Raw genomic sequence first — 72,089 nt, 5'->3', positions numbered from 1 at the left:
CTAAAGCTCATCCTATCATTTCAGACTCTAATTGATGTAGGGTGACATTTAGCCCCACAATTTCCCTATGCCTGTATTCATGCTCAGAAACACAGACACATGTCATACACACTTTTCAACAAACCAACACACACGTATAAACAACGCTTGAATTATACAAAGGTAATGCTCAGGTACACACACACACACACACACACACACACACACACACACACACACACAAACACACACACACACCAGCCCCTCCGCGGGGTATTGTTGAATAATGGATGGAGGCTAAAGGGGGAGGTGGGGAAGGGGCTAAGGGAGGGTGGGATTGTGATTATTCACCACAGCCTCAGGACACTAAAGGTGGGGGTGGGGGCTGCTAAAGAGGCTGCAGAAGTACAGGGGCTCATTACACATCATGAAAATACATTTCCATACGCTGTACGAGGGTTTGGATTTGCATTTCTTGGAGAAAAAACACAATTTTCTTTCATTGGACCATTGAGGAGCTGCAGCAGGACTGAAAGGGTTAACACTCCCCACTTGTGTCATGGTAGCAGGTGGGATAGGAGGAGGGGTCAAAGGTGACTTGATATGGATTCACTGGGTAGAAAAAGAACCAATGGATGACAACCATTGAGATTACTTCTGAATCCAATTTCCATTGGCTATTACCTGCCAACCATTGGAGAATTATTACAGCGTGCAGAACAAGATCTGGATTAAAAAAATGTAAATGCTGCAACAGTTCCTGCATCGCATGTCATTCAGATAAATGCAAATGTATTGCAAACAGTAATGAAATGCAATAAAAAAAAACTGAATCTGATTTGACGGTCCTTCACAAATTATGAATTATGAGCAAGCAATGGGACTTTTTCAGCACAGAAATAACCAATATAAGCTTACTATGTAGAGAATCAATGAATAATTCAATTTAACTAAACAACAATCCATTATTGCTTGTACAATACAAATAATCTTGACATTTTTCCTGATGACATTAAACAAGGAAACTTTCTAGGCATTCACCTCTGTGAATAGAATCTTAAACTCCCACTTGTGTAATAAAATAATAATAATAATACACGCTACCTATATAGCGCTTTTCCTGGTGCTCAATATACACTAATGAAAGGGAATTGAAGAGGCTATTTGAAGAGGCTATTTGAAGAGGCTTGGAATGTAAATCCGGCATTAATGTGGGAAATAAGCCGTGTCTCTTATTGACCGTTTCAGTCGGACCAATTAAACTGTCTGTAACCCCCGGCTCCAGAGGAGACTCCAGAGCTCTTATCCTCTGACCCCTCGGTTGTATTGGATTCTCATAGATTCCTTCATTTGAAAATGACACTGACCAAAACATCAACAAAGTTCTCCAAGATACAGATGACAGCATTGCCCTGTCTTTCTTTCCTCTGTGTCACTTCTCAGAATCAAGGGGTGGAAGAATGCGAGGTGCTTTCGAAGGTCTTGCGTAACAAGGCGATCTTTCTGTGCACATGAATGGACTGCCTTTTTGCATTTTGCTCTTGCTGCCCAGTGAGCTGTCATGTCTGCTCTCACATGTATGAAAGGCTTTGTTGTTTGAAAATTGACTTTAATTCATGCTTAGCCAGGCGCTTCCTATGAATTGTAGCCTATGAATTGCACCAACTCTGAAATGTGAAAAGAAAGCCCAGCAACATTTCTCGAAACACATACACATTATGTTGCTGCCAATATTATTATGGGGTTGCAGGAACAACTTAATGAACCAGGGTTACAGCTGCATGTTTAGTGCCAACAATATATGATTTTGTATATTTTTGCCATTCTTACTTGTTTTACCCAGGTTCATGCCTCGGTCAATAAATAGTGCTTGCTGCTGTAATAGAGACACGTTTTCTATTTACTTGCTATGAGAAGATTCCATCAATTCCGGACATTATACCCACATCAAAGCTGTGCAAAAGGTTCAACAAATTGCAACCTGGTTTTATTTTCATAGTCGTTGACATTGTTTCTCTGGTTTATGATTATATTGTATTGAAACAAGTTGGGCTGTAGACAAGCCCCCAGGAGTGAGTCAAATTTGATTGCAAATGGTAAAATGATTGCCCAGCCATAGTAAACATGCATAAAAGCTTACAAAGAGAATGCTGGTGTGCTATCAACCCTGCTCTCTGAAGACTCATCTTTGTTGCCCCTGTTGGGAGTGGGCTTTGTGAGGTCATTGATATTAACAATCCAATGTTTCCGACCATTATCATAACAGACTGAACTAAAAGACCCCAACAGGCGCTTTCACACCAAGTACTTTTTCCAGGAATAGTTCCCGGAACTTTTCCACGGATCTTTTATTTCCTGGAACTATCTAGTAAATCGCGTTCACACCGGAATAAGTCCCTGAGGGAGCCACTGACGTCACTTCTTCTTCTTCTGCTTTGGGTTTACTGGCAGGCCGCAAACAACTTCACGTCATATACTGCCAGCCGAAGTCCGCTGCCGGAAGTCCCCGGCCGGAAGTCCCCGGAGTTGGGGACTGGCTTCGGTAGAAGCTGCTGGGACTCCCAGCAGCTTCAACTGAAGCCTTCAGAGTAAATAGCCAGAAAAGGTTCGCAAAAAAAAGTTCTAGTTCCAGATATTTTTGGTGTGAACGCAAAATCCCAGGAACTATCGGAACTATTCCTGGGAAAAGTACTCCGGTGCGAAAGTGCCTAATGTTGTCATAAAACTGTAGTTATCCTTTAAGCATGTGGGTGTTACTTATAAGCATTGTTGTGACTAACGTGTTACAATAACGCAACTGCCTTTTGCGGTAACTAATAACGTTACTAGTTACCTATTCCCATTCAGTAACGCCGTTATAGTTTCTGTGATTTAAATGGGTGCGTTACTGCGTTACATTATGTGATCCAACTGAACCGAATCTCCCTGCGGATGTAACTTACAGGCGAATACAGTGATGTCCTCTCACAGTACCATGGAAAAGTGAAAGTGACAAGAGAGGAGTGATGATTGGTTAACGCGGGGTAACATTTCAGGGTAAGCCAATCAGAGACAGAGTTGGGCGGGTCTTGTCTTATGGGGAAAATACACAGACACACAAACACTTGCTAACACACACACATACACGGCAACGCCCACCACCAGCACACACACACACACACACACACACACACACACACACACACACACACACACACACACTGGCAGATGCAAGTATCAGCGAGAGCAGCAGCGCATTTACAACTTGGGAGATATAACCACTATTTTCAATTTGTGGGGATAAAGGACGCAAAACATATTACGGTCAAATGTAAACTGTGTGCAGGACAGAAAGCATTGTCCACATCGAATAACAGCAATGCCAATCCCTTGATTGTTGAGGCTACAATAAAGATGCCTGTCAAAATGTCTAAACATATCTTTTCATAATGATAATTGCTACAATGATGGGGAGTTGTCTTTTCTCTTACTGTGCCACAGAACAACACAAAAACTTGTATTTTTATTGTTATTATTTTTAAAGTAAAGTAACTTTTTACTAGTTACTTTTTCAAAGTAACTTGCCCAACACTGCTTATAAGACACCCTAATCCTTCGGTCTGTCCAGGACTCATCTTCTGTAACCCTGTGTATCTATCTTAGCCCAGTGCCACTGAACTAAATACTGATCACAAGACGCATTCTGGTGTTCCTCAGGCCTCTAATAGAGGTCCCCTTACCTTTCACTGAGTGGAAAAGCATTATGTCATAAAATCCTCAGAAGTAGCTCAGCTATTAGCTTCACACCGTCTGTGGAGTTAACCACGTTTGGAGCCAGGGCAGACCCTGAAGACGATGGAATGACTTCTTTAAGGTGATGAGTTGCTACACTCTTCAAAGATATCACACGCATAAAAGACACCTGCCTTGCTTAATGTATTGTGATCTACATTACATGGTTGAAAAGTTATCTCCAGGTGAACTGCTTGAATAAAATGCAAGTACAGAGATGTCTATGTATCTGATATATCATCTGTCTGTTGTTGGTATTTTCTGATCACAAGTTCTGAAAATGCTCAACTAATCCTCAGATTTGTTTTGTTTTATCAAATAGTCAAATTGACGTACATAGGTGAACAGTAAATAAAAGCACGGACCTTGTGAGATCCCCCAGCTGCGGGGTCGAATTGCTTCCACTATGACACACAACCACAGCTCTATGTTCATTTGTATTACCAACACCCAACTGCTGTGTTGGGCCACTATCCTGCTGATCCTTGCATTAACAATTCAAAGGCTGGCTTGAAACACAGTCTAGCAGTAAGTGCTAATGAGTAAGCACTAATGAAAAGCTTAATTAATGGAAAGGAAATCATCCAAATGAGGAGTTCCCTTTTGGCTGCTTTTTGCATTTGATAAATATTCTCAATAAAGAGTCAATTTTCAGTTGTGACAATGACTGTGTGTTGAAAAATGACAAATAATTGATTTTTGAATGTATATCACCCACTGTCACACTACTGCTTTATCATGTTACACAGCAAGAGGTTCCACTCAAACATTGCTAATCCACAGAGGTCGATGTTCAGGTGTCACTCCAAAGCAACAGATGTTGCAGGATGTCCTGTCTCACTCAGTGTGTGACTGTTCATCTGTCTGTGAACGGCAATAATAATATTGGGGGTGCATCTGTATGAACGCCTGTGTGTGTGTGTGTGTGTGTGTGTGTGTGTGTGTGTGTGTGTGTGTGTGTGTGTGTGTGTGTGTGTGTGTGTGTGTGTGTGTGTGTGTGTGTGTGTGTATGTATCGCGTGGCGAGGCCGTGACAATGGGATTAGCAGGAACAAAAGCAGTTGTTGGTGGTGAGGCACAGTAAAAGGGCCCCGCTACAAAACTGAGCTAACTGGATTAGCCCAACCACTGTGGGCGGCTGTCATTAAGGCTTCATGGCTTCTTGCCTCAAAACCACAAAACGCACAGATGGACTGCCAGGGGGTCAGAGGAAAAGGGAAAGTACAGAGAGGGAGGTTGATGAAACAGTCAAATGGATGTGAGAGTGAGAGAGACTATGGCACTAATCTTAAGATTAAGGAAAATAAAGTCTTGGCCAAAAAGGGAACAGAAGCATGCACTGGAAAAACTGAAACGTTGACTTTAAAATGTCACATAACAGTATTAGGTTAGTTTAAAGTGTTATGCTAAGTTTAAATAAAATATTTGGTTAACTAACCTAATACAATTTGTTGACATAATACATTTAATTAAAGTCAACATTTCCGTGTTTTCAGTGTGTTGCCATCAGAGTTGGGTGTAACGCGTTACAAAGTAATTACTGTTGTCGGTAACGGAGTAATGTAACGCCTTACTTTTATGATTCAGTAATCACACTACAGTTACTAACATTGCCTGACACGCGTTACTTCGTTACTTTTATAAAATCAGTAATCACACTACAGTTAGCCTACTAACATAAAGAACTACTAGATTCTCCCTTTGACAGACAAGAGCGATTTCCGCCGCAGGTTTATATTTACGTAACATTTGCGCGACTTGCGCGTCCACATGCAGAGTCAACACAGCGATAACTTTCGAGGGGTGGAGGTATGCCCATAATTTTGAGTTTGTCCGAAGAAAGGACAGGAATATGACGGTGAGGTGAAAACTGTGTCCAGGCCAGAAGCTTTTATCCACTGCTGCAAACACAACGTAAAACCTCAACAAGCACCTGCAAAGACAACATGCTAACGTGAAGCTAATAGCTAAGGAGGACCTCCGAATCCAGAGTGAGGATGTCGAGTAAAGTAACGAGTGCGCCGCATTTGCGCTTCAGATGAGGCTCCCTCCGCAAAATGAAGCACCCACCGCAGTCTGCGTGATCTGCCTGTAGGGAGGGGCGGCCCTGCGAGTAAAGTAACGAGTAAAGTAACGAGTAAAGTAACGCGTTATGTAGAGAGCATTGAAGTAAAGTAATATATTACTTTTTTTGCGTAACGACCCCATCTCTGGTTGCCATTACAACTGCAACAAATTCTGGATAAATCACACACCTTTTACGGTGTTTCAACATGCATGTTGTCATGGCCTTTTTGAGCCTGTCAATGCTTTTTTTGTTCACCATATTCATCAGTTTATGGCATCTTAGTATGTTCAATGGCAGGTGTAAAACCTACGTTACAGTGAGAAAAGCTCAAAAGTGAGTCATCATCATCACTACAAACAAAATAAATTGAAGGGCGAAAAATATATTTGAAGAAACGTATTGATAACACATATCATAAATGATTTGATAATAATAATAAAAAAGTGAGGAAAGACACAAGAACAAAGAAGACATTTTTTTAAACTGGAGGAAGAATTTATGAAGAATGATTCCAAACCAATGCTGCCTCCTTATTTTACTGCAGGAATAAACCATACCTTCCAATGTTATTCAAATTCAGAGGCAGATTCGGTGAGAAGAACACAAACACAGAGCGCTCTGTTTATCTCTCAGCCACCTTTGAACATGGCGGCTTCTTTGGTGGGTACTGAAGACAAACGTAGGCACACCAGTACACACGTTGGCAAATAGCAATTTTGGTAGAAATGCTTCAGACAGATGCCTGAAGTTTCCGAATCTGTTCTCAACACTGCAAATAGAAGTAGTAGTGTTAGTAGAGAAAGAAAAGATATACAACTTGCAGAGGGCATTTTGAAAACAGAAGGTCCCTTTATATGCCTTTACTGGTTTCCACCCAGTTCGCCAGTACAATGAAAAACGGATTCCCACAACACAGCAAATCTCCTGAATCCCCAGCCAACCCCTCGGCTCTTCAGAAAGGTCAGTTTTCAATCAGGAAGCCAGTGGGGGGGGGGCGGGCTGCTGCAGAGGTCAAAGGCAGTAAAGAAAAGTCTTTTGATGCAGGGTCATTGGGGGGGTCCTATACTGTTTGACCTCAAACTTACTACAGCATGCCTGAAACTGTAGGAGGCTGAGGTCAAACACAGCGCTTACATCATGAACTGACGCTCTACAGCACAGAGGGCTGCTGGGTAACAAGTCTTCATTCATGGATTGTATTACTTGAAGCTGAAAGCAGCCAAACTCCATTGGTAGTGTTTCAGAAGCATTTTTGACGTCTGTTGCCTGTCCCGGAACACACTTCCATTCTATTTAATGTGCACTGCTCCACTTTACATGACCCCTGAAGCAAAAATGTGGAATTACAAAAAATCTCTTCACCTCAGTCCACTCACTCGGTTATCTCTGAAGCTAATATCTGTCATACCAGAGGTCAGTTGATAGCATCTGAACCATTATAATACATCTGATAAAATTCCATAAAGTGATGAAGGACGGAAGGGAAAGTGCGTTACAACTGTATTTTAAAGAACTTTGTGTGATCAGTTTACAATAAAGGCATCGTATTATGTTGCTTTATTTATGCATCTTTTGTTGTGAAGCATTTTGTAGCAACTTAAAAGTGTGTTTCCAGTTAAGGGCTAGAAACTAAAACAACTATGTGCATTACAGACAAAAATATTATGCCAGCACTGGAGATATTGGATTTTTACTATTTGTATTGTTGTCTTCTTTTACTATTTAATTGTCATTTTAGAAACTGACAGTAAAAAAATGGCAGGAATCATGAATTCAAAAAGCAAGATGACGTCGAAACAATTTTCAAACCATACCAAGAACATGGTGCCTTTTATCATGTTCCAAATGTCCCTCATGTCTAATTTAAGTTCAGGGAAAATAGGTGCAAATCCTATTACTATACCGTCGACCTTCCTAAAGATGCAGACCTTTGAGCTAAGTCTCCTTGATCCAGTATCCTTGAGACCAGGCCACCCCAAACATCACTAAAGTCATTTAGCCGTTTCATTCTGTAAACAGAGGCAGATGGTAGGTTAGCAGCCTGCCATATGTATAGACTGAGGCATTCTGGGAAGTTATTACATTATTCCGATTGGCTGCATACAGTCTGACAGTTCTTATTAATGTCAAGCCCACTTGGTTAGGTACAAATGTTTGAACTGTAGGTAGATTGGTGGATTTTATAGAAAAGGAGGTGGAGATTTATGCTTCAGATGCGATATTTGACACTGTAAACAACTGCTGCAAAGCAGGAGGGACAGTCACTATCACCAGGACCGTCTGTGTCCAGATAAACTGAGACACTATTTGTTTGACTCTATAACATCGCTAACTCAAAGCGTACTGCTGAGTTGTCAGGGAAAAAAATGACTGTGGAGAACATTACATTATCGGTAATCCCCTGAAGCCTATACTGCTTTTTTTAAACAATAGCACCTGGTCTTAGCAACGTCTCTGCACTTAAGACCAGATGCTAGTAAGACTAGTGCTTCTGTCTTAGAAGCTTGGAGGCCATTTTAAACATGTCTCAAGTCAATACTTATATCAAGTCTCAAACCATTCAAGGCAAGTCTCAAGTTATTCAAGACAGGTCTCAAGTATTGTCTGATGTCAAGTCTCAAGGCATTTAAGAAAGGTCTCGAGTATAAATTCATTCGATATAGTTCTCATGTCAGTCCTCATTCAAGTCGAGTCTTTGTCAAGAACAGTTTTTTAAGTTTAAAGTTGTTTTGGGAATGCTATTGTGTAAATGTAACTACATTTTCTTCTTAACAACTTTCAAAATTAAACACAATGATTTCGATTTTATGATACATTAAGCATTCCAGCTTAAATTAAGTTTACAGACTAAGGATTAGCTTTCTAGTCACCGTTTTTAATTGCTGTGAAATCAAACCGAGCCATTTACCCTATTAACCGATAAAAACAGTTCTAAATCAGCTAGCTTGATTCCACCTCGAGATAAATGCTCTCTAACATCCAGCTTGTTGCCATTTTATCATCTTCTTTACGAGCAGCATTTTAAGCAGGAGGGATTACACTGACTGCTGTCGCAACATCAAGTCTACATGTCTCCTCCTCCCTCCTTTACTCTGCATGCTCCTTCACACTTGGCTGGATTGAAAGCCTTCCCCCAATGTCAACCAGTCATCCGTACCCCTACCCCCATCTTTCTGTTGTTTAAGCAGCTTTATCACACCAAAATCACTTCCAGTACCAGTCAGGTCTTACACAACCATATTCAGCTAATATATGCTTCAAATAAGGTCACTTGCTCATCAATTGGCTGTTGAAATTGCTGTTGGTGTCAAGTGGATTTGTGAGGTATTGGTATTACCAGTCCTAATGAATTCCAGTAAAACGTAGTTCAATTGTTCCTGCACTGACCTACACACATATTCATAGTTATAAATCATGAATATGACTTGCAGCAGCGAATGATTTATTCAAATTCATGCTCTTTATGAAGGAAATGCACAAACCAGCCTCCAGAAATAGAATGTTGGCTTCAAAGATCTAAAAATCACAGACACAAGCGGTAATCCGTTTGCAGATAAAGTTAATACTGTTCCCTCTATGTCAATACATGAATCCATGGATTTGGGAGAACAATGAATAAAGCCCAAAATACTAGGCTTTGTTACACTGCTTATCCGCTTAAAAATGCTTTAATAAGTCTGTTTCTGCACTCCTACTGTATACACTACAGTACACTTCCATCTCAATGTATGACACAACCTTGTTTTAACCATCAAGCCCCAACATGTGCTGAGTTCAATGACTCCCAGGAAGTTCAATCTCTTAAAAGCATGTTGGAGCTAGTCCAGAAAATCTTTCCGGTATGTAGTAAATAAAGTTTTCATTCCAATAATCTCTTTAATGTTTGTTTTGTTTTTTACCTACAACAGTGTCAGATTAAATTTGCTGGATAATAACATTTTGAAGGACAGATGGATAAATTCCCATCGTTCCCTCCCAGGTCTCACATTCAGGCACGGCCTTGAGATTTAATTTGACCGAGACAAGTTAATACCGTAAATCGAAAAGGATCTGGTGTATCACCAAAGTATAAGGTGTATATTAGAATGGCATGATGCCTGGGAAACAGAAACACGCACACACACACACACACACACACACACACACACACACACACACACACACACACACACACACACACACACACACACACACACACACACACACACACACACACACACACACACACACACACACACACACACACACACACACACACGTATCGTCACTTTGAAAGGCAAAGGTTGCAGTGTGTTTTTTAATCAAGCTGGATCAAGGCCATTTCTGACACCGTGCTCTCTGAAATCTCTTGCTTGGGTTTAGTTCTATCCCAACATGTACAACCTGGTAACCTTTCGTTACTTTGGGCACCTTTCTTAGTGACACAACCTGGATAATAAAACTAATATTTTCCAATAGAACAACGTAAGAGATTTTATTACATGTTTTTGGTTGTTTTTCTTTTCCAATCAATCTTGCGTACAAATTCTACTGAATGGAGGGTTGTATAACACCGACAACAGAGATGTACCGTTGAACACAACCTCTTCAACACCAGAGGCTGAGAGGAAGCTAAATCATCTTCTTCTCTGGATTATATCCATTAATGCTTACCGCCAAAAAATCGAAAGTAGAGCAATTAGACTCCCACACATTTCATCTGAGCAGGGGAGGCTGAATGAGGCCAGATATTCACTCAGCATGTATTCCCTCAAGATGAAAAGCTCTAACGTTATCTTAAATGAGCACTTCTCTGAATATAACTTGTTTTCCATAACATCTACCAACACGCTTTTCGAATGCATTTAGATTGCATTCTGCCATCTTGAACCATCCACACCCATTTCTTTGTAATTTAGCTGGTGGCGTTTCAGAACGTCAAAGGCTCTTGGGAAGGTGCTTGTCAGGCAGTTAAAAAAGAAATGAATTAAAAACAATATTTTATAAATGTTTAGACTTCTTTGTTGCTAATTTTAAGGGAATACCAAGAAAAGAAAGGTTAAGAAGAATTACATAATGTTTATTTTAATTCTTAATTTGATTTTGCATGAGCATCATTCCTTGATGAGAACCTGGATATTTAGTTCTTACCGTGATTCATTGTAACTTGTGGCTGGTGTTCCATGATATTTAAAACACAAACTACAGACATATATGCAATTCCTTTGTTTCTGTTTACCCGATCCCTTTCATTGTTTGGGATTTCAGAATAAAAATATTGAGATGACTTTCACTTTCCCATAATGCCATAAGTACAACCAATGTTGGATCAATCCCCATCCTAATTGCCTTTAGTTGCTGTAATCTTGAGTGAAAAAACAACAGTTGAGCTTGATGATCACAGCTCATCGTTGTCTTTGACCTCACCAGGTTCAGTTCCTCTTGTTTAAAGCTGATCAAAGCAGTTTTCTGTGGCGGATTGCTTGGCCTGATTAATGTGTGGATCCCCCCCCCCCACACCAATGCAGGCAGGCTCCAATAGCGTGTCAAAGTACCCAATAAGGAATATATTTCTGGGACAAAGACTGTAAATAGTACAATAGATTTGAAAGAAAATGAGTTAAAAAAAGATTATACAATCAATGGCTCTTTTCAGAATAGTCTTTTTGTACAAAAGAGATGATGGACATCAACCAAAGCCTGTTTGCCTTATGGCTAATTGAACCCCCTAACAGCATTGGATGTAAACCGGATTGGCGGATGTGGAGGAGTGTCCTCTGATACTTTTAAGAAATGGTGCTGATGTGAAGACATGGGCCACAGTGCCAAAAAAGCCAGATTACATTTTGAAATAATAATAAACTGATCCAATTGGATAAGATGAATAAACACCTGTGTGATATGTGAACGTGTGGCTAGAATGGGAGTCATTTCAAAGAAACGTCAATAAATGTTTGTCTATAAGGTGAATGGTACATCTACAGCACATACATTAGTGGAGGTAAAGACACCTACATACTCAGAATCAATTTACTCCTGAGCTCGGAGCGTTGCTTTATCCTGAGAGTTTTTTCTGTAGTTTATTTTTGGGTTGGGCTTTAAAGAGGCATTTAGAGAACAACTATTGTATTAGAACTGCAACCTGGGAACTTTCTGGAAAGTGAAGCCACACAGGACCCCCTCTGTGCCCCTGTGGTTTTTTAGCACTGTGACCTTTGGCTGGATCCAAACCCTCTGACTCGCCCAAACACCCTGCATCATCTGAAACAGAGGAGCTGCATTGATCCACATACCCCCCCGAGACCCAAAGCATTACTAATGGATAGATCTGCTCATTAATAAATGATCCCCTAGCCATGCTGAGTGAGAGGGAGACGCCTCTTAGTGTCAGGCTGAGCAGAGCTGGCTCTCAAGGTTGTCCATACATATCACTGTGATGCAGTGATAACGTAGGCCTGACAGTATAGGTCTGAAGCAGCTGGCTCTGGAGATCACGGCCCTTTTTTTTTTGTTCCGGCTCAGGGCTAATTTTTCACCTTTTTTCTGGCCCTCCAAAATTGAGGTTCTTACCGGGCCAACAACCAGGCTAAATATGCTAAACTAGTGACGTAAACACTCTCGACTGCTGAATAGTCAGAGAGAATCGCTGGCAAGGGGGCTACAACTACAACAAGATGAACATATTTTACTGTGAATTAATTGTAATACACGTTTCAAAATGATGCCGAAGTAACAACATACTGATGCCGGTTAGTAAAAACCATGAATTACTGCTTTGACAAGTCTGCAGACAGACGGCAGGCGAAAAACCTTTTAAAATGCGTGTTTCCTGAATGGAGATTAGCTAAGCTAACGTTTATGCTCCGACCGTCCACACTCACAACAACGGCCTACAGACATAAATAAACCAGCGACTGTATTCACCATGACACAGACAGTCTGTGGTTTGTACTTGTTTCACTTTTGTCTAGTTTCTGAACAGATATGAGGAGCTGTGAGCTCTGAGTGCTAACAGCTAACGGCTGATGTTGGTTTTGTGGTTCGCATTGAAGATGCGAACCACAAAACGAGCAGAGCGTCGAGCAGAGCGTCGAGCAGAGCGTCGAGCAGAGCGTCGAGCAGAGCGTCGAGCAGAGCGTCGAGCAGAGCGTCGAGCAGAGCATCTCACCTGGCAGTGCTTTAACTCATCCGCCTCACGGAGCGTGGAAAGTGAGGGGCAGGGCTGCACTGAGGGGATTACGGAGTGGCTTGAACGTTCTCCGCGTTCGGGCTGGGGCCTGTTTCTGTTTGTCTTGTACTGCTGTAGCGGAGGCCTACTTCCACCTTTCGTGTGCTGCTGTGCTGAGGAGGATTTACCCCGGGGACATCGCGGAGAGACCGGAGCGCCTCATTCTTCGGGCTGGGGCATGCTTTCGCCTGTCCTGTGTTGCTGTGCCGTGGAGGATTTGCCCCCAAAACATCACGGTTGCTGTGCTGGTCTGGGAAAATGGCCCTCATCGTGATTCTGCTGTCCCTGTTAGCTGTTTTGGACAGTGAGAAGTTCTCTCGTCATCTTAAGAAGTCGACTGGGTTCAGTTCTGTTCTGCCGCCCGCTGTGGGCATCCCCTGCAAAGGATCGGGTGTGTTTTGCGAACGATTTCCAGTTGCCTTGTCTAAGTCACTCAGTTTGGCAAATGTTTGTCTCTTTGGCTTGCCTGCCATGATGGTTCTTCAGGACTAATTCTTGAGCTCTAATCACACTTTTGCAGACCTTGCTGCTGATTTTAAGGTAGATGACAATTTAGGTGTGTCGATTAAGAGAAAAAAGATGCCTGTTTTTTGTTATTATTGCTATCTGGAAATGTACAACCAAATCCTGGTCCGCCCAGCAGTAGTAGTCAGATCGCTACTCCTGCTGATTTTAAATCTAGGTCTGGGTTGTGATTCATCGACTTGAATGTGCGCAGTCTTTTACCTAAACTAGATTTTGTTTGCATTTGGGCAAGCTCGACTGACGCTGATGTCATTGGTTTTTCAGAAACGTGGCTTAATAAATCTATTTTGGTCTCTGACATATCCTTAAATGATTACAGTGTATATCATACCGACCGACTTAATAAAAGTGGTGGCGTTGCCATTTATGTGAAGAATAAGTTTTGTGTAACCACGTTGGTTTCCAAGTCAATCAGTAAGCAACTTGAATGTTTTAAATATAGAAGTGGCAAAGGGTCAACAGGTCATGGTGGTGGGCTGTTACAGACCCCCCTCAGCTGTCAAGAACTCCTTGTCTTCGCTAGCAAGTCTTTTATCTCAACTTGACTACAAGGAAATAGTGCTACTTGGTGATTTTAACTGGGACTGGCTAGCTACAGTATCAGAGGATTTTAAAAACCTTTGTATCTCTTTAAATGTTACTCAGATTGTTGACAGTCCTGCTCGCCCTAACATTAAGTCCCCTAATAAATCCTCCTTAATTGATCTCATCTTAACTAATGTTCCCCAAAAATACTCATCTGTGGGAGTATTTGCGAATGATTTGAGTGATCACTGTGTTGTAGCCACAATCAGGGACACTATGGTCCAAAAGGGTAAATCTCATATTATCATCAAGAGAGACATAAAACATTTTGTGGAGCAGGGTTTTGTACATGATCTGTTTGGCTTTGATTGGGGAAAAATGTATCTGTGTGCTGATATTTTTATCTTGGTTTTAAGTAAATTATTGATAGACATGCACCCCTGCGTAAATTTAGAGTGAAGGGACGAGATAATCCCTGGTTTTCTGCTGAATTGTCTAGTCTCTAAAACTAAAGTAATTAATTTTTCAAAAGCCAAAAAGACACCGGAGACCACTTTGGATATTGTTACTACGCAAAGCAACCAGGCAACCAGGCAACCAGGCAACCACTTGAAGTGGTTGCCAGGTTGCCAGGGCAGGCTTGCCTTCACTAACTGTACGGAGGCTCAGTCACTGGTACATGTTCATCTACAAAGCCATGTTAAATGTGCCAAGTGCAAGGACTGACTTAGAGAAGAAAGCTTTTAGATGCGCAGCTCCACTAACTTGGAACAGGAATGGAAACTGAGCAATTTGGTTCCACAAAATGTTTTTAAAGCTCGGATAGATACAATACAATCGGATACTGTTGGTACCTGTAAATGTCATTAGCTATGTAAACTGTAATCCTTGTAAGTATGTTGTATGATGTCCTTTTTGTTTTTCTGTTGTTTTATGTTTTTATGTCTTCATGTGGAACCTACTTGCAGCAGGTTTCCCTTGAAAAAGAGATCAATGATCTCAATGGGATTCACCTGCATAAATAAAGGTCTGAAATGAAATGAAATGAAAAGATGACGTCACGGCTCCGCCTACACTGCGTTACTATAGTTACTCCCCCAGCTACTAAACTGTAATGGAAACGCAGCATAAAGTGAGCCTGGCCTACCAAGACCTAACTATACCGTACTAAGCCGTGTGAGGCCCTGCACTGGAAATGCGCCATAACTGAGAGTATTTGAGGGGCTGGGTTATAGAAACAATATGCTTTACTCCATTTATTTTAAATTACAAGTGAAAGATAAACAATATAACAACAATATAAAGTCAGAAGAATACATTGCTTGACAACATACAAGTGGCCAATGATGTTAGAGGAAAACTATTTCTGACGGGAATACGATTCTCTCAAAAAGAGACAAAGAAATATTAAGACAAGGAAATAACAACTCCACAGCCTGATCTGTACACAAGCTTCTAATCCAGAGTCAAGGCACAACGTGATACATATGCTGGGTTTAGATTGGTAGAAAGACAATAGTTCCTACATGGAAAAGAACAACAAAGTCCCCAGGGTCAAGGATCATCTTGACTCATCGCTTTTGTCACAGTCCAAACTGTGTCCCTGTTTGTTCCCCTGTGTGTGTGTGTGTGTGGAGAGGGTGTGGTGTCCCTTGCAGGCAGCAGCCTGATTGCTCTCACCTGGCCGTCCGACTCAGCTGTCCCTCATCATCTAATCAGGACACAGCTTATCTACTCCAGTCTCCCAGCAACTCACCGCCAGATTGTTTTCTACACCAGTGGTATTACATCCTCCTGGCTGCCCATTCAGTTATCCTGTCTGCGTGTAATTCCGTACTCTTTGTAACTAGTTTCTCTTGTGTTTCCAGTGCAATCCCTCGGCCATCATCCACCAGAGCTTCCAGCCAACCTGCCTGCTTCTTCCTGCATCCTACCTGCCTGCCTTGTAATCAGTCCAGCCTCTCACTGCCTACCTCCACTCCGGACCTCCATAATCACCAAGCCCGCCTGAGTCTCCGAAACAATAAACCATTTAAACATCTTCAGTCATTGCCTGCGCCTGGGTCCTGTTTAAAACATAATCCTAACAGAACAATCTGGCCACCATGGACCCAGCAGGCCCGGACCCAATTCGTGAGGCTCTCTCCAACCAAGGCGTCCTCGTGGGCCGGCATGACCAGATGCTCAGAGAGGTTATGGATAACCTCGCATCACTAGCCGCCAATGTAGCACAGATGGGACATCACCTCAACCTGGTTTCAACTCATCTTGCTCCGCCTGCTCCGGAGGATCCAGCTCCCTTAGCACAGGTTCCAGCCCAGCCCGCTCTCCCTTCACGTGAACCAAACATTCCCACTCCAGAGCGGTACGCAGGTGCCTTAGGGACATGTAAATCTTTCTTAATGCAGTGTTCTCTTGTGTTTGGGCAGCAGCCGTCTACTTATGCTAATGACAGAGCTAAGATTTGTTATACGATAGGTTTACTTACAGGTAGCGCCCTAGCCTGGGCATCAGCTGTATGGGAGAGTCAGTCCAACCTTTGTTATTCTTATCCAGAGTTTACAGAAGAAATGAAGAAAGTTTTCCACCACCCCGTCAGCGGTAGGGACGCTACTAAATGCCTCCTCTCACTGCGACAGGGCTCCCGTAGTGTAGCCGAATACTCAGTGGAATTTAGGACCTTAGCTGCAGAGGCGGGGTGGAATGACACAGCGCTTCAAGGGATTTTTCAAACCGGGCTAACTGATTCTGTTAAAGATGAGTTAGCAGTCAGGGACGAATCAGCTAACTTGGATGAGTTGGTCTCCCTAGCCATAAGACTGGATAACCGCCTTAGGGAGCGCCGTAGGGAAAGATACAGTCGATCTCCTGGGTCACTCCCCTCTCGCCCTGTCTCGTCTCCTCTCGCAAGATTCAGGTCGGAGACTTTCCCAAGTCCTAGTGCTCCATCTGAAGTCTTTTCTCCTCTCCTGTCTTCAGAGGAACCGATGCAGCTAGGCAGAGCCCGACTCACTCCCCAAGAACGTCTCCGGAGAATAAGAGAAGGACTTTGTGTCTACTGTGCTCACTCCGGTCATCTCGTGGACACATGCCCCCAGCGCCCAAAAGAGGGTGCTCGCCAGTAAAGGTGGGGATACTGGTGAGCAAGGCTGTTTCTTCCTCAACCCTGCGCCTCTTGAAGCCACACTGCTGTTAAATCAACAGTCTCTCTCTCTGCCTGCCCTAGTGGACTCTGGGGCTGATGAGAGTTTGTTGGATGCCCAACTGGTTGCCTCAGCCGGCATCTCAACTCAACCTCTGACAGCTCCTCTCAATGCTCGAGGTCTGAATGGGAAGCTCCTGGCACGCGTTACCCATGTCACCGAACCCCTACATCTCGTCCTGTCCGGTAATCACCATGAAATGATTCAGTTCCACGTCATGTCCTCCCCTCATACACCCCTAGTGCTGGGCCAGCCATGGTTAAGACTGCACAACCCCCACATGGACTGGTCGGAGAATGAAGTAAGGAGTTGGAGTTCCTTTTGTCACTCTTCATGCCTGCGGTCTGCAATTCCCCCAGCAGAGGTCGGTATTCCTCCAGTTCAGCAGGAGCCACTCAACTTGTCCGCTGTCCTTCCGGTTTATCATCGCCTGGGAGAGGTTTTCAGCAAGCAGCGAGCTCTTTTTCTGCCCCCTCATCGCCCTTACGACTGCCCAATAGATCTTCTTCCTGGGGCATCTCTCCCATCCAGTCGCCTGTTTAACTTGTCCCGAACTGAGCGTGAGGCCATGGAGACATACATCAAAGACTCACTGGCTGCTGGCATCATAAGACCCTCTTCTTCTCCCGTCGGAGCAGGCTTCTTCTTTGTATCCAAGAAGGACCGCTCCCTACGCCCCTGCATTGACTACCGGGGCCTTAACAACATCACCATCAAGAACAAGTATCCACTGCCCCTCATCAATTCAGCTTTCGAACCCCTACAGAAGGCCACCATTTTCTCGAAACTCGACCTCAGGAATGCTTACCACCTGGTCCGCATACGTCAAGGAGACGAGTGGAAGACGGCGTTCAACACCCCACTAGGCCATTTCGAGTATCTAGTGATGCCCTTTGGACTCACCAATGCCCCAGCTGTCTTCCAGGCTCTTGTGAACGATGTCCTCCATGACTTCCTGAACCGTTCAGTATTTGTGTATCTTGATGATATCTTGATATTCTCACAGACCATGGAGGAACACACCCAACATGTGCAGCAGGTTCTACAAAGGCTCCTCGAGAACAAACTGTTTGTCAAAGTAGAGAAATGCAAATTTCACGTGGATTCAGTGGATTTCCTGGGCTACATCATTGAGCAAGGTCAGCTGAGAACAGACCCAGAGAAGGTACAAGCAGTGGCACAATGGCCCAAGCCTTCCACCAGGAAGCAGCTCCAACGTTTCTTGGGCTTTGCAAATTTCTATCGCCGGTTCATCAGAGACTACAGTCGTGTTGCCGGTCCTCTCAACCAACTCACCTCCCCAGCAATCCCCTTCTCGTGGACTACTCAGGCTGAGGCTGCCTTCTCTGAGCTGAAGAGACGTTTCACCTCGGCTCCTATTCTTATGAACCCTGACTCATCTCTTCAGTTTATTGTTGAGGTTGATGCATCCAACACCGGTGTGGGGGCGGTTCTATCACAACGATCAGTCTCCGACCAAAAGCTTCACCCTTGTGCTTTTTTTTCCCGACGACTGACAACCCCTGAGCGCAACTATGATGTTGGCAACAGGGAGCTGCTTGCTGTTAAGCTTGCGCTGGAAGAATGGAGGCACTGGCTGGAAGGCTCTGAACATCCATTCATTGTGTGGACAGACCACAGGAACCTGGTCTACATACAAACTGCCAAACGACTAAACTCCCGTCAGGCATGCTGGGCATAGTTTTTTGGGAGGTTCAACTTCACCCTTACCTACCAACCTGGTTCTAGAAACCTTAAACCTGACGCATTGTCCCGGCAGTTTGCAGTGGATCAGCATCCCATAGCTCCTGACACCATAATCCTCGCTACCAGAGTGGTGGGCGCTGTAACATGGGAGATTGAGAACTCAGTGAGGAAGGCACAGAGAGACCATCCAGATCCAGGAAATGGTCCAGATAACCGTTTGTTTGTACCTGACTCTGTCCGCTCACAGGTTCTCCTAGGGACCCATGCTTCCCGCTTTGCCTGCCACCCGGGTGTGAGTCGGACCCTATCCCTCCTGAGACGACACTTCTGGTGGCCTTCTATGGAAGCGGACTCTCGAGCCTTTGTGCTGGCCTGCACTATTTGCGCCCGTAAAAAGTCTTTCCACCAGGCTCCTATCGGTCTACTCCAGCCTCTCCCAGTCCCTAGTCGTCCCTGAAGTCACATCGGCCTAGATTTTGTTACCGGTCTTCCGGTTTCACAGGGTAACTCAACCATTCTCACTATTGTCGATTGCTTTTCCAAAGCGGTTCATTTTGTGCCTCTTCCTAAACTCCCCACAGCCTCTGGAACTGCTGACCTCCTGGTCAATCATGTGGTCCGGCTCCATGGCATTCCAACAGACATTGTTTCCGACAGAGGGCCGCAGTTCATATCTCAGGTATGGAAAGTATTCTGTCGAGCACTTGGAACATCTGTCAGTCTCTCCTCAGGCTATCAACCTCAGACTAACGGGCAGGCCGAAAGAGCCAATCAGGACCTTGGAGCTGCACTTCGCTGTGTCACCTCCCGGAATCCCACCTCCTGGAGCTTACATCTGCCCTGGATTGAATACGCTCATAACTCACTGTCTAGTGCTGCTACCGGTATGTCCCCATTTGAATGTTCTCTTGGATATCAACCCCCTTTGTTCCCAGCCCAAGAGGATGAGATCGCAGTTCCCTCTGTCCAAGCCCATCTCCGTCGTTGTCGTAGGATTTGGAAGGATGCCCTATCTGCCCTTCTCCGCTCCGATGAACGCAATCGGCATATTGCAAACCGCTACCGGACCGCAGCTCCCCAGTTCCAACCAGGTCAGAAAGTTTGACTTTCTTCAAAGAATATTTCTTTACAAGCTGAGTCTAAGAAGTTGAAACCACGCTTCATTGGCCCCTATGTGATCGAGCGCATAATCAATCCATCTGCTGTTAGACTCAAGCTGCCTCCCTCCATGAGAATTCAACCAACCTTTCATGTGTCCCAGTTGAAACCAGTGTTGTCCAGCCCTTTGTGCCCTCCAGCCATCTCCCCTCCACCCACCCTTGTTATTGATGACCACCCGGCCTACACGGTTCGAAGGCTGTTGGACATTCGCCGCCGGGGCCGTGGGTATCAGTATCTGGTTGATTGGGAGGGTTATGGTCCTGAGGAGAGGAGCTGGGTGTCCCGCAAGCTCATTCTATGTCCCTCTCTCATTCGGGACTTTCGCAGGGACCACCCAGATAAGCCTGGTGGTTCGCCTGGAGGCTCCCGTTGAGGGGGGGGTACTGTCACAGTCCAAACTGTGTCCCTGTTTGTTCCCCTGTGTGTGTGTGTGGAGAGGGTGTGGTGTCCCTTGCAGGCAGCAGCCTGATTGCTCTCACCTGGCCGTCCGACTCAGCTGTCCCTCATCATCTAATCAGAACACAGCTTATCTACTCCAGTCTCCCAGCAACTCACCGCCAGATTGTTTTCTACACCAGTGGTATTACATCCTCCTGGCTGCCCATTCAGTTATCCTGTCTGCGTGTAATTCCGTACTCTTTGTAACTAGTTTCTCTTGTGTTTCCAGTGCAATCCCTCGGCCATCATCCACCAGAGCTTCCAGCCAACCTGCCTGCTTCTTCCTGCATCCTACCTGCCTGCCTTGTAATCAGTCCATCCTCTCACTGCCTACCTCCACTCCAGACCTCCATAATCACCAAACCTGCCTGAGTCTCCGAAACAATAAACCATTTAAACATCTTCAGTCATTGCCTGCGCCTGGGTCCTGTTTAAAACATAATCCTAACAGCTTTGGCTGTTTTAGCTGTAACTTTTAGCTGAATGCTCAAAACAATTAGAAACAAACAATATATCAATCAAGAATTAAAGCACAACAGGTAACATTAAACATTTTTTTTAATGTTTTCCCTTGGAACCATCCATCCATCCATCTTCTCCCGCTTATCCGTGGTCGGGTCGCGGAGGTAACAGTTCCAGCAGAGAGCCCCAAACTTTCTTTTCCCTGGCCACATCAACCAGCTCTGACTGAGGGATCCCAAGGCGCTCCCAGGCCAGCGAAGAGATATAATCCCTCCATCTGGTTCTAGGTCTACCCCTTGGTCTCTTCCCAGCTGGACGTGCCTGGAACACCTCCCTAGGGAGGCGCCCAGGTGACATCCTAACTAGGTGCCCGAACCACCTCAACTGGCTCCTTTCGACGCGAAGGAGGAGCGATTCAACTCCGAGTCCCTCCCGGATGACCGAACTTCTCACCTTATCCCTAAGGGAGACACCAGCCACCCTGCGGAGAAAACCCATCTCGGCCGCTTGTACCCTTGGAACCTAATCGCATAAATATGGCTTTTGTGCAGACACCAGAATGGGACAGGTGAGAACATGCTGCCTCAGATGTTTCCAGCTAAGGTTTGCTTTTTTGGTCCAAAAAAGAGGCAGCATGAAAGGGTCACACACACACACACACATTCATTTTGCACCGCTGCATTTTGTCCACAAAAAAACAGTTGATGATTTCGGAAAATCAGCCTCCAGTCAGAATGATGGCCAACAGCATCTGAGCATCTCACAAAGACACACACACACACACACGATGAATGAAAGCACATTCGGGCGGCACAAAACAGCTGATGTTGTTTCTTTAGGTATTTTTTTATCAACAGGAAACACAAACACAAACTCTACTGCAGGCTTAACCTCAGTCCGGGTCTTTAACCCTCTCCTCAGTGAAGTTGCCAACACTTCATATGTGGATGAAGTATGAACACATAGAGGCAGAGTTTAGACCTGATTATGTTGTCCCTTGTCCCTGGATCAGCGAGGCACACTGGGCACTGATCCTGATCCTGAGAGTTATTTCAAGGCGAATCACAGCAGACAGCGGAGCAGTCGAACAGTAATTATGTCTATCTTTAAAAGTAACAAGACTACAAGTTTAAAATATTGCTCCCAGCTCAAAAGGCATCAATGGTAATTTACAGAGAGTGCTGGACTAACTTGAAAACATGTTCATATTTGTTGTTATTCGTAGAACTTTACCAGAAGTGGCTTCGTATCATAAATATATCTGAAGGTGGTGTTAGAATATTAACATACAAAGTACTGAACACAGACGCATTGCAGCCCCTAGCAATCTTTCTCTACCAATCCCTATCAATATTAGTGTATTTTATCCTGAATTGACCATGGACATTCATCAGAGCTCCATCAGCTTCAGAATACTGTTGGATGAGGTTGGCAGCTCCAGAAAAAGAAAGGCAAAATAGCCATCTTTTTCAATCCTAACAAAATATATTTTTAGTGGCTGCAATTTCATTATGGTTATATTGGAAAGCATTACTTTTTGTATTTATTGAAATGCTTCATCAGTGATATGTTGGCAGCACATTTGGCATAAATGCACTTATTTACATTTTGTTCAGGAGGAAATGCTTTTTCCCAATCAGAGAGCGCTGAGTCACAAACAAAAGGGTCGAAAAGCCCTGAAACAAAACCCTGTATGACTTTTCCAAAGAATCATTGCCCTGCAGGACAGAAAGCTCCGAACCTGAAATCTCTCTGTGTCATCAGAAAATGAAACCTGCGTCTTCATCACAACCACAGTCTTCCTCACCTTGAAATAAGCTATACAGAGAACAAGCACAGGGTGTATAGTACGGTGGGCTGTGTTTCAAACCTCCTTCAGATCAGTGTGAGGGAGGGAACTTTAATTGAGGCTGTGGAAGATTCAAGTATTTAGGGTTTTCATGAAAAGAGCCAAGAACACATGGTACTAAAGTGAGGCTTTCTAACAACTCAAAGTGTGTGTTTGTGTCCAAATATGAAGCGCTGCATCAGATACATCCGCATATCACTTTAAGATGATTGCCCAGACAAAATATCAACTCCCAAAACTCACCAGATGGGTCTGTGTTTGTGTTTGTGTGTGCCGTTCCAAGCAAGGGGGAGGGAGCATATCAGTAATTCATCCATTGATTTGAAATGCCCCCCCCTGCTGTTAAACGCTTTGCTTCTGCTTGCACCAACAATTCACTTTTGTAGATTCAGCAACACAGACTGCACACCTGCCCTCTCTGAGCCCTCCTCCTTTTCTCTTTCACTTGTTCTGCTATAGACTGTTCAGTATAACGTACAGAGTAACAGCAGGGAGCTATATGTATCCATGTGATATTTACATTACTACTCGTTCTGGTTCGTCCCAGGGGGAAACTCATTCCAAGCTCATTTACTTCATGTTCAATGGCTTATGGACTGACCAATCACAGCCGAGCAATCAAGAGTTAACATCTGACTGATCAGAATCAGAATACCTACCCACAGACTATACCCACAGAGGGGAAATTTGCAAGAAGTTTTGAGAAGTGGGTGAACCTGTTAAACATATTTGAAAAATATAAAATGAATCTTAACTCAAGGCCCCCTCCTGGCTTAAAAATATATTGAAAGCTTTTGAAAAACTTAGAAAGTAGAACTTTGGTTTCCAAAGTGATGATAAAAAGTGTCAAACCCGAGTGTGATATGAAAGCCCAAACCATATTCCACGGCAACAAAACATCAGCAACCCACACAACATGCAGCTAAGTGAATCAACATTGTAATTAAAAAACATTGAAAGGTTGTAAAATGAATTGTATATTGATTCATAAAATCAAAAAAAGTCATTCAAATGTTAACATAATTTGTTGTTTGCTGATTGGATGTTTTAACAGTTGGAAGACCAATCCGCATTGGACTTGTGTTATGTTCTGCAATGTTGTACACAGTCTTTATTTTGACTTTTGAATACAATGATACTTGTTTGAACTTAACTCTTGCATATATTGTTAAGTGAATGTTTTTCATGGCCAATGATGAGACAACTAAATGCTTATAAAAGAAGTAAGCAACCGTTGGTGCAGCTATCCCCTCTATTAATTTCTCTATTGGGTACAATGGCAGAAAGGAGGGTACATTCATATACAGTAGTGCTTCAACGGATTACATTTTTTATGTGTAGATGTATGTGTATTACTTTGTGTAAGTGCTTTGATCGCTACACAATCAGCTTGTTAACATTAGCATATTCTATTCTTTTAGTGGACTTGTTTTTTGCCTTAATCAGCGCTTTCTGAGCCAATCAGAGCATCAGACCGGCCCTGAGCAGCACTCTCCTCTCTGAATGGAGGCGTGGCTGAATGATTTCTGTGGGGTTTGTTCTCTATTCTTTTCTTGGTCTTTGGGGGTAAGCAGTCATTACTCCTGTATTTGCCCATGATTATGTGTATCAGAGTGAACTCATTACAGTCCAAGGTGCGGAGAGGAGCATGACAGCATTCCATCTGGCAGTCAAGAATGAAATAACAGTGTGATTCACATGCCTACATCACTGTGTTGGGGTTAAAAAAAGACTCTACTATGGAAAGGCCAAGCCAGTCTCCTGTAAGACCCAACTCCCTCAAAAACCCTACACAAAGTACCCATGATGCAATAGTGTTAGCTATCTAGAGTGAGGCAACTGTCATAAATAAGAGGGATGGACAGAGAAATGCAGAGTCAAACAGCAGGAAAACAAAATAGCAAAGATGGATAGAAACTGAGGCCAAGTGCTGACGCGCTGTGGTCAGCCTTCAAGGACATTTTTGAATATGTCAGTGTAGCAACATCAACATGTTCTTTTGTATCAGTACACGTGGATGCTGGAGCACACAACTGTGACTTTCAGTTTACACCTAACTTGGTTCCTTGTTAGTGTTTTCCAAACCATAACCACATAGCTTTAGCTACTTAGCTACCACACTTAACCATTGAGGTTAGACTAGAAAATACTCTCGGTATTGTTTAGATTGGACACCTTGTTGGTTGTCATAGAAACGTTAAAATAGAATAAAGCATTTTGTATTCTGTTCATTTGTTCTCCTTTAAGTGTGGACTGTTGATCTGATGACTTTTGACACATAACACAGTCCTATGTACATAAAGGAAAAATAATGTTATCAGTTCTATTCTTCTTTTAATGGTATATGTTTCTAATCATCTATATTCAACTTGTGATGGTTAATCAAACACAGGATTTCTGAAGGCAGTTTAATACAGACATTTAATAGCTTCAAATATTGTAACGATATTAATTATGATTATTAGCAAAAACGCGTATAATAAACAAATTGTTTTGATATATTTTTGGAATAATATATTTAATGCAGAGTGTCCTCTGTTGATTATAACATACAACATAATATAATGAATATAATAAAAATGATAGAAAAAATAAATATATCATATTTGTTATCTTGTTGTGAACTTGTATAGATAATGTCGGGTCATATTATTGTTTCATTTCCATATGTTAGTGAACCCATGAATCTGTGCCTTTGTTGAGAGCTGACAGCTGATGGTGTACTGTACACGCTCATGGTGGCGGGGGTCTCAGAAACAAAACAATAAGCAGCAACAGTCTGTCATGGAGTCAGTAACACATCCCATAATAAGGCTGATATGGGAACACATCTCCAGAGAGCAGAGATCTGACGGCGTCCACAACAACAGAAACACAAAGAGTGAGCGGAGCAGGACCCACCCTCAGAGAGGAGCCCCCTCCCACTATCACTACCTGAAGATCCACAACAACAACGACAACAACAAAACACTGAATACAGAGCGTCATAGCGGGGAAACACAGAGTGGACGAGGGAGTGGTGGAAAGAAAGAAAAGTGGAATCAGCAAAGATGGAGAGCAGAGCTTTTCTCCAGGGAGGAGATGGAGCTTTCAGCTTTACCACAACCTGAAGACCACTCCCTGAAAGAGAGCAATCACAAACACACACACTGGAAAAACTGAAACGTTGACTTTTATTATGTCATTAGGTTAGTTGAAAGCAATAATATTAAGCATAAATAAAAATGGCTAGGTTCAAGTTGATGTTATTGCTTTCTAATAACCTAATTCAAGGTTTCAGTTACCCAGTGCACTCCTCCTCTAACGTGCTCCACCTGCTCCACTAACCACAGCTCCTCCTCACTCCCCTGTACCATGTGGCTCTCCATCAGTTACCTTCTTGGGTCTCTTCCGGCGCCCCCCCAGCCCGTTTAGGCGGTCACTGGGGTCCAGCCTGTAGTGGGGGGGGTTGTCCTCGCTCATTCTCCCCCAAATCAAACACCTCTCACTTCACTTAATTCCTGCTTTCTGTTTCTGCTTCTTGTCTCTCCGGAGCGAGCGACCTTTCTCCTCTCTGGTCCTCACTCTCTGGTGGTGTAGCAGGCGGTGGAGGGGGGAGTGGTCGGGGAGGGGGAGGAGAGACGAGGGAGGGGACGGGGAGGGGGAGGGAGCACAATGGTGTTGCTATGGCAGCAGCTGCCACCAGTGTTTATCTGGAAACCTCGCTGGCAAACCAAAATAGTCGCCACACGCGCATGAACACACACACACAACACACACACCCATAGACACACACACACACACACACACACACACACACACACACACACACACACACACACACACACACACACACACACTCAGCAGCCACGTGGGGGTCCCTGAGCCGCTCGTATTTTTCGAGCACTTATTTGAATTATTCCTTCAAACAAGCCTAATAACCGGATACAAAACATCACTGACAACTGGAATATGTCACTGATGAATCAAAACATGTTACATATTCATATGGCTGTTATGAGGGCTTTCAAAATAATGGTTATACATGGAACCAAGCCAAAATATTAATATTCATGGAAACAGTGTGTAGATGTTGATGTGTTGATTTGAATTGTATTTTTTATTTTTTATTATTCTTTGTTACAGAACACATGACCTAAATGAAGTGTGACCTAAATGTTTAATTACATTTCAATTCACAAAATACAAAGCTGTGGGTTTGCTGTTTTCTCAAGTTGATTTGATACTCCTAAAATATATAAAACAATCCACAATGTTTCTTCTAATGATTGTAGCTTCAACACGACTCTGGTACAGTAAATGTACTTTCCTTATTTCATCAGGTGTTTGTTAAGTCTTTTTTCTAAAGTGCCGTCAAAGTGGTGAAGATGTTCTCTAGCTAGTGTGTTTTTAGAGTGTTGAGCTCTCTAAGCCAACTCACTTGGTACTATTTCTACATTGAATTAAAATAAACGTTGTATTTGAAAAAAGAAAAATGCTCTGATAATGACATCTCCATTTAGCAGTAGACTGTGGTAAAACATACTAATGGTAACAATATTGCTAGCATGTATTTTATGTGTCAAAGCGACACTGTGCTGCATTCACAAGTTCTTCCTGCTCAGCGACCATCCTGCTTGTGTGTATGTGTATTTATGTAATGATTTGCAGAGTCTCATAAAGTTGCATCATGAGGTTCTTATAAAATAAAGGCAGGTGTGGAGTCATTTTTATTTATATTAGGGTTTGTTGTAATATTTCAGGAAAGTTAACGAATAAGGGAAATAAAAAAAATTATTTGTATTAGTTTTTTGGCTGCAAATATTGTATTGTGTGATTGGATATAAAAGATGATGTAACCCAGTGTCCTGCTTAACGGTGAACCAGAGCAGTGGGAATCCCTGCCAGTCTTTGTGTCTGACAGCCAGGTCTTAAATCCATGTGTACGCCCCCCCCCCACAAAAACACACCCACCCATACGGGCAGCTTTATGAGTTCCTTTGAAAAACATTGATTAGCTGTATCTTAATGATGGCCCCTGGCTAGTGGATTCCAGTCACAGCCAGTTGAATCATTATCTCCATAACGGTGATAAAGATGAATGAAAAATGAAAACCACTGATTGGATATATAACTGAGCATGTCAATATTATTGTTTTGTTCCTTTTGGTGGAACCTGTTCTATTTAGGCAACACCTGCTCCTGTTAGCTGCTCTAACAGTGCCTGGTTTGAGTGTGTGTGTGTGTGTGTGTGTGTGTGTGTGTGTGTGTGTGTGTGTGCGTGCGTGCGTGCGTGCGTGCGTGCGTGCGTGCGTGCGTGTGTGTGTGTGTGTGGAATTAGTCTTGACAATGCCACAGGGCATACCTACGTGTTTGGATGGGGGGATAGAGGAGAGAAAAAGGAGGAAGAGAAGGACGATGAAGACATGCTGGGGTTCTGTCTGAGTTCATATCAACTTGCATCCGATCAACTCTTCTGACCAGACCGAATAAGCTAGAAATACTTCATTATGATCGCACACAGCCAGAAATGGTAATTACACCTTATTAGCCAAACACCATCTGTTGAATCTCTGAGCAGCACACTTCACATTTACATCTTCATCGGGCCCTAAATAGACACATTCTGTCAGTCACACATCACAGAGTAGAAACATATATTTGATAGAACAAGTCTGCTCTTTTTTCAGGCAGTCACTAATACATAAATACAAATAGAAAGTGTAACCAAAAGTTCAACCCATAAACACGTCAGAGTAGGGATCATTACTGGCACTGCCCATCATACGGCTTCAATAGGAATGATTATATTACAAATACTATTGTATATGACCTTAAGCTATTAGTCCTGACAAAATGATAGCTACGCTTTCTAATCCAGTAACGTCAATCCTCATATTGTATTTAATCAAATTAAAAGGATGTATCCTTATTATTTTGTTTACTTGTATGGACTTCCGACATAGTTGCCTTGGGCTTGCAAATAATAAATCACACTGTAGTATCACTAGATATTATATCTAACCCTAACCCTAACCCTTTTTTTTGCATCAAATATGTGTTAATTAAAGAGTCTTGTTTGCCTCAGTTCAAAATCAATAGCCGGACGGTACAAATAAGGAACTGAAATGTGATTATTGCATTTTCCTTGTCGTGAGAGATGAATGCACAAGACCAACGGTGGAGCCAGGAAGCTTAGATCTCATCCATCATGATTAAACAAGAGGAAAGAGCTTTGGGAGAGTGAATCAAAGAATGAGATCATGGTTCAAGCTGACCCAATGACATTTCTGAGCTCACTCTGACAGGCCGGAGGAACATGAAGTGCTATTCATATGCATAAATGCTTCCCGTTCAAGGGTGGCATTTGGTAGTCATTTTCTCCACATTTGATCAATGAGACACAAAAATGCTGTCACAAATCACAAATCAAATTAATTTGATTGACTCACATTTGATCACTATGAGTTCTTTCTTGGCCAATGCTACACACTTTTGCCAAACAAGTCAGTTTCTCCGTTATCCTGCTGGAAAACAGACAAAACCGACCCAAAAACACATCACCTCTGCAGAGTTCATTATCCTCTGGGGAACTTTTCTTTTATCAAGATCATTTGCTGTAAGATGGGTGTGTTGGAAGGATCTTTGTAAATGTGCTGATCACATACTGCTCCATGATCCATGTCTGACCATGACCATGAAAACTGATCCTTAATGAACACTTTCAATTGAACTACATTTTCACACATAGGTCTGCACAGGGTGGAGTCACTGTACAGCATCCCAACCTCGTGCAGTCCACTGGTCCTTGTTCTGAGTGAATAGATATCATGTGTATCTCCATCAATGATCAGGGTGTGATGTAACTAGGAACATATTGACACTTAAAGCAAAGGACTACAGCAGGCATATGGTCGCTGTACATGATGAGCTTCTTTCAGTAAGGTACACAGCAGAGGAAAGCCTTACAGCATTCTCTCCTCATACTGCATCAGAGCAGAAGCCAACAACTGATATACAAAGAAACAATCTTGTGGATCGGCACAAAAAACGTAATCTATGTCACGGCTGGGACATTTATGTGCAATTCCTCCAGAGATGTTATTGTTCTTTATTGGAAACACAGCGTGGTTATGCTCATTACAAGTTAACAACAGCAATCAGTGAGGGCGAGCCACCTGATGACTCTCTAATGAGACAGTCATCCCCCTTTGGTGTTTTCCAACAGAACAAGGCATCCCAGGTGTGTGCGTGTGTGTGAGAACTCTGTACTATTGCCTAAACAAGGGGATTCTCTGTTCTCTTCCTATTAAATTAAAACACAAAGACGTAACCGAGATTCTTCACTTTATGACCCCGAGAAGAAAAAGCCTTTTCAAACTGTTTCCCAGACAAAATCTGAAAACACACACACACACACACACACACACACACACACACACACACACACACACACACACACACACACACACACACACACACACACACACACACACACACACACACACACACCCACACACACACACACACACACACACACACACACACACACACACACACACATATAGAGGCCTCAGTGACATTGACCCGGCCTGACACCACTTCCATTAAGATGGAACACACACATACCCACCAAGACAAAAAGAAACCCCCACATTCCACAGAGCCAGTGAACGCCTCTCAGCACACAGAGACACACGCAGAAAGGTTCAGTGCCATCAGAGTGATTTAGCAGCAAACTGCTCCCGGTCCTGAGGAGGGACTCTGGGGGACTCTGAGGGACTCTGGGGGACTCTGGGGGACTCTGAGAGACTCAGAGGGACTCTGATGGACTCTGAGAGACTCTGAGGGACTCTGAGGGACTCTGGGGGAGTCTGAGAGACTCGGAGGGACTCTGATGGACTCTGATGGACTCTGAGAGATTCTGAGAGACTCTGAGGGGCTCTGAGGGACTCTGATGGACGCGTCTGTCACACTTTAACAAGACCACTGACAAATGTGCACCGACATGCAGAGGTGGGAAGTAGTGAAATACAAATACTTTGTTACTGTACTTATGTAGATTTTGGTATCAGTACTTTACTCCACTGATAATTTTTCGGGCAACTTTTTATTTTTAACATTTTTAACACAAATACCTGTACTTTCTACTTCTTCCATTTTCCAAACAGGCTCGTTACTTTAGTGTTAATCTGCATTGGTGGTGTGATCATTCAGTTAAGGCATGTTGCCAGATGTTGCTAGTGCTGATGCTCAGGCTTCAGGCAGGTTTTAGGCCTGTGTGTGGAATGTCTTCAGTCATTCTCAGTGTCGTTCATTTGAGCAATACTGATTCAATGAGGCTATGTGTAAATTGTGCTTCCACTTGAATAGAGTTCTTTCTGTATAACTCATCTCAATTCTGTATTTGTTTTAAAGCACCATAATCATTTTTGTGTTGTTTCCCAGGAAGGGGAACAAGAGGAAGCCTGCAATCTACATTGTAGCCTAGGCGATGGCAAATATTGGGAGCCACCAAACTGCTTTGGTGGGAAAAGGGGTAAGAGAAACAGACAATTACGTCAAATAAAGTAAAAAAAAAAATGTTTTCAATCAAACAGTAATGATAAAAGAAACAACCATGGAAAAAGAAAAGACGAAAAAGGTGAGACCCAGTCTCTCGCTTCAGCTTGTCTCTTTCAGTATGGGAGTATTCTTCTAGAACAGGGGGATTATCCTTCCGGACAGACCATGATTATGCCACAAATGGGGATTACCCAGAGGGCAAGAGGGGCCTCACACACTAGTAATCAACAGTTTGACATCGCCCAGTCTCACAAGGAGTTACACTTCAATTGGACAATTCTGAGGGTCCAAAACTGTAGTCCCAATATACTGTAGGGAGGGGGGGTGCTTCACATAATGAAAGGCAACTGAGTGATCATACGTACAATATACACCAAGACAATGACATGAGTTAGGTCACTTCATACTGTATGTCTTGTTTTTATTACACGGCTTAGTTGAATACTATATTCTGATTGATCAATTTGGACATTTAGGAGGTTGTTAAGTAAGGGATAATGTGCAGACTATCCTGTTTATAACATGGCCACATGCTAAATAAACCGACGACTGGACTCACGGTATGAATTGAATAGAAAAAAGAATGACCGTTGCTAAGGAGGTTAGAGGGAGAGAAGGTTAACAGACAGAGCGTCGGACATTATTCCTAACTTTGCCTCGTGAAACACTTTGTTGAATTTGGTTTGAGATCTGTATAGATAAAGTTTAGAGTCAACAAAACAAAACATCTACTGTACCTCTTTTTCCCCCCCAACACAACAGGTGCCCTAAATACCATAAACCACAAAAAGGTGACAATTACCGTAGGTGGTCAATTACAAAAGTGAATTGATAGTAATAAAACAATAAACCCAGGCTAAATAAGCATTGTGGCTCTTACAAGGACAATCTGGCCCAAGCCACACTCCTTCTTTTATCCATCATTTGTATAAACAATGAAAAAAACGATCATTATTACAACAACACATTTTTTTTGCTAATGTTGATGCAATAATTGCCGTTGAACGTAATCCAGGTTTTTATAACTGCATGGTTTGGCTGGATCTGTGTAATCCAAACTGAACATATATGGACCTTGCAGTTTGATGCTGGTCGCAGAGAGGATGAAGGAGCACACACAACATGTTTTACCCCCGGGCCCCTATTGTTAAAGGTCAGTCTAGCTCTGTTTGTGCATGTAAGTAAGGATTCAAGGAGCATAATCATTGTGTAGCGACTTCTGGACCCAAAGGTCTCTGAGAGGCTGAGCTCGGGCCTGGCTGCCTCTGTCTGACGCCTTTTGAAAAATGAACACCTTATTAAATACAAGTTACCACTTTCATGACTCCCACACATTGCATATGTTGTCATTCACTTTGATTGTGTGATGTCTTGAAGGAGTTTACCTCTTAGTGAAACGGTTACAGTTGGTGAAGGATGGACTGAGAAGGGGCCGGTAACTACACACTAAGCATGATCATTCAAAGCAGCACACATTAGGAACATCTCTGTTCTGCATTTCAAACCCCAACCTGCTCTACCCCCCGTACCCTCAGAGGGCCACGTGCCTGTCAGCTGCTGCCTGGCAGAAGATTAAAAAAGAGGGGGGGGGGGGGCATCTGGCCAAATGCCAGGCTATCTGAATATTTTATGAACGAAAAGAGGTGGGGGGGTGTTAAGAGAGGGGTGAATAAAGGGGGAAATTAAATGGAGGGAGGTTTTTGGGTTTTGGGGCCATTAAGAGGAAACCATAACCTACTATCTTTAGATAACCTGTATACATGTTTCAGGCGGCCAGAATGTGATGTAACATTAAAAAAAAACAGATCCTGGGTCATGAGACTGAGTCTGAGCCTCCACAAGTCGGAGAGCCCACTGAGACCACTCCTCTCCAGACTGAATGGAGCCACAGGAGAACCCTTCTTCCCAGGCCGCAGGTGAGCCTCGGCTTCTGTGCAAAAGAAATGTGCCCCACAACCAAATCCTCTTCACTCCTGCTCCACAAGCATCCTGCTATGCCCACTTTCACCTCAGCTTTAAATTAAGAGGGTGTGAAAACAAAATACAAACAGAAAAGTTGGCTATGAATAAGTTTAAATATCAATGTAAAAAATATGTAATTTGGCCCGTGTTCATTTGCCAGATTGTCTTCAGATATGTTGGATCCATTTGGTAATCCATTTGGTAATTTTTTACTGTTTGGTGAGATGGTGACCATTGTAACATAAATGTTAATCTTGTATGTGCTAGCGTGTTAAAATAATTAAAGTGCAGTATTTACTCTCCACCAACTCCAGCGAAAAATATGTGGCCCTTAGCTACTTTAGCTACTCGCTGGAGCTAGTAGCTATTTTTTTGTGAACGTTTTTCATAGACCCATGGAAAATAAACAAGTGTTATTTACACTACTGTATTCCCTTTGATTTACCAATTTTACCAAACAGCACAATTCACCAACTGTATATCACCAACACAGCAGTCACACCAATGACACAGAGAATAACATCCAGCTGCAGGGTGTCATGAGGCTGCTGATGACCTGGACAGGACGCCGGCTAAAAAAAGCAATGATGAGGGATTGATTGTGCTAACAGGCGGATCCATAGTGTGACCATGTAACATCTGAACCAGCCTCTCATTCTGCCAACCTGGCATCTGGGAGCGATGACGCATGGTCAGATCTATCGATCCACCTCAGAGAACATAAAGGAGACGGAGAGGATAAGGATATCTGTATCTCTGAATCAGAGCCAATCTGTTAGAGGGTCTCAAATAAGATCCCTGCAGAGTCAGTACTGAGTCATTCTGAGATGATGAGGTTCCAATTGTTCAACTTAGGTGTGATCAAAAGGACAGTTCACCCCAAAATTCATTTTGCGGTGCCCCCACAAATAGAATCAAATTCTGTGGGAAACACTGAATTCTCTCGCAGACTATGGCACCATTTGACACTCAAGTTTCAAGCACCGAAAAAAAATAGATTTATGTAGGAACTTTTTTCTTTCTACCGAACAAGACCTGGCCAACCGTTTCATCACACATCAAGGACGACGGTTTGGCTCGGTAGAAAGAAATGAGTTCTCTTGTGAAATGTAGTTTGGTAACCCACACCAAACCAATCTAGATTGATAAGTAGCACTTCAAGTAAGAGGGTTAGGAATAAGGCCCCTAGAGTTTGGTCTTCACAGTGAGGTTGCAAGGTTGCATTTACAGACACAAAACAATGTTATGTCTTAATTTGGGTTCTTCCAGAGACTGAATATTGTACACTGTGAACAATTGCATTTCTACTGGTAGCATGTTCTCAAATCACACTAAGCTATTGAGCCCTCACCAGAAGCAAAGATCACTGATACTAGCTAGCTAGCCTGCAATGTTACTGTTAGCTGTACCAGATCGTTCCAGACTGCTCAGTAAACCCAATAAAGTTAATACTGGCTTCTCAAGACAACAATATAGTGGTACATTTATTAAACAGTGTAAAATAACATAAATGTATAACTATATGTTAATGCTGTCAAAATTATCGCGTTAACGGCGGTAATTCATTTTTTGAGTTAATTGCGTTAAAATATTTAACGCATTTAACGCATGTGCAGAATGGCCCGCCCCATACATCCCATCAGTGGCAGCGCTCGGGTAGGCTACAGCCATACCAAGAAATGGCTTAGCCCCACCTTAGCCTCACCATGAAAAATGATGTTAAAGTAAGCAAAATAAAGTCTGCCAACTTGCGCGGAGTAAATTGCAGACAGCAGTTTGTAAGATTGATTTCAGTTGCCACTTGTCTGGAAATACCGAAGACTAGAAACGGTTTTGAAAACTTTTGTCACGTAGTGATAGTCTTCTCAATAGAACATCTTTGATAATGTCTTCTGGCCAATCAGAATCAAGATAACGTCGTGGTGTTGTTGCAGGAATTGATAGAAATCAACACGTAATGAAATAAGACCCCACGATTTGATGATTGATAGGTGTGTGGGCTGTCTTTCATTTTGTCACACAGAACAATGCTATAATAAACAGACTGTATGTTAAATGGATATATCCGCCTTCTTTCATTTATCTTTCCATTCCCACAACAATATACATAAAGAAATGGCATATTTTGGACATAGTTCGAATGGTGATTAATCATGATTAATTCATTTTTAAGCTGTGATTAATCTGATTAAAAATGTTAATCGTTTGACAGCCCTACTATATGTATATTGCTGTATTTGTAGCGCGTTTGTAGCCTTTATTTATCCAGGCAAAGATCCCATTGAGATCAACGATCTCTTTTACAAGGGAGACCTGCCGCACATTGGTTACACATGTAACAGAAATACAACAGAAAACAAAAGGACACATACAACATAATGACAGGGGTACAATTTACAAACCTATTCACAATGACAGTAAGTGTGCAGAAGGAAAGTCACTCCGGTGCTACACATTTAATTTATATGTTTTCTGGACAAAGCAGAAAGTCAGATTCACGTCCACATTCGCCGATCGGCGCAAGCTCAGCCTACTACAATTTCCAACCTGATCTCACCAGAATGCGTGACTCCACCAGGACTCCTTAACACCGCATTGCGTGGTGGAGTCACGCACTCTGCTACATTTACATGTCGGCACCACACAAAAAACCCCAATGTAAAGTGAATGAGGCTCTTTTTTGTCGTGGTGCACACACGCATTTCTACGGAGCCCCTAAAGGGACATGGAAAAAAAAAATAATGGAGAGAGAAAAAAAAAAAGTCAGGAAAACGGATTCGTTTCTCGTGCGCACGAGAAACAAATCCGTTTTCCTGACTTCATTTTTTTTGAGAAAGTTACCGATGCACCAAGGAGGAAGTGGAACACACATTAGACAACCATTTCATTGCAGACTGTTATGTTTACGTGAGGAAATGACAGAGCATACATTATTTGAGATAGACTATATTTTGAAGTCAGACTTAATTTTATGGACATTTCGGCCAGGGGTGTAGAGCTATTGGTTTAAGCACAGGATTGGCAAAACAGGAGAGTTTGTAAACCAGTCTGCTTTGATCTATGAATGGATGGCCGTGACTCGCAGAGTACCTGCTTCCCCCGCAGCTTTTTTATAGGGAAACAAACACGGCGGACTTTTTTCTCAAAAAACAGTGCATTGTGTGTAATACAACTGTGATTTTTATTAAATTAGTTCGTTTTTAAGGGAGGCCAGACCTTCAGCTGTGTCAAATCGATTGTTCCCTTTAGTTAACGTTATTTAAAAGATTATGATCATGTCCGCTTTATTGTATTACGAACGTCCATTCCCATTGGATAACGGAGAATTTTACACCCGGAAGTAAGTATTCTCCTTACTGTCGATTGATTTTACAGTGATATCTGCACTACTCATCAACTCAAAAACACCAAATTATCCTTGTTAATTACACAAAATTGATTGGTTTAAATTGTGTACAATGCTTTTGTATTTTTCCCCTTCGATTCGGAGAAACAAATATTTTTTCGGAGTTTTTGGATGGCAGAAGACACTACACTACCCGGAATCCTCAGCTATAATTTGGGACTACACCATGTGCTTATCTTGACAAACCCCGTGATCAGTCTTCAAGCTCTGTGATTGGTTGAACTGCATTCCATCTGAAAAAAAACGTTTCGTAAAAGATAAAATCATATTTCATTCAGCAGTGCTTGCTTTACTCTTTGAAAGTCATCACATGCATGCATTGTAATAAATGGTTTGGCAGCATTAAATACTACACATCTGTCGTCGTTCTTTATTTATCTACACACAGATCGGGCATCAGAATAGACCGGAAACTATTCTTTTACCGTTCTGTTTTAATTTCACGATAAAGTTAGTAGTAATAATTTGTTTTGATATTATTGTTTTTTATTAACTACTATACCGCTGGGTCATGCCAAGACCATCTTTTCTGTGTTGCTGTGGGGTTTTTCCATCGCTTTTGTGTTACAAATATCAAAACAATAACAAAATATATCCGTCGTAAACTAAACCAGAAACAACAGTATATTTTATTTTGTTAACACTGTAAACTTGACAGCTTTTTAACCCGCACCTCCTAATGGTTAAAGCACGTTATTACACGTTTAGAGTAATGCAATGCAGGTAGATTGTGTTGCTTTTTAATGACTGTTTTAAAATGCCTTTTTCTTAATGTCTTTCATTTTTGTAAAGCTCTTTTGAATGTGTTATATTTGATGAAAACATTTAAATATTAAGAGTACATACAAAATAGTGGGAAAGTAGAAGGTCAATTATATAAATATAGAATAGAAAATATCAAGAAGATACTGTAAATAATATCTACAATAAAACAGTTTAGTGCCTGATAGGAGGATGTGCAAAACAGACAAACTAATAAGGCTTTATTTAAACATTAAAGAATACTTTAGGTTAAGGTCTTCTTTTAAATAAGAAAAAAGCTTTGGGGGTATCTATTTACAGATACATATTAAGCCTGACAAAGTACTTAACGTCTAATATATTGCATGGTTTGTTTTGGAACTTGACAATCAACTTTCCCGCAATGTTAACTATGTTGAAGCACTTATTTTAACCGATACTATACATATTTATTATACTCTTATAAGATGTATGTAGATAGAATAATACATGTGCAGTTTAATGGTGGAGGTATACACACATATTGAAAGATGTCTTGTAATGCACTGTTGAGGAACCTGTGACCCAAGTTTTTCATTCATTGCATAACTACACCGTAGTTGTGTATATGATATGTCAATAAACCTTAGAAAATCTTGAAATCTTAAAAGGGATGTGCAAAATAGCAATGATATACAGTCTTTAATGAACGATTAGAGAATAACTAGTAATGAATATGCTTTATACCGATCTGCAGATAAATATTTTGTCTTCTCAAGCACCAACTATCAAATACCTCTCCTGGTTGTTGGCACTTGACAATCACCTTCACAGAATTTTACTCAGGTGTAACTAAAGTCTGATATAAGGGTTGTTTATATTTCACATCATTAATCCAAATCTGTAAAGTAACTAAAATAAATGTAGTGGAGTAAAAATACCACGTTAACCTTAAAGAAAGCCCTCAGGTTTATAAAAGACCCCCATCACCCCAGCCACAAACTGTTCTGTCTGCTGCCGTCTGGCAGGCAGTACCGCAGCATCCGGACTAAAACCACCAGACTCAGGGACAGCTTCATCCCACAGGACTATTAAACACCTGAACTTAGAAACAACATCCATAACATTCATCTGGCTGCTACTTAGACATTATTTATCTAATATATCATATTCACAATGTAGTGACTGCTTTTTTGTCTTTAGTTTTCTTAGTTATGTTCTCTTTATTTTATATGTTTGTGTTATGTGTAACGTCGCTGGCTTCTTGGCCAGGTCAGCATTGAAAATGAGATTGTATCTCAATGCTTTTATCTGGTTAAATAAAGGTTAAATAAAAATAAATATATATATATTCCAATCACTTGTAGGCTATATAGACTCTTATTGTACTATTTCACAATTTTTTCTGTGTATCTGTTTTATTGTGTTGCACTGTTGGAGGAGCCTGCGACCTAAGGACACGTTCGATTCCTGTTTTGAATAGTGTGCTGTCGATGGGTTTCATTCCATTTCAATGTGCTTTCTGATGCTCCGTGTAAACTTCGAGCACTGCCACTCCAACATCCAATCACAGAGCTTGAGGACTGATCACGGGGTTTGTCAAGCTAAGCACACGTTGTAGTCCCAAACGATAGCTGAGGATTCTGGGTAGTGTAGTGTCTTCTGCCATCCCAAAACTCCGAAAAAATATTTGTTTCTCCGAATCGAAGGGCAAAAATACAAAAGCATTGTACACAATTTAAACCAATCAATGTTGTGTAATTAACAAGGATAATCTGGTGTTTTTGAGTTGATGATTCTCAGTTATCCAATGGGAATGGACGCTCGTAATACAATAAAGCGGACATGATCATTATCTTTTAAATAACGTTAACTAAAGGGAACAATCTATTTGACACAGCTGAAGCTCTGGCCTTCCTTAAAAACGAACTAATTTAATAAAAATCACAGTTGTATTACACACAATGCACTTTGTTTTTTGAGAACAACAATTCGTAACTAATGTAATTTTTACATTCTGACGAAAAATAAAAATGATTATGAATACAAATAAAATAAAAGAAGCCTCCCGTGAGTTACTACAAGCTATAAAGTAGATTTTAAAAACGTTTTATAGAATAAAAGCTCACTGCGGGACGTTGTAGAAAATGCGTGTGTGCACCACGACAAAAGAGCCTCATTCACTTTACATTGGGGTTTTTTAACGTGGTGCCGACACATAAATGTAGCAGAATGGGTTCACATCCTGCCAGGTGGTGAAGGGATAGAACGTCCTCACACCAACAGTAACGGTGCTGTGTGTCTCCACCTGGACTCCTGCTGAGCCACTTCCTTCCATGCCCTCCGAAACTGCGTTTCCATAGTAATGGAATAGGAATAACCATAGCAACCATAGAGATGCTTTTGATGGAACAGTAATAGCTGCTGGTGATCAAACAGGCCTGATGTTGTTAGAGGAGGAGGAGGAGGAGGAGGAGGAGGAGGAGGAGGAGGAGGAGGAGGAGGAGGAGGAGGAGGAGGAGGAGGAGGAGGAGGAGGAGGAGGATATTGAAAAGAAAGCAGGGAACAGAGAGTGAGAACAGGACAAAGAAGGAAACAGGGAAAGGAGAGAGGAAGAGGAGATCGGAAATGAGGAGTGAAGAAGGCCGAACACGTGGGAATGAACAAAAAACAAGGGATTCCCTGAAGGCACCGCCACCCTTTCCAAATCCATCTTGTCTAATGATGACCTGTCAGGGGTATACTGTGTACTGTAAGTACAGTAGGGCCTGGGTTAAGTACAGTTCTTCCATTCAGTGCTACATTTATACAGAGCCTGATTAGAGCCAATGGCTTTCAAAGGAGATCCTTCTCTTTCAAAGTGACTGTGGAAAAGCGAAAGCTGGCCAAAACAGCTCAGATCAACATTGACTTTAATTAAGACATCAAATCATTCTCATTGATGTCTTTATCTCCAGCCATTTTGCCCTTTCAACTAGTCCCAGTCAGTCATACTGGTAATATTACACTCTCGAGACGATTGGGTCAAACTACAATACTGGATTATCCCAGAGCTCTCAGCTGGGCAATACAACTCTGACCTGATGTCTGCTGAGGGGGGAAGCCTCCGGTTTGTATTTATCATCAGATTCCCCTTCATATGTGGAGCTGCCATTTGTACTGTCAGATAGTGGGGGGGGGGAACCCTCATCTGTTCCGTCTCCAAGGAAACGCTCGCCTAGGTGTCTGTCTGTTGTCAGGGCAACAGGGGCAAAGGGGAAGGATGTAGAGGAAAATACCGATGGAGAAGATGGGCCGGAGGAGACGACAAAGAGAGGCGCGGCCCCCCCCCCGAAGCTCCACATACACTCCGACTAAACATGGATGAGCAGCCGTGTAGCCATGCATATATTATTAATATAATATTGGTTCCATAAATGTGCTTTTATACGACTACTGCACTATTGTTTAACTGCTATAAGACCAAACTAAAATGGTTGTATTCATTTGGGACTCGTTCCTATGAATGTAAGAATCCATTGAATAGATTTCTTGCGCTGTGATCATTAATCCTGTCCCTGGTCCCCACCCTTCCATCCCCAAACCAGCAGCAGTTTAAAAGAATGAGCCCACGCTGGCCTACTTTCACAAAGCCAAAGGGCGCAGAGGCAACATTTTTTGTGTGAATTCCTCACTATCTAGGGAATATACATGTTCATACTGTCTAGCATACATTACATCATAATGATATGTTAAGAGTAGACTTTATTGTAAAGCGACCTTGGGTCTCATGAAAGGCGCTATATAAATCCAAGCTATTATTATTGTATCATATAAGCTTATTGTGGTGTGCTGGTTGTCTAATAATTGGTTTGAAGTGGGCGGGGTTGAGGTAGAAAAAGGCAACACTTGCAACCAATCACAGCTTAGCAGCATTTCAATGAAAATATGGTGTCAGGCTATATTTCGATACTCAGTGTAGCAATGTTGTGATTTTAGTATGTGGCCCTCCAGCTAACAGGCCAAATAAAACACAAATGATGTGTGTTCAAGATTCTCACTGTAGCACAGCACATATTCAAGAGGACCACCGTGTATCCCATAATCATCCCAACGTTTTTTTTACACTAATATATTTTCCACAGCCCATAAATCACCTCAGATAATATGACTTTTGTGTTATCAATATATTATTGTTTTGTAATGTTAAGTTATAAATTGCACTACAGTGGTGTATTTTGTCAGTTTAGTTGTCTTTAAGATATCTGATATCTGAGTATAATTATTTATAATAAAGCCAGATAGTGGCTTAAAGTTAGAATCATTTAGATTTTGAAAGTCACTCTCGACCTTATTATGAGCTTTAATCAGAAATATCCATTCAGCAATAATGTTGATGTTATTATATTGTATTTATTCATTTATTTTCAGTTTATTTTTGTTTTACTGGCCTTTATTTTGCCTTTGCTGCCTGAAATTAAGATTGCATCACAGTCATTCACCGCAAAGAAAACCTGATGTGATGGGGAAATCACATCAAAATCTAATTTCTTACCAAAGGGCTAACATCTGGTACGCGGAGAGGACACTACAGAAAGATGGGGCAGAACATTTCCTTTCAACGTTTGATTGGGAAGACTCCTAAAGAGCCATGTGGTAGGTCCTGTCCCTTGAGATCTCAGGTTCACCAGCCAATAGGCTTCACTCCCCCGAGAGGATCTAAAGGCGCACACAGTATAAAGATTTATGAAATGATGCAATGTATTTCAGGTTTTCATGCAAAGTTTTTTTCTTTAAACTGATACGTTGGTGTCGCATGGTGTTTCTGTAGTGTTTTTAACAATATAGAGACTTTTAAAAAGTGCTGAAGCCCTTTGGAGATAACAGGCTGCGTAGACTCAGAAAAAGTCATTCGGTCTTTTTCTTTGAAATGTGTGTTCCTGCTCTTCATGTTCATTGTCTTCATGTTTTACCCTTCCCCAGAAAGTCAAATGATGAAGAATCTTGGTTAAGGCTTGTATTTATCATTTGGTTTTCGCTTTAATTGTAGTAATACATGTACTCCTAAATCTCTATATTTCTCACCAAATTTTCAGTTCACTTCAATATATGTGTATCCTCACTAACAAAAACCTTTTCTATTTCATATGTACATTGTTTACTTATTCCTGCGTTTTATTTTTCATCAGTGTGTCACTTGCGCTGTTGTTACAGTATGTCAGTGTGTGTCATAGAGCCTGGGACATCCTGCCATTATCTACACTGCAGCTATTCAAATCAAATAAATGTTGAGATTTGGAAATCTTTTCCATTGAATGATCCAAGTCTCTTCAACTTCTAATCCAATTTCAGTTGGTGAATGGCGCCTCCTTGAGGATGCTTGCTAGCATTACATAGATTGCTTAGCATGTGAATATAGAGTAAGGTCATTGGAAGATCATACAGCATTGTAGAAGTAGTTGATATAATATATTAAGCTTCCAATAAATATAACATGGCTGATCTGTGTCCAATAAAACCGACTCTGACAATGTTCACATTGTGTTCAGTATGTCCTCCTCCTCTCCTGACTTTCAGCACTCACACCTATTGTGACTGTGGAGTATTCCTGGCAGCAGCTCACATGACACACTAATGTGTCAAAGCGCTCTTTCAAAGACACACACACGAGCAGAAAAGGGACGGAGCGCAGGAGACACATTTTACTGTCCCTGTCAAAAATAACACAGCTGACAGTGTGCCATAAATAAAAGTGTGCAGCAGGAGTAAGAGGAGCGTTGGCAGCGTGTGACTGGCATCAGCTGGCACTGACCTGGAGTCAGGTGACAGCAGCACAGTGAGAGAGGCGCTGTGAAATCTCCTTTGATTGGATAGGAAGCAGACACATGAGCTGTACTTCCAATGAAAGGGCCACTTCACCGACTTTAAATGTCAGATCCATACTACTCAACCTATAAAAACAGGTGTGTAATGTCTTCTGTGAAATGTATTTCAAGTCTTAGAAAATAACCCCTGATCATTCAGGTTGTCCACTGAAGATTCAAAGTTCAGAGGTTTTATCATCATATGCACAGCAGCTTTAGTGAAGTTATGGCAATGAAAAACTCAAGTCCCGGTCTCCTTCAACCATGCAACATAGATATATATAAGACATAATACAATAAAACAATAAAAACTGTGCAAGAAAGACAGAATAGAAATAAAAAAGTGCACAGGAATGTTGCAAGTGACCAATGTGCAAGTAATGCAGGAGAAGTAGACTATATAGTGTACATGTAGACCAAGATAAGATAAAAACAGAAAGTAAAAGGAAATACTGTACAGAAATAAAATACTGCTTATTAGTTTTTAGATGCAAACAGATGAATGATTAAAGCTATGAAGGCACTTCACAGAGGTCGGGAGATTAGCAGACCCAGAGTCTGCTGGTCTCTGCTCTCAGACCAGTGGTCTGATCCGTGGCTGCTGCAGCGTGCATATTGTATATGTGTCCTTGAGTGAACCACAAATAGCTCCAGAAGGCAGTAGGCACAGCACCAGTCTATGAGTGTGTGTGAGTGTGTGTAAAGAGCATCAGATTAGATCATGAGCAGTTGGCCCCTTGTATGGCAGCTTTGCCACCAGCGTTAAGGTGGTGTGAGTGTATAAGTGGGGCATAGAGAAAAAAGTCCATAAACACTCAATAACCATACAGTAGCTTTAATTTTTCAATTTTTGTTTTGCTAGAAAGTCTAAAGTCTAAATTATATTTTGTATAAATGTTGGCTTTTACTTGTTTTGATCAGCCCCATAAAGTCATAGAGACTTTATAGGAGCAGGTTAAAGTGGTTCATTTGATTTCTTTCAGATGAAGCCATTGACTTATTTAACTGAGTATTCAGCCTGGAAATAAGCATTGAGTGTTATCATTGCATTTAGCAGACTTGTTGGGTAACCCTGAGGAGTTGAGTCCAGGTTCAGCCTCAGCCTCATCCCTCCTCAGTCCTTAGTGCCTGTAGCCATCAGGCTGCACAACAAGGGGTTAACCCTGTAACCCGTCAGTAACCTGCACTGAACATACAACACATACAAGTTGTACCCGCTCTGGTACCTGCACCTTAAAAGTATATATATTTAACATATCCTTCTGTCTGTCTGTTAATACATATTTGTTCTTATTTTGTTTGTTTAATTTGTTATTGTACTTGTATTCTTAGTATGTGTACTATGTTTATTTCTCTTTCTGTTGCTATTGTGACACGTGAATTTCCCTACGGCGCCAACGCCAACCCTAACTATATTTCATTTGCCCAAACCATGACCTTACCATAACCCCAATTACACCTTAGTTGCCATGGTATTGTAAATTATTTGAAGACAGTGGGAATGGACATTAATCTTTTTGGAAATGAGCATGAACAAGAGGAATGTTCTTGTCTGGCAATAGCAATCTACAGCAGGTCTGGAGACTAAGGCCTATCAGGTTTATTATACGAAGACGGATTCATTTGAAGACCTTAGCAGCTACTAGAGGCCACCAGTAAATCTAAATTCAATCTGGTTTTTAAACATTTCATTGGCACAATATATCATAAATTGTACGGCATGTCATCTACTCTCAAAACAAATACATGCAGATGTCCATGTATAAGTTGTACACGGACATGTTTATTATATAATATATAACTGTCCCTAACCCATACAATATACCTTCTTCCTATCACTTCATAAAATATTCCAAAGTTACACTCGGCATTACTAGGAGATTTATCTGACTTATAAATTAGGTGATGGAGGAATAATCTCAGTTCCAAGCAAAACCATTATGTAAGAAATGTAAACACACAGTTATGTCAGTATTAGTGGGTGTGTATGAGGAATCTGTAAAGCTTTAGTTACAGTTTAGTGCTCAGACTCAGTATCCTGTTGTTGCTCCCCCAGCTGGATATGATCGTATTCATTATGAACAGTCAATAAAGCACACATACATACTAACATATGGTGGCTCTCTGAGGGCATCTTCATTAAACATTAATGTGTCTGCATAACAGCTTTACTCAAGGGGAGTGTGTATTCACGCTTCATTGATTTGTATTTTAATAAAAGGCTGACAGCACAGTTACAATTGATTTTCATTAGACAGCATTACGTTCTACAAGTACTTGAGGAAAACAAACAGGACCTTTCAGGGTTTCCTGTTACCATGGTCCTATGGAAGGTAGGGCCTCATTGAAGAGATGAGATAGATAGCTCAAACTAGAACATGTTTGACTGTGTGACTGAAACTTGGGTGCGCTTCCCGATGCTAACATTACCCCCACTGAGTAAGTATTAATAGCATTAGTTGTATTGTTAAGGTACAACAAAGAATATCCATTAATTTTAGCTCACTTTTAGCTGCTTATTTTAACTGTTTATATATTACATTTTTGGATTCTTGCACCCATTCCTGCATCGTTTCTGAACCTCTTTAGATTACCACTGGATTTAGTTAACGACCGACAGGCGTGTTCACAGATCAAAGTGTTCCCACGGCAACGCCCTGCCAGTGAATGAGAGACAGCCTGTCAGAGAATGTATTGACAATATTGTGCTGCATTATTGCTTCCAAGTACAAAACTGTAACTCCAATCAGCTAAGAATCCTAGCCAGAGTATATAGGATACCAGATGAATAACTGAGGACTCTTGTGTTTGCTATATGTGTAAGTCCATTTGATTAAATTAGCATATCGGTGCGGCCGTGACAAACTTCCCTACATTATGATCACCAAATTATGTATGAAGAGTGAAAATTGTGGCCAGCCGAGCAATAGTTGGAAAAAAACCTCCTCAGATTTTCCAGCTCCTCTCCCCTCTAGCCGTAAGTCACCCACTCTAAGTCTTAACTCTCCCATACACACCCTTTGTAAAATGTGAAACAGTGTGAAATGTTCACAAGACGTAAGCTGTAACCACGTGAGAACTCTACTAGCTATCCAAAAATATCCGACCAGTCTAATAAAGTCCATAGTCTCGAGAACCGTTTAAACTCGTAACTTTTGTTCTACGTTAAAGTATGTGGAATCTGTATGGGGTCAAAGTGGGGTGTTTGTGAGCTCTGTTCAAATGGATTTCCCATTCATTCCTATGGAGCAAATGATCGCAGTTTTCTGAGATTTGCATTAAAACGGCTAATTGAATCTCTTATAAAAGACCTAGCAACCCGATCCCGGTCATTCCGCAAGTTTTGATGTGTTTTCTGTGTGTTTCGTGTCAACGCTGCCGGACGAGTAGCGTGACAACATTTGTGGCGGAAGAAAGAGAATAAGATGAGATAAGTATGTCGAATTCTAGACTGTGTGTGGCTTCGCCAGTCACACAGAATACAAATCAGCTCATAGAGACCCAGCAGCGGCACACTGAGCAATCAGGTGGCATCAGATCTCATCAAGACAAACGTATAGAAGAAAATGACATGGTCTTTACTTGTGTAAAGGACAAACCGTCCACCACTCTATTAGAGTCTACTATTCCTCACCACGTGGTGTTACAAGAGGCCCATTGTGAATGAGGAGTATTCTCAAAGCTTGCTCACTTTCTTACCCTGCTGTTATGTTCATCGGGTTCGATGCTTTTCACCACTGCAACCAGTAAGAACCAAGACAATAAACCATCAGACTGATCTGTATGGATGGTTTGTATCCCAGCATGTCACCAATAATCAGATCAGACCGGATGCTTCCGTCTCCACACCCCTCACATCCTGCTGCTGCTCCCTCCATCAACATGAGTTAATATGAAGGTTGACTCTTTGTGAAGACCCGAAGCAGCAATAATGTGCTCCTCCTAACCATCTTATTCTCCTGTGACTGAAAATGTGCAATGCATCAAACTAGTGAGAAAAGGAAAGGACTAAAGAAACATGAGTATCTCAGAGAGTCAGTGAGAGTTACCTACAGCGAGGCCTCAGTCTGTATGATCCACTTACCTGCAAGAGAAGAGAGAGAAGAAATAGTTAGCTTCAGAAAATGATGATTTTCACCACTTCAATCAATGAGGTTAGACTGATCCTCTGTGGGGCATCTACAATCAGAAATAAACTATATTTACTTATATTATTTAGTACATATGACTCATTATATGGAACAAAATGTGTTCCTTCAGACGTACCAACTGACTGCCACTGCTGCTGGTTTATAAAGCACTGAATGGTTTAGGCCCAAAATACATTTCTGATCTCCTGCTTCATTATGAACCATCCAGAACTCTCAGGTCTTCTGGTCTGCTTTCTGTCCCTAGAGTCAGAACTAAACATGGAGAAATTCAGTTAGTATGCTCCAAACATGGGGAACAAACTCCCAGAATCCTGCAGATCCTTTTAAATCCAGGCTGAAGAATTTTCTTTTTGCTTTTAATCGAACTATTCATATCTCACACTGCACTCTTTTATTCATGTATTTTATACCTGTGTTATTCTATATTAGCTTTTTTGGTGTTTATTATTTTAATTATGTGTTTTCCGCTGCACTATTTGTTGATGCTCTTAATGTTTTAAAAGCATTTTGAAAAGCACTTGATGATTACAGGTCTCACCAGGGCCGGCCCTAGACTTTTGGGGGCCCTAAGCAAGCTTTGGCTTGGGGGCCCCCCTCACTCTAGCGTGTTCTCACTACACACAACACGGAACCAACTTTTTGTCTTGTGATCTTAGCATAAGCACACATATTGTATAAATAAGTATGTAAACACCGTGGACCTAACCTCCTCTAGGGGGGACCGGGGGCATGCTCCCCCGAGAAGATTTTTTTTTAAATATTGAAGTTAAAAGCATCAATCTGGTGCACTTTGAGAGCAAAATTAAGAGATCTATGGATACATCTATCAACACTCATATGAAACAGAACTGTACGCAGATTTTCTTTTTCTTGTATTTTACAAATCACTCCCCTTTTAAACTGTATTCTTGTTTTGTCATATAGTATTTCATAACTGTTTCTCATTTATTCTCTCTAGCTGTCCATCTCATAATGTTCACATAGAAACTAGCTGTCAATAGGAATATCATTCAGAAGAATTATAATTGCATGCAAAAATCTGTCACAAAAAGAGGTTGCACACAGCGTTTCCGCCAGGGGGGCGTCTTGCCGTCATTTGACGGCCTTATTCAGCTCGGGACGCCCTGAACGCGAGCCGAGGGCGTCCAAAAATATTAATAATTCGAGAGAAGATCGAGAGTTTTTATCACTTGAAATGACGAAAAGGAAACAGGACAAGGACATCCCTCTGTTGGAGGGGCAAAGGAGTCTGGTGGGATTCTTTTCGGAGTATTGAAGATCGTTTCCCCGACATCGAAGGTGCCTGCTACAGGACAACACGGGACGTGTGCGATTTGGACGCGATGAGCAGGGGGGTTTTAGTGGAGCACGCGCGTGAGCTGCGAGGGCCGGAGCCTCGCAGCGGCGATACTGAGGCTCCGTGATAAACTGTGGTAACATGAAGAGCCATTTGGGAGCCGAAGCAGCCGTCGCTTTAAGAGAGCCGAGCCAAATGATCCGGCTCACTAATGTAAAAAGACAGTATCTATAAGGGACGGCTTAAGTCAAAATTCAAAACACCCCTCCCCCCCCCCCCCCGCTCTCGGGGTGGACGCCCTCTCAGCCCTGGTCTGGCGGAAACACTGGTTGCACATTTAAATTCCGGTGTTGTTATGGCAACGTCAGTGGCCAAACAGCCACATTTACTGCTGCAAATACGTTCAAACATGCTGTCGACACTTAAAGCAGTGGCAATTATGCCACCATTTCAGCTGACTTTTTTTTTCTTGTGATCATTTTGACCCCACGGGGTGAGATCTTGCGTGGAGCCCCAGATCGAGGGAGATTATCAATGGTCTTGTATGTCTTCAATTTTCTAATAATTGCTCCCACAGTTGATTTCTTCACACCAAGCTGCTTACCTATTGCAGATTTTACCTATTGCGGAGTTTAGAGTGTGACTGTTTGAGGTTGTGGACAGGTGTCTTTTATACTGATAACGAGTTCAAACAGGTGCCATTATTACAGTTAACAAGTGGAGGACAGAGGAGGCTCTTAAAGAAGAAGTTACAGGTCTGTGAGAGACAGAAATCTTGTTTGTTTGTAGGTGACCAGATACTTATTTTCCACCATCATTTGCAAATAAATTCTTTAAAAATCAGACAATGTGATTTTCTGGATTTTTTTTTCTCATTTTGTCTTTCATAGTTGAGGTATACCCAGGATGAAAATTACAGGCCTCTCTCATATTTTTAAGTGGGAGAACTTGCACAATTGGTGGCTGACTAAATAGTTTTTTGCCCCACTGTATGTGTGCCGCGAAAAGTGTGGTGTGTGAAGAGGAGACGAGAGTAGCGTCCTAAAACCCGGAAGTAAGCTGCTGCGCATGGGTTCCCTCGACAAAAAAGCAATGAGATTTCTCCATAGGATTTTAGAACATAGCTCGAAATAAGATCTGTGGGAAACGTACCTGTTAGATAAATGCACGTTTTGTTCAGCCGGATAATATCCACATGTCTACCCTACTTTTATAATTTTCTAATCATAAATCTATCGATCATAAATCTATCGATTAGATTTATGATTCGACTTTTGAAACTACAAGAAGATAAGGAGGACTTTTACAAAAAAGTAATAGAGATTTTTGTCCAGAAGGATAGGCAAATGGACTTCATCTTCAAGTCAAGGTAAGACCGCAATTGTATTGAAAATGGGATCTTACTAAGAGAGAACAATTCAATATTTAAATGATAAAAATGTAATGTTTTGGGTATCCTTTTGTTGGACTGTCTGTTTAAAATTAATCGAAGCATCAGACAAAAATAGCTTTTGAAAATAATAGAATATTTTGATTTAGGTCCAAATATAATATTTGTAAACCTGAAGAGTCAGTGCCTCACCAGCCATGAACCTCACTGCACGTCATCGCAGAAGCAGTTTTTATAAGTACGTTTTTTGTGCGCCACCACTTTTGTACAAAAAAAACGCCACTGGATGTCTTACTCAGTGTCTCACCCTCTTAGTCAGCTGGTTTGTATGTGTGTCATGTCAGCTCCTGGAGCTTGTTATGGGACCTCTGGTAATGTTATGTGACCCGACCTTTGACATTCTCTGTGCTGGTCTGCGGTTCGGTCCAGTTTATTTTATTTTTTATTTGGGAGTACATCACACCCTAACGGCCCCCTCCTTCTGTGATCCCCAATGGTTACATGGAAGAGCAGATACAATACAAATAGCAGTCACTTACTGAACCTGACTAGTTCAAATACTTATATTTGTATATTTCAGTAACATGTGTTCAGAAATAGAAATATTTATGTTATAATTACATTTTGGAAATATCTTCTTTTTTATGCATTTTCTCAAGATTCAATTAAAAACATTTTTTGAAGAGTGTTTTATTTATAAATCTCCAACTAGATTTATGAGACCCATCTGATTTCACAGAGCTATCTCTATTCAATCTAAACCACAAAGGTTGATCACATAGATCTGGGGTGTCACACTCAATTTCATCGCGGGCCACATTCGCATAAAGGTTGCACTCAAAGGGCCGGTTATAACTATACAAATATATAATATACATATAAAATAATGTATTATATATTACATTATTGCCTCTGAATTTGATTATTATCGGATAGGATAATAATTTAGTAATTAACCAAGTCTGAAAGCAGAAGCCCAGGGCAAATAATTGCAAGTCTCTTCAGTGCGCATGTCACAAAATGAGATGCATTGTGGGACATGTAGTTTATGGGCAACCTGCTTCTATAAAGTGGCATGTACCCCGGGCCTTGAGTTTGACACCCCTGACATAGATAGATTGTTGGTGGAGATAGAAACTGAGCTAAAAGGAGGGTGAATATGGGACGTGTTCAGACACAAACACATGTGAATGCTTTAGTTTGCTCTACTGGATTTATTACAGTAATAAGGTAGCCAAGGAGTTCAGTTAAACTTCAACCTTTAAAAGGTTTCAAATACAGCTATTAGCTTAGATAAACCTGGTAACAGTATCAAAACAGGCCCTGTCCCATTTCAGAATAATATACAGGTGCATCTAAAACAATTTGAATATTTTGAAAAAGTTAATTTATATCAGTAATTAAATTTAAAGGTGAAACGTATACATTATATAGATTCATTTCATACAAAGTCAATTATTTTAAGCGTTTATTTATTGTTGAATGAATTACTGCATCACTGCAGCGATCAGTCTGTGTTACTGCTGAGGAGTGATGGAGCAACATTCGATGCTGAGCGATAAGCATTGAAAGACTGAAGGCTGTGGGAGCATTGTAGGGCTTCAGCATCCTCCCAAGGACACATCCACCTGTAGACTGGGACCAAACGTCCCTGTAGTGGACAACTGCTTTACCTCCAGAGAGCCACAGACACCCAGGGGACACAGAGTGTGTGTGTGTGTGTGTGTGTGTGTGTGTGTGTGTGTGTGTGTGTGTGTGTGTGTGTGTGTGTGTGTGTGTGTGTGTGTGTGTGTGTGTGTGTGTGTGTGTGTGTGTGTGTGTGTGTGTGTGTGTGTGTGTCATACTTCATACACAAGATTATTCTTTATATTTCAAATGTTTAGACGTATAATAATAATAATAATAATAATAATAATAATAATAATAATAGTGTCTTGTATTGAAACAAATTTCATTTGGGCAATATTTTCAAGATGAAATGTTACCTTGGAATCAGAGATACAGGGTCCCATAATTGACTTTATTTATTATAACTAAAGTTAGGCTGAAGCTTTCCTTTGTGCAGCAAACAATCCTCAAATTAGATACAGAATCAACTCTCAGATCTAATGTACGATAGAGTCTGGAGCATGTTTCTCTCACTGATCTTGATGTTATGTTGAATGTCTGTTTCCTTGTATCCTGTCTTAATATCTGTCTTTGTTGATGTTGCAAATGGAGCTGCTGTGACGCAAGAATAAATTCAGACTTGATCTGACAATAAAGCATCGTATGGTATCGTATAATATTTTTAAATACAGCCCACTGTGTGAAAAATGTACAGTGGCAGAACCAAAAGTGCTCCAGCTCAAGAGAAGAGAGGAGGGTTCATATTTAAAGGGCTTTTGGTATCGCCTTGAACGCTGACTCATTGTGATGATGATGATGATGATGACGGCAATGATGATGATGTTAGAAATAACAAGTAAATTGCTATTACCGCAAAAGCTTTTTTATCCACTAATTATGTTTTATAATACTAAATATAATCCATTCAGCCATAGTTCTGTGCATACTGTATATATATTATGTATGCTTCACCATACTAACCATACTTCACAGTATAGCAGCCTAAGACATGTCTACAAAAAGAACACCTCCAGGTGGCAGTCTAGAGTAAAGTGACATAGCAATGAGATAAAGTGTATAAAATAAGTGTCTGTGCTTTTTAGGTGGAGACTTTAACAGCATTTGTGAACATAATAATCTGCTTTGAGTGAATTCAACTAGTTTAAAGAGTGAGGGTGTGATAAAGAGCTGCTGTGGTTTATGGGATACGCCTGTAGAGCTCCACATCTTTAAAGGAAATAATGACATTGCAGGATATGATTATACAGTGAGACAGTGAAGGACTGAACATGATAACTGTCTAATTGAGTTATGGATTTAATTATACTGTAGGGTCTTGGAGAACCAGGAGTTTTTTTTATCACATTAAACTAGACTGTAATTGGTAGAAATGATCACATCACTGGCATCCTTATTATTATTATTATTATTATTATTATTATTATTATTATTATTATTATTATTATTATTATTATGACTCAAATTATAAAAAGAAAAATGGCTAAGGAAATACTAAATTGATATCGCTCTATTAAAAGTGTCATATCAGAGTCAAAGCTCCTTTGTTAGTGGAGATAAATGACTACTGCAGATGAATTTAGCAAAAACAACTCTTCAAAGATATCAAACATCTCCTCTCCTTGAAAGCCAGAATAGAATGTCAATAAATACCAGCTGTCTGTCAACAGTGTACTGACAGACACAAAACAACAGCAGGAAGATATTCCACAACAGCTCTTGAGTTTGAATCACAGCGGAGCAGCTACATGGACATTTACATGTTAGTGCTGATCGAGAAACTGGCCAGACATTTTCTTTTTGTTGTAAGATGTACAGTATTTCCTCCTATTGCTATAGGGGGATATTTCAACAAGGCAGAGGAACATATTCTATGTTATTCTTTTTTTATTTTGTGTTCTGTTTTTCTATTTGGCAATAATTTTCATAATTATCTTTTTCATTTGATATTTTTTCTCCAACCATTTTTGTTAATGTCAAGCTTAATAAACCATTTCAAAAATAACATTATTTGATATCTATAGAATTGTAAAACAAAGTCGATTAAATATGTTATTTTGGTTCAAATTGAAACTCAATGTGCCTTGTGAATGAGAACAGTTTTCATTTAGTTTGTCTCTTAAGTCATTATTTTCTCACCATAAGTCTTTTGGTTTTGCCAAAGGTACAGGATTAAAGAAGGTTCATACATAATAGAACAATCAGAATACATAATTCCTAACAAAGCCACATCAAAGAGAATAAACAAGCCTGTTCTGAGGGAAATGCTGCCCAGCGCCAACAAGGTGCTATAACCCTTCAAGAAAGGAAATAATTAGCCATTAATATCTCTTTTAAAAGTTACATTTGACTGCTCCTTTCATCCCATCTTTCTGTGTCCCCATTACTTTAAAAAAAAACTTTAAACACTCCTCTCCTGCTGATGTTCAGGTGTATATCAGTATGTAGTGTCTCTACTTTAAAGAGTCCTCTCCTGCTGATGTTCAGGTGTATATCAGCATGTAGTGTCTCTACTTTAAAGAGTCCTCTCCTGCTGATGTTCAGGTGTATATCAGCATGTAGTGTCTCTACTTTAAAGAGTCCTCTCCTGCTGATGTTCAGGTGTATATCAGCATGTAGTGTCTCTACTTTAAAGAGTCCTCTCCTGCTGATGTTCAGGTGTATATCAGTATGTAGTGTATCTCCTTTAAAGAGTCCTCTCCTACTGATGTTCAGGTGTATATCACTATGGAGTGTCTCTACTTTAAAGAGTCCTCTCCTGCTGATGTTCAGGTGTATATCAGTATGTAGTGTCTCTACTTTAAAGAGTCCTCTCCTGCTGGTGTTCAGGTGTATATCAGTATGTAGTGTCTCTACTTTAAAGAGTCCTCTCCTGCTGATGTTCAGGTGTATATCAGTATGTAGTGTCTCTACTTTAAAGAGTTCTCTCCTGCTGATGTTCAGGTGTATATCAGTATGTAGTGTCTCTACTTTAAAGAGTCCTCTCCTGCCGATGTTCATGTGTATATCAGTATGTAGTGTCTCTACTTTAAAGAGTCCTCTCCTGCTGATGTTCAGGTGTATATCAGTATGTAGTGTCTCTACTTTAAAGATTCCTCTCCTGCTGATGTTCAGGTGTATATCAGTCTTTAGTGTCTCTACTGTGACATGTCACGTACAATATTGGAGTGCAACCCAATAGTAGCGAGAGTGTAACATAGTGATGTCACTGTGTTCTTGAAGTAAGCAAATAGTCCAATGGAAGCGTTTCAGGCAGGGTGAGTTGGAGATGTATGCAATCTATTTAAGTAATGTTAGTTACTTTAATGCACATTCTTACTTTTACTTCTTAATGTTTTATATATATATTTTGTTTATATGTGTGTATATATATTATTTATTTATTTTAATTCTTAGCATTTGTAACAAAATCTACTTCCCCAGCGATAAACAACGCATTCTGATTGATTCTGATGAACCTTGTTTGGGGAAGGCTAGTCAGAGAAAACGAGGCCACTAAATGACAGAAAACTTTTCTCTGCAGTCGAGTCAAACAGCTCATTTAGAATGTGTGAATACCAAGAACAATGCATTTTACTGTATGTCACTATGGTTACTGAGGAAGCAGTTTACGTATCACAATATAACCCAACCACATAAGATGCAGACAAAAGGAGTTGTAGATTTCTCACACAACATTCTCTAGAACACTCTTTCCTTCTGTATCTCATCAAGAGACTCATAAATACACACCACAGCTCTGAGAGAGGACAGCATCGACACAGAGGTCAGAGGTCACAGCGATCCTTTGCTGCCTTTGTTTCTCTCAGCTTTTGCTTCTCTGACATGACAGATGGACCCTGGCTACAGAGAGCTCACACACTATTGAGAGAGACTGTGTGGAAAAGAGGTGCAAAACAAATGGCCGATTTAGTCAAGCTGGGGGGGGGGGAGAATGTGAGAATTTGATGTCCAATGTTGGGGACTGCTCTTGTTTTCTTCAGACTTCGCTGTATGTGGGAGATTGCCAGAACCCACTAATCACTACTTTAACTATAGTTTGTTATTTGGTCCTAGGGAGGTACATTTTTTTCACACTTATCCCATTTTTCTATTTTTTTCCCCTTACAATCCTTAAAATATGCATTATACCCTTTGAATAACATTGACTTATGCTGCGTTCACACCGGACGTGGTGCGAATATTCGCTTCGCTTTAATCGCTCCTATCGCATCGCTCTCTAAACCAGTGGTTCTCAAAGTGGGGTCCGCGACCCCCCGGGGGTCTGTGGCACTCTGCCAGGGGGTCCGTGAAAAGTTTTCAGATTCATTCATTTAAATGATCATGATATTTTTTTTTTTTTTTTTTTTTTTTTTTACAAAAGGCTTCATAGTTCAACAAATAATATTTTATTTTTTTAATCTAAAATAGTTCATAGATTATGTTCTAATCTAACAAATCTATACATTTAAAAATCGATAACTAGTACGTCAGTCAGAGAGCGCCGCTGCTAGCATCATAGAGATATAACACGGCTAGCATAGATGAGAGTAACAAATGCGTCACTTCCGGGCAAAAATAACGGCTCCGCCCACTTTGGGGGGAAAACAATAGTGATGGGAATTCCGGCTCTTCTTGGTGAGCCAGGTCATTTGGCTCGGCTCACCAAGAAGAGCCGGCTCTTTCGGCTCCCAAACGGCTCTTCAGTTTACAACATATTATATCTTTTATAATTAAATCAAATGTAGCCCTATTTTGACTAATGAATTATGTATATGCCTATGTGTACACATATATCACTTAAATTAATCAATACATCCTTTGTACTGAAGTATTCAAAAGTAAAAATGTAAAAGTAAAAAAAAAATGTTTTCATTGCATTTACAGACCCTTGTAACTCTCTGATACCACCCCATGAATGCACTGACTTGCTTGTAGAACCACGCTACACAAAACAGATAGCAACACCTATAAAAACTATTTAAAAAAAGGGGCTACTGTATCGACATCGAAATTATATTTAAAGAAAAGGCCGATTCTGTGAGCTGCAGCTGACCATTCCCCCCTGCAGGAGAGGGGAGCGTGCTCTGAGATCAGCTGCTGGGCTCTCAGAAGAGGGGGAGAAAAAGAGATCTCCCTCCTCCGTGTTTTATTCTTATAGAAGTAAGAAGAGAAGTAACGGGGCAGAAACCCTCCTTTTTACGCATGCGGTCCAGACATAGAGATCAAACGGCGACACATATTCAGTTTATATTTACTTTGGCATTAGGGCAGGGATATCTAGATACTTTCCAAGGTTTGACATAATGAATTGTGCTACTTTTAAAGCAAGCAACGGTGTTTTCAAATCTGTAATCAAAAAGCTCCTCAAAAACACTATCGAAGCAGTTCCTGCCGTTACTACGTTAGTTCAAACAGTAACAACGGACTATTTTTCTTTAGCGGATGCATGTCAAATTAAATAAATACAACTATTTTTTAAATCAATAAAATCATTTTCTAAATCCATAAAAGCATTTCAATTAATATTGGGATTCATGTCGTTACTTTGTTGAGAATGTGGCCATGTAATAAGCGGGATAATGTGCACATTGCATGATCATTGCATAGATCATGCCGATCTCTCCGCAAAAAAGAAGAAGAACCGGCTCGTTCGCGGGCACGAACCGGCTCCCGTCGTTCCCTTAAAAGAGCCGGCTCTTTGAGACTGACACATCACTGACACATCACTAGCTTTCAGTTGAACGGCGGTCAATACAAATTCTGAAGTTTTTGCCAATCCGATCAGAAATGTAAGAAAACCGGAGATTTTTGGATCTTCAAAGAGCCCGATTCCAATGGCCAGACAGGCAAACAATCACATTAAGCCATTACAAATCGAAGATCGGGCTCGATATATGGTTAAATATAGCAGTAGGCTATTTATTTTCATAGATGAGAGTAACATCTACGTGACTTTACGGCCCCGCCCACTTTTGGGGGAAACAACGGCTGTCATTTGAATGGCGATCGAGCATGAAGCCACAGAGATCTTCTGTTACTGTCCTTTCTTCTTAAAGGAAGTACAGAAACACGTAACTCTGGATTTGTTTTAATGTTTGAGGTGCAATAAACGAGACAGCAGCTTTTTGGCATGATAAAACTATTATGTTCTGCCTCACTCATGAGAGTAACAGCTGGATAAATTACAGCCTTGCCTACTGATTTTCCCAAAAAATTGATCGGATGGGCAAAAACTTCAGAACTTGTATTGACCGCCATTCAAATGACAACGTTGTTTTCCCCCAAAAGTGGGCGGGGCCGTAATTTTTGCCCGGAAGTGACGTAGGTGTTACTCTCATCTATACTACGAAGATGGACAGATATTTAAAACGACCGGTTACGGCTACAAATGAAGTTAATGAAAAACAAAAAACAAAAGATAGGAAATACGATGAGGAGTATCTCCAATATGGATTTATTGAAGTGGAAGGGAAACCAAAATGTCTGATATGCCTGCGGTGTCTTGCCAATGAGGCGATGAAGCCTGCCAAATTGAAGAGGCACCTCAAGACCAAGCATCCAGATTATGTAAAAAAAAAAGACCGGGCTTTTTTTGAGAGGAAAGGCGAGGACTACCGCAAGCAACAACAACGGATGGTTAATGTTACGTCTGTTTCTGCTAAAGAACAGACGACGAATTTAGGACATGTCTGCTGATATCAAATCACAACTGCTGGAAAGACTGAGAGGGTCTAAATTCGCGGTTCAATTGGATGAGTCCACTGATGTGTCCGGCTCTGCGCAGCTCATCGCACTGGCGCGAGAGGAGAGGGAGAGACGCAGAAGTGAGACTGACTGAGATTACTTTGAGCAACATGCATGGGAATAAGTTACAATATAATACATTTCTCGCTATTCAGATGGTCTGCTGCCTGGTGCTGCTGTTGCGCAATGTGCAGTAGTGTCCTCTTTTCGTACCATGACATTATCAGAAAATTGACTTGTGGCTGAGAGCGTGTGAAAAATGGCAATTGTGTGAGAGTTGGCAGCCCTGTGAACTCGCTTGACATTATTACGTATGAAACTGCCAATCAGATTTATTTACTTATTAATCGAAGGTGCCGGAACGCTGTTCTGGATCGTTCCGGCCCACCTTAACCCCTGTGTGTGTGTGTGTGTGTGTGTGTGTGTGTGTGTGTGTGTGTGTGTGTGTGTGTGTGTGTGTGTGTGTGTGTGTGTGTGTGTGTGTGTGTGTGTGTGTGTGTGTGTGTGTGTGTGTGTGTGTGTGTGTGTGTGTGTGTTCTGAAATGCACTTCAAATTATCACTTTTCTCTTGATTTCCCTTTGATATTTTGTTTAGGTACAGTGTTACGTGCAGCTAATTGATTGATTGTTTTATGGGTATTCTGTGTTGAGATGGTGCAAATATTTTTTAATACATATCTAATATCTTTCTAATACATCATTGCTCTTGTGTAGTTCTTTCAGATAACTAAGACTATAGAAGTGTAAAAAATAGGCTACGTCAGATTATTCCAAGGGACATACGTGTCAAGTCAAGTCAATTTTTATTTTTATGGCCCAAAATCACAAATCAGAATGAGGGGGTCCTTGGTATATTCTCTATCTTGTAAGGGGTCCTTGGCTGAAAAACAATTGAGAACCTCTGCTCTAAACGCTCGAGTTTCACCGCGGCTGTCAGCTGCGTTTACTCGCATAAGTCAAACAAGACGCACTGGCTCGGGAGTTACAACTACAACAAAATGAACATATTTGACCGTGATTCAATTGTAATACACGTTTCAAAATGATGCCGAAGTAACAACATACCAGGGGCGGCGCCAGGGGGGAGCTAGGCGGTGCTGAAGCACCCCCCAGGATTGCCAAAGCACCCCCTAAGCACCCACAAGAAATATGTTTTCTTTTGCGAAAATTATTATTATTATTTTTATTAAATCAGAAAAATTATTGATTACACCAATGCAAATGTGAAACAAACACATGTTTGACCAAAAACATAAAGCCAACACAGGTGATATGATTAGGCCAATTTCCAGCACCCATTAGATTTTTGACCTACCCATAGGCTAAATTACTTTGTGACACTTGAGTGACTTCCTGTTACAGTAGCTGCCGGAGCCCCAAATTATTTGCTATCAGCAAAGTGATAAATGGATCATTGTTTAGTCCTTAAACGTCCACGTGTGGACACTCAATCAAAACCAACTGAAAGCGAGAGGTATTCTGCACATAATAGGCCTCATGAGTACAAGTAGCTTACTTCTGGGTCTCTGTGTTTCATTCAAGCTCTGCTCTGTGTGTGTGTGGCACGAGCCATTTTGTGTGCGTGCGCAAGCGAGCGAGAGACACAGCTCGCGCACCGGTGGGTATCTACCGGAGATCGTTGTGGTTAGCATCTGGTGCTAGCTAGCCAAGCTAACGGATATAAGGAGCTTTTTCAACAACAAGGTGGAGGGAGAACTCTCTCAGACTGAGAGTCTCAGATAAACTCAGCTCAGGTGAAGTAAAGGACTCTCAGTGTTTAGATAGTTAACTTTAGTCTAGTTATCTCAGTGGGTCTCAAACGTTTTGTTTTAAAAGGGGAGTGATTTGTAAAATATCTATAAAGAAATAGTAAATCTGTTTACAGTTCTGTTTCATATGTATGTTGAGAGATGTATCCATAGATCTCTTAATTTTGCTCTCAAAGTGCACCAGATTGATGCTTTTAACTTCAATATTTAAAATCTTCCACCCCACTAGAGGAGGCGAGTACCCTCCTAGAGGAGGTCAGGTCCACTCCCCACTTGTAAAAATAGCACTTTACCCCTGCTTACACCTATATTCCGTGAGCTGATTACAGAGCCTTCATTGTAACAGTCGCCGGTACACTGTGTGTGCATGTGGGGAGTGTTGCAGTAGAAAATTCAACTGTAGCGCTGGTGCATTAATGGGAAACCTTTAAAGTTTGAGCACCCTCTATGAAACGTCAAGCTACCCCACAGCACCCCCTAGAGAAAATCTCTGGCGCCGCCACTGCAACATACTGATACCGGTTAGTAAAAACCATGAATTAATGTTTGACAAGTCTGCAGACAGACGGCAGGAGAAAAACTTTTTAAAATTCTTGTTTTCTGAATGAAGATCGGATCGACAGGCTAAGCTAACGCAGTAAATGCTCCGACCGTCCACACTCATAACAACGGCCTACAGACATAAATAAAGCAGTGACTGTATTCGCCGTGACACAGAAAGTCTGTGGTTTGTACTTTTTAAACTTTTGTCCAGTTTCTGAACAGATATGAGGAGCTGTGAGCTCTGTGTGCTAACTGCTAACGGCTGATGTTTTCTGGTTGAACCTCAGTGACGGCAGGCTAAGATCCTCACCGCTGATTGGCTACCGCGAGATTGCGTCACGCGAATATGACGCTCGAGTTGAAAAATTGAACTTGAGCGTTTATCGCGGCCCCCTTCAATCGCCTCAATCGCGCCGCAAAATTTGCGTCCACCGCTTCATGCTTGGCGTCGGAGCAAATTCGCGTCTGTCCGCGTCCCTGCATTGACTTTACATGTAATCGGGCCACCCCCAAACATCGCATCGCGTCCGGTGTGAACGCAGCATTACACACCAACTAATAGTCTATTTGCTAGCTCATAGCTGTTGTGAACCCTGAAATGTTGAGTCCCCCAAAGTGTATGATAGAAGTGTATAGTAGGGTCCCCAGCACATAGGAACCACTTTCTCCAACATTTGCTATTGAGGCTTCAGGCCTCACAAGAAGTGAACTATATTTGTTATCAGATCAGGAGATTCACCGTGCTATATCAAAGATTCAGAGCCATCTTCACTACAAAGGATATGCTGTCACACTTCCTGTATTTTTAGAGTTGTTTTTTTGTCTTCTTGACAAGACCAAGACAAGGACACAATCCTCCAGGGAGGAGATGTCTCCTGCAGATATAAAAAGCAACGGCTTCTGGAAGTCTTACTTTTAAATTGAAACAACTTGAGGCACAGCAACATTTGACCTTCAACAGGGAGGCACAATGTTTAAACATGATGAAACTGAAAAAAATACCTGGTTTCATATTGGTTAGAATTGTATTTTCTGGAGATAAGCAGTTTTAGCAACACTATTTGTGTGATTTAGTTTATTTTCTTCATTTGTCTTTTAAATGTTACAACACGCTGCTCTGCTGAGTCAGTTCTGACCCAGTACCAACTGACCAGATTCATGTTGACATATAATGACTTATGACACTATGAGTATGCCTTAGGGCATATGTGTCAAACTCAAGGCCCGGGGGCCAAATCAGGCCCTTGGTGGATTTAACTTCGGCCCGCAGGATAATTTCTAATTACTATTAGATCTGGCCACCGGTATATTGCATGCACACCTTCACTCCATCCTGAGGGTTTCCTCAGCTCCGAGCCTGAGCCCACACATTGAGGAGCTTGCACCCAAGATGAGATGCCAAGTATCTGGCTTGAACTCGCATCACAGAGCAGCACACTGAGTTTACATGGATGTTTCCTTCTGCACTTTTTCTCTCACGACCACAGGGCATTTTTTTTTTTTCTTTGAGGGAAATAGTTTTTTTGAAGCTGTTGTTGGCCCGATTATTTAATGTTTAATGTTGTTTTTATAGGCAATAATTTAAGCTTTGTTAGTTCCAGGTTTAATATGTGCAATAAGTTCATTTCAATAGGTTTTGCAATAAACATTGAACCAGTCCGGCCCTCGACTAGTAACCATTTTTTTATTTTGGCCCACTGTGTATTTGAGTTTGACACCCCTGCCTTAGGGTAACATGAAATTGATTAAAGTGTGAGGATTCTGTAAACCACGATGCCGAAAGACCCATAGGGGCTGACCTGTACAATCTCCACAGTAAGTTTAAAAATATCCTCACACCAAAACCAAAACCCAATCAAGCTGCTATAGAATGGTTTTCTAAAATGTTTGTCTGTGTGCTTGCTGTCTTTCACATGCCAATTACCAAACCCACCTAACCCATTACTTATCAGTGGAAAACAAACAGAATCCCAAAGCATGTGCTCCATGAAATAACCTTACATTTGATTTGATTTAAATCCTCATACCCTCTGCATATTTATTAGGCTGCCAGGTCTTACAATATTTCATCCATTAATAATATTATTTTGCCCACTTCCCGTTAAAGACTATGATGAACCACCAATTTAGAACATACGTGGAATCAAATGAGTGGCAGAGTAAAACAAAACTTTCAAAAATAACCCTAAAAATAATAACTAAATTCAAAATTCAAGTATTTTCTCTAGACTAAATTGTACATGCAGAAATCCTTCTGCCATGGTCAAGAGAACAAGAGGAAGGAGAAACGGGGGGGACTGTAGCCTTTCTGTCGTCCCACATCTGAGGAACCTTTAGTCAACACTAATAATGTAGACAGACGAGGGCAATATCATTCCTTTAGTCATCACCTGAGCCATGGGAGGCTTGCAGGACTAAAAATAAAGCTGTGCAAATCAAACAGAATGCACACTTCATGTGACAGGAAAAGATCAGAGAGAAGAAAGAAAAAGACTGCAGCAAGTAAATGAAATGATTATAAAACATCACAGAGTTAGGCAATTGTGATTTAGCTAGTGGTGTGATGTAAATGTATAAACAATTATTCAAAAGATTGCAATGAAATGTCCGACAGACATGTATGGTAAAACAATTACCCAGTACCCTCTCCTCCACCAGTTTACCTCATTTCAGTTGCAGTCAACCACACCAACAATTAACACCAAACCATTTATTTGAAAGGGAAATATTTTATTTGCTTGTAAACTGACATTATTCAGTTTATTTTTCACACATTTTAGCACAGCTAACACAAGTATTTGTTTGTATTGTATTAATTACTTTCTTTCTTTGAGTTAGCTTGGTCAGTGAAGGAGGTTACTTTCTGGTTCAGCAGAAGGCGTGGCTGGGGGCTAAGGATATAAACTGCAAGCAGCGGTGTCTAGATGAATACTCTAGAGCCCCTTTCTGGTACCCGGACTTTGACACTATGCTAAGTTGTAAGAACTTCAATCTGAATAGTAGTTTGAGCCACAGTTGCTTGAACACATGATTAAAGTGTTGAAGTTAAGTCTCCTTTGTGTAGTTGTGTAATGTTGTATAGGAGAGAAGACACTGATGGTAGGAGCAGTTTTTATCACTACAAAGGATACAATGACATTTTATTTTCCCTGTAAAGAAACCCTGCTGCCTAATGTTGGCCTGTGTTTGTGTCTCGGCAGCAACAATGTATTTAGATTGTTCTCTCTTCTAGTTCAAGGTCCTTTCTGTGGACATATTAAGTTATAATTCAAGGGTGAAGGCAACAACAGCGGAGCAGGAAAATTGCTCTGTCATTTGAAGAAGCCTTTATAAAGACAAAAAAGATGTTCTATGCTGGGGACCCGTGTTTTTTTTTTGTTGAGCCAAGACAATAAAACCACAGATCTGGGCCCTATAGTCCAGGAGGTATAAGGACGGATGTCACAGTGGGTGTCAGTAAAGCTTGATATTTGTCTCTCAATCACCCGTCTCATGATCCTGCTGCTCCGTGACTTGCAACATGTTTCCACATATGTTAGAAGCAGAGACTGAAGGGACTGTCCCTTAAACATGAAACTCCTCAGCAACACTAATCTAGTTATTCAGTATATGAAAGCTCTCTGTACCTTGGTATTATCTGAAAAAAGTAATACAATGGAAAGTGTTCAACAAGTCAAGTCCATTGGGGATCATGGTATTTTCATTTCTTGACTCCTGTCTGCCAGCACTCGCGCTTTAATGGCTTCCTGTGGCATAGTGGCAACACTTCACCAGCAACTCACCATCAGTATTTCCATCTGCATAGCCCAGTAAAACCTGGATCCTCTTCCATATGGAAAATACCGAAAAACAGAAGGGCTTTAAGAGCTCTACATTAGCTCTGTGTGCTAAACATGTCTCCAAACCAGTCATTTATTAGTTTCATTTTTGGGCTGAGAAAGATCTAACAAAAGCTGAACTAATTAATGTTCTTTTACAATGGGTAAAAAGACTGAAAGGTGTCACTTATAGTGATCATATACTGTATCACTAATCAGAGATACAGGGTCCCAGGATTTAATAAAGTCAGACTGAAGCTCTCATTTGTCCATTGTCCAGTCCATCCAAACATTAAATACAGAGCTAATCCCAGGTCTAATGTGCGATAGAGGGTCTTAAGCATGTGGTCTTCAGTGATTGTAATCTTATGTTAAATACCTGTTTCCTTGTATCTTGTCTTAATATCTGTCCTTGTTTGATGTTGCAAATGGGATGTAAGAAAAAAATGACAGACTTAATCTGACAGTGATTATCATATCGTTAACAACATTGTTCCAAACGTGCAGTCCCGATCAGCTCTGCAGAACCTTTTTAGTTTCTTTCAGCTTGTTTTTTTTGTCCTAGCTTACTTTAACCTTTTTTCTAACAACAGATTAGTAATCTCAGTTAACTAGAGGTGGGAAGTAACGAAGTAGAAATACTTTGTTACTGTACTTAAGTAGATTTTTCAGCTATCTGTACTTTACTTAAGTATATATTTCTCTGACGACTTTTTACTTTTACTCCCTACATTTTAACACAAATATCTGTACTTTCTACTTCTTACATTTTCAAAACAGGCTTGTTACTTTCGTTTTAATCAATGCATGTGAGGTGCATTATCAATTCTTTATATTTACATCATTGCGGGCCTTCGCCGACATCAAGACTGATTTCAAACTAAATGGATGTGACAATAACACGTACTGTAGAGAAGACAAGCCATGGTGTGCAGATCATGCACGACAGATGAAAACAACGTAAAAAACGTATGACGAAACAGCTGCAGAGACGTTAAGGGAGAAAGGTCTAACGGCATAATGTCCATGAGTAACCCTAGTACAGTCAGCGACAGCACTGAAAATAAAGATAACATTGAGGCGATTCATCAGACCACCAGCAAGCATGGCCTTACTTAAGGGAGATGTTTGAAGTTGTCGGAGCAAAAAAGTATTTGTGGCGAATGCACTATAATCATTTTTGTTGTTGTTGTTCACGCTGAATACATTCAGAATGACAGTAATAAAAGTTGAAATGAAGCTCCTTTTCAATTATATTAATATGATGTAAGGTTCAGTTAGCTTTGCACAAAAACAGCCAGTTTAAAAGTTACTTTGTAGTTTTTACTGAGAGTACATTTCAGAGACTGTACTTTTGTACTTTTACTGAAAGGGGACCTATCATGCAAAATGCACTTTTTTATGTCTTTTATGCATAAATATGTGTCCCCGGTGTATCAGGGAACTCACGCAGCGTCAGAAAATAAAACCCTTTCTCTTTTCCTCCGTACCCAAATCTTTTAAAAAACGGGGGTACAACGAGCGGATACAGATTTGCTGCCGATATGACGTCAAATCGGCAGCGGACCCACAGAAAGTTGCTACCAGAAACAATGCCTGACGTGTTTTGGTCGTAATTTCGTCTTTGTTTACATTAGCAAGCCTCGCTAACACTCAGAGCTAACCTGTACTGTAGAGCACATGTTTTTAAAAAGCAGGAAATAAAAAAAGGAACTCACCTTGTGATAAACCTGCCAGAGAAAAATCATTTGAGCTCCATACTGTTTCAGAAATAATCCTTGACGTGGTTTAAACAGGATGGCATTTTATCACAGCAGAATTTAACTTTATCTCCGGTAGAATTCTGATCAGGCATTAGCTCCGCCTCCTCTTTTTTTTGTTTATGCTAAGGACCCAAAATCCACGTTTCTCTAACAGGGCTGCAAAAGAGGGGTATGAGCAGTATGAGGGATGGCTACAATGGGTGATCTGTTTGGTATTTTAAGCAAAAAACTTCACAGACATGTTTTGTATAGGTATGGCCCTACAATATATTTTTCCAATATAGCATGATAGCTCCACTTTAAGTAACAAGTTGAATCAGTCTTTTTTTACACAAGTATCTGTACGTATACTTAAGTAAAAAGAGTGTGTACTTTTGCCACCTCTGCAGTTAACCCACTGTACGTTACCTTCAGCACCACGGACAAAGTTAAAGACATGTTTTGATGGGGCACCACTATTGGACAGAACATTTCCTTACAAGCTTTTACAAATCCCCTTATGACCATTCTCTGCCTGCCCTTTTCAAGGTTTGGTTTGTAAGGACACAAAAACTACGAGGTGAGATTACAGTTTGAGTCACTGTCTGGGTTTGTTGACCAATACAGACACAGCCTTCCCTCTGAGGGTTTGAGGGTCAGTTCAGTGTCACACTTCCCCATTTGCTTCTTGCAGCAGAGAGTCATTATTCACAACAGCACTAGAGGTCTGTGGGACATTTGCAGGCATTTTGACAAATGACAAAATATTTGCTGTCATTTTCTTGGGAGGACATTCTCAATAAAAAAGATGGCCAAAACAAGGAAGATCCACAACCAGGAAACTTTATAAAGTCATAGTTGTTTTTGGCTAGACTTTTCTATAGGCTCTATGAATATATTGTTATAAAGGAATCAATGATTATTCCTGATATGTAGCCTGCAAAGCAAATTCTCCCCTTTAAAGTATTATTATTTCAGGGTATATCTAAAGAACACAAAAGGAAATGGACACAATGTGACCGAGTCATGGTGGATATATTGGACAAGTCTGTCCCAGAGAGAGGAGAGTTACCTTGTTACAGCAGTAGAGACGATACAACACAAATAACACACAACTAGATAAAAAGGCAAGCATATAGTATTTAAAATGAAAAAGAGTAAACATTTTTTACTCATTAGTGATATTGGGCTATATAAATAAACATTGATTGATTGATTGATTGATTGATTGATTGATTGATTGATTGATTGATTGATTGATTGATTGATTGATTGATATTTATATAATAACATACAGATTCTTGTTGGAACGGACTACCTAAGAAGTAGCAGACAGTAGTCATAATAATAGTAGTTATGAACAAATTGCACATAAATTGGTACAATGAAAATCAGTCTGTGTATCTGCATTTTGAATTTTGGAAAGTCCACTTAAAGTCTATTTCCACCTGTCATAGTCTCTGTTTGTTTTGACATTATTGCACCTTGGTGTCATAGAGATGCATGTTAAAGAGGGTTGACAGAAGAACACCCACACACCACGTTCTAGGAGACATGACACAGATAATTCCACAGATCTAGGTACAGTTTCATTGTTATCTCTGCTGAGGGCAGTTGTGACATAAATGTCATTAACCATCTGGTTTCTTGGCTCGTTTGCGTCCAGGATTGTCAACTCCGTCTTACCGAGACATCGATAACCAACATATTTTAAGGTCACGACTTCTTCCAATCAAGCCAAGACTCTAGTCTATAAATCGGAATATAAATCTAACAAAAGGAATCCAGTCTGGATCCACATCCAACGTCTTAACTCTCCCTCTCTGCTGTGTGTGACAGGCTGCTTCCACCCAGCCAGCCACAACAGAGACACATTCCTGGCAGGCAGAGCTGTGCAGCTCCAGGATCACAACAGTTATATTAAAGTCCAAAGGATGAAGGTGTGAGATGTTACTGCAGCAGGCTAATCAGAGGAATGCTCCTCTCCAGCAGCTAACTAAAGTCTGGCTTCAAAAGCTCAGATGTGTCATGATTACAAACAAGTAGAATCAATGTTGCTGTCAAAACTAAGTTAAACATTAGAGGGCTGAGATTCAGATTCAGATGGTCTGATACTGTTACTTAAGCAAGGCTAATACTGACACTTGTGGATTAAGCTACAAATGGATGATATGTTAAATAATAAAACAATCTCTATCTCTCCATGCATATTTCTACACTGTCGTCTGTCAAATAAAACTACAACAAATAGTAAACTCTTTATTTTCCTTAAACCTGAAATAATTTAGTTTATGCTGAGAACTCGTATATTTAATAATTTAAGAAAATCCCAAATTGGGATCAATTAAGTAAATCTGATATGACCTTATCATAAACAGCAGACACAGAGGGACAGACAGAGACAGACAGAAGGACAGCAGAGACAGACAGAGGGAAAGACAGACAAAGGGACCCCAGAGACAGACAGAGGGACAGCAGAGACAGACAGAGGGACACCAGAGACAGACAGAGGGACAGCAGAGACAGACAGAGGGACAGACAGACAGAGGGACAGACAGACAGAGGGACACCAGAGACAGACAGAGGGACAGCATAGACAGACAGAGGGACAGACAGACAGAGGGACACCCGAGAGAGACAGAGGGACAGCAGAGACAGACAGAAGGACAGTAGAGACAGACACAGGGACAGCAGAGACAGACACATGGACAGCAGAGACAGACAGAGGGACAGCAGAGACAGACAGAGGGACAACAGAGACAGACAGAGGGACAGCAGAGACAGACAGAGGGAGAGCAGAGACAGACAGAGGGACAGCAGAGACAGACACAGGGACAGCAGAGACAGACACAGGGACAGACAGACAGAAGGACAGCAGAGACAGACAGAGGGACAAACAGACAGAGGGACAGCAGAGACAGACAGAGGGACAAACAGACAGAGGGACAGCAGAGACAGACAGAGGGACAAACAGACAGAGGGACAGACAGACAGACATAGGGACAGCAGAGACAGACCGAGGGACAGCAGAGACGGACAGACAGACAGAGGGACAGACAGACAGAGGGACCTCAGAGACAGACAGAGGGACAGCAGAGACAAACATAGACAGAGGGACAGAAAGAGAGACAGCAGGAAAACAATCCGTCTCTCTAGGCGGGGGTCCAAACTCAGGTCCAAAGATCAGAGTTATCCATTATTTGAAAAGCTGTCCACACAAATGTGAGGTCAGACATGATGACAACCCTACACACAACCCTCTGAATACACACTCACTGTGTGTTCATAAACACTCTGACCAGAGGACAAACAGCAGGGAGAAGAGCTAGAGACAGTTGAAGCGGCAGGACTCACACATGTAGGAAGTATGGGGTTTTGCGCAAAACCCACACACGCACACTGCAGAGGGATTTATTTTAGACATGAAAGAATCTGAACAAAGTAATAAAGCGCTGTCTGATCAAGTAGCCAATTGTGTTTTTTGAAAAACGAACAGTTTCCCAAAATGCTCCTGTCACAAACACAAGTGCTTGCTTTGTCCTGTAGGCTGTTGACCGACACAGACTGCTATTCAGACTGCTTACACACCCACACACACACACACACACACACACACACACACACACACACACACACACACACACACACACACACACACACACACACACACACACACACACACACACACACACACACACAACACACAAACACACCTAAACAAACGTACAGAACAGATATGCTCAGTGAGAGAGATGATTGGATTAGAGCCCCCTGCTGTAGGAACATTGAGACAGGCAGCCGGCACACTTTCTGACTGCACTGTGGAAGTGTGAGGCTTCCAAGTTAAATGAACAATTATAATTAGAAAAGTGTGTTTTAGAGACTGTGTTATGGGACAGCATAAAAAGTCCCAAATGTCCCAAATGTATGGTTTGCTCATTTCTCACATATATCAAGCATCAAGGTAAGACAGTACTGTTGGTGAAAAAAAGCAAGCTAATCTGAAATGTAGGATGAGCCCCCCCAGGGTAAGGCGCCATTAGCTGACGGAATACTAATATTGTGTTACAGTATTCCCTCAAACTCCCAGATAAAAGGAAAGAAACGGATTACTTTCCGTAACTTTTAGATTACCTCAAAATCAAATGCAAATAAATACAGGAGAAAAAAATATATAATTAAGATGTTTTTACTAAAGTGTATTATGTAAGACAACAGAACAATGTGACCTGAGAAAAGAAGAAACCAAGATATTTAGGATCAGGAATGATTTTATGTATAGGAAAAGATTATTCAGGCAGTAGCCAAACAAATAAGCACATACTACAGTTTAAAACTAAATTAATCAACATGTTGTCATATCAAGTTTGATGACATTAAAGAGATTCTCATTCCGATAACGGGTTAAAAAATACATTCTCTTCAACAAGGATTAAAGACATTGGTGACATCTTCCACACAAGCACATACACACACACATTTTGAACAAGTGTATTGAGAAATAATTCCTTTTTAAAAGAGACGTCCAAAGCATTAAATCAGTTGAGATAAACTCACACAGCAGCTGCACAGAGCCTGAAGCAACACCAAGAACCAGAGCGACACCACCATATACACACACACACACACACACACACACACAAACACACACACACACACACACACACACACACACACATACTCACACACTCACACACACACACACACACACACACACACACACACACACACACACACACACACACATACACACTCACACACACACACACACACACACACACACAGCAAAGCTTCGAGGGACACCAACAGCTACACATCAGCATGTGAGACTGTAAAGAGGGGGGGGGGGGGTGGAGCGAGCCATGAGAACCAATAGAGAGAGAGGGTAAACAACAACATTGAAAACAAACATTATTCTGATGGAGATACATGTTAGCACTTGGTGAGCATGGAACACAGTTTATGTTGACAAGCACTAATGCATTAGACATGTCCTAGGGATATAAAGTCTTTTAAATCCCATGTGAGTCAGCTATTTCTATAGAAATGTCTCAATTGGTTCCAAAAGAACCCAAAGAGAGACATTCCCTGATTTGTTATCCAGCGGGAAGAAAACTGATTTATTGTTGGCTTTTTTTAGGGACATGATTTTATCAAATGTACCAAAACCCCTTCTTCATCAAAATAAAACCCAAAGATACGGCAGAGTTCAAGGTGTGTGCTCCGGATAAGCTGAGCAGGCGGAGCCGCACTGTGTCACACAGCCAGCCAGCTAATGGAGCTAAACGATGAGCTAATGGCATGCGAACAACCAGCCGCTAGCAAGCAGTGAGGCACTTCCTTGTTACTCAGCTGGCCGCGCCCTCATTATTTATTTACCTGATGCTTTAAAGGTCCCCTATTATACTGTTTTTCAACAATATATTATAGGTCTCAGATATATACAAAACATGTCTCTGAAGTGTTTGGTTCGAAACACCAAACAGATCATTGCAGCATCTCATAATCCCCTCTGTTTCAGCCCTGTTTCCAAAGTGCTGATTCTCTGTCTGTTACTTTAGATGAAAATAAGGAGCCTCTCCCCACGCCCCTATGAGAGATATTTGGTTCAAAAGAACCAAATGGTGCTCTAGGAGAGGATTCAGGTGATAAGGTGAT

This window comes from Notothenia rossii, assembly GCF_949606895.1.
Source record: "Notothenia rossii genome assembly, chromosome: 3".
In the NCBI taxonomy this organism is placed as follows: domain Eukaryota; kingdom Metazoa; phylum Chordata; class Actinopteri; order Perciformes; family Nototheniidae; genus Notothenia; species Notothenia rossii.
This window is presented reverse-complemented; position numbering follows the sequence as displayed.